At 42.9% G+C, this 72,089-nt stretch overlaps 1 protein-coding gene across 1 annotated transcript; it reads left to right on the forward strand.

The window, feature by feature from the left end:
- Positions 1-1,114: 1,114 nt before the first annotated feature.
- Positions 1,115-22,200, forward strand: utp11 (UTP11 small subunit processome component). Its single transcript, XM_078566996.1, has 8 exons — positions 1,115-1,263; positions 6,670-6,731; positions 7,142-7,244; positions 8,552-8,665; positions 15,922-16,015; positions 19,505-19,635; positions 20,125-20,235; positions 21,618-22,200. The coding sequence occupies exons 1-8, from the start codon at positions 1,201-1,203 to the stop codon at positions 21,699-21,701; spliced, it is 762 nt and encodes a 253-aa protein (XP_078423122.1). The 5' UTR covers positions 1,115-1,200; the 3' UTR covers positions 21,702-22,200.
- The last annotated feature ends 49,889 nt before the right edge of the window (positions 22,201-72,089 follow it).

The following is a 72,089-nucleotide window of genomic DNA, read 5'->3' on the forward strand; positions in this document are numbered from 1 at the left end:
GTGAAGGAACAGCGATAGAGTTCAAAATCAGGGCGGTGGGTGGCTTGGAGGGGAACTTGCAGGTGGCGGTGTTCCATGTATCTGCTGCCCTTGTCCTTCTAGATGGTAGAGATCAAGGGTTTGGAAGGTGCTGTCAAAGGAACCTTGGTGAGTTGCTGCAGTACATCTTGTAATTGGCACAGACTAGTGCTACTGTGTGTCAGTGGTGGAAGGAGTGGATGTGGAAGGTGGTCGATGGGCTGCCAATCAAACGGGCTGCTTTGATAAGGGGATAGGGCAGGAAAATAGAGTTAAGGTAGAAGACATGATCTTATTGAATGGTGATGCAGGCTTGAGGGGCCGAATGGCCTACTTATGCTCCTATTGCTTATGAATGCAATTTTTTCCTTAGCATATGCTGGAATCAAACCTCATTGTTTGCATGGCTTGGTGCTATTTCAGACAGCACCTTTACCCAGCAGTCCATCTAAATAGGGCTGGCAGTCTTTTTTTCAACATCCTCCCTTTGGCTTCGAAAGGTGCTGATTGCTTGATGGGCACTAGATACTCTTTGGTATCTGACCTTAGTTCATGTGTGCACTTTAAAAATGTTGGAGATGGAATAAAAATATTGTTTCATCAGGGCGATTGCAGGTGGCAATTCATGTGAATAAACCTACAGGAATACATCCAACCAGAGTTGGCAACTCTCATGAAAACTCTTCTTGTCCTCCACCTATCACTGGCCCCCTATCGAGCTCTACATGTCCCACCCACCCCCCCTCTACCAGCTTATATTTCATCTCATTTCTATATTTTTTAGTTCTGACGAAGGGTCATGCGGACTCAAAACGTCAACTGTATCCCTCTCCGCAGATGCTGTCAGACCTGCTGAGTTTTTCCAGGTATTTTTGTTTCTGCTCATGAAAATTTGCTTGACTTCTGCAACCATTCACAGGCCAATGGGAGTTGGAGCTGGACAGGATGCACTTTCACACCTGTCCGCTAGGGGCAATAGAGCGGCGCTATGGATTCCGCCCCTCCGGAGAAGCGCCTGGAGTTCCCGGATGCGGCCCCGCCCCCTCCCCCTAGTTCCCGGATGGAGGGGTTGCAGTAGCGCGGAGCCACCATGTGAAGGCGCAGCCTCCAGGCCGGAAATCACCCTTGACCCCGGAAGCAGCTGCAGTGTTCTCTCGGTGAGCCGCTCACGAGGGGTTGAAGATGGCGGCGGCTTTCCGCAAGGCGCAGAAATCCGTGCAGCGGAGCCACCGGGAGCGGAGTCAGGTGAGTGCGGGGTCCCTGCTGGGCAGGGGGAGGGACTGAGACTCTGGCTGGCCTCACTTTAAAGGGAATGATGACGACTGAGAATAAATTGCAATGAAGGAACTCCGACTTCAATCAGCATCTGTCACAGGTTGGCTGCTGGGTCCAGATGTGGACATTTTAGTGAATGTTCAACTTCCAACTGGGAATTGGATATTTACTTTTAAAAGGGGAAAAATCATCCACGTCAATAGGGAAAGAGAGAGGCGGTCAGGTTAATTGGATGGCTGTCGAAGAGCCAGCATGCACAAGAGGGGCTGAATGGCCACCTGTGTTGTGATTGTAGAGATGTGAAGGGCCTGATGTGACAGTGAAGCATCCCCCAGCCTTTGTCTCACACGGGACAAAACTGGTTAGGGTATAGACTAAAACTCCTCCTCTACCCCAGTAATGTACTTCAATAACCTCAATTCATCTGTTTAATTCTGTTTGTTGTATGGTTCAGCCTCCCAGTGACAACCTGTAGTGCAGTTTGCTGCCCAAATAAAAGCAACAGTAATAACATTTCAAAAATAGCCAGTGGCCACATAACTTTCACACCTCCCGAAGACCAAGATTGTATAGAGAAATTAAAGGACTTGCATTTGTATAGCGTCCTTCATGACCACTGAGCACCCCAAAGTGTTTCTCACAGCTAATTAGGTACTTTAGAAATGTGGGGGACAGGACTCAGTCAATATGTACACAGCAAGGTGCCTCAGACAGCAGTAAGGAAAATGACCAGTCTGTTCAATGGATATTAGTGGTGATAAATAAGGACCAGGAAAACTCCCTTATCTTTGAATAATCCTTGGTACCGTTTACATTGACCTGATTTGGAGAATTGGTTTCATATCTCATCCAAAGGTTGGAATCTACAATAATGCAGCATTCCATCAACACTACACTTGTGACTGTCAGGATTCTGTGCTCAGGCTCAGTTTTGGCAGGAGTGCAAACTCGCAGCAGCAGATTGACTGCGTGACGCGCCCCCAATTTTCTGTCCCGCTGACTTCAAAGGAAAGACAGACCGGGTGAGTTGTGGAACGGTCAGCCTGATCCACGACTGCCTGTTTTGTACCCCTGCTGAAGTTGAGTTTTACCCTTACCGCTACCTGAAGTAGAATAAATCACTTTTCCTTCTGTACAATGTAGTCGTAGGCTGAATGAACTTGTGAGCAAGATATATGAGGACAGCTGATGCTGTGGTAGCCTCTGACCAAAACAGGGATATGATATTCTTGACTACAATACAAAACCGATGTGTTATTTTACTTTTATACAATAATGGACGGAGTGAAACTTGACAGACTGATAGAGAAATGACCTTTCCAGAGAGCCTGTGTGATGTTGTCATTGGATCTTAATTGCAGCTCAGTAGTAGAATTGAAGTCTTCCTGCTGCCCACTATAAGGGCCCTAAGTGGCATTAATTTGACAAGTCTCAACCCAGCTCCTCAGACTTGCTTCTCCATTCAGTTAGATCATGGCTGATCTGTATTTTGAGTCCATCTGCCCAAAGTCTCCATATCCTTGCCCAACAAAAATCTGTCAATCTCCGTTTTGAACTTTCATATTGACTGAGCCTCAATGGCTTTTTGGGGGAGTGAGCTCCAGATTTCCATTACCCTTTCTGTGACAAAGTGCTTCCTGGCATCATCTCTGAACACCCTAACTCTAATTTTAAGGTTCTACCACATTTTATTGACTTCCCCCACTCGAGGAATTATGTTTCTCTTCACCTACCCTATCAATTTCTTCAATCATTTTAAACACATCAGTTAGATCACCCTTAATCTTCTATAACTGCTTAGCAACATGTAGACTAGAAGGAAGGCCAGTGTGATAAATGCAAATGTTAAAAGATGTTATTCTAAGCTTAGTATTGAAGTATATTGTTGGAGTAAAGTAGAAATAATTTTGTGAACCTGTATTATACAGTACTGTATGTGTGATTAGAAAGCTGGCTGTAACATATAAAGTGATTGCTCCTTTCTTTTGAGCGGAATGTCCTGTGGATGTGACATCAGGACGTTATGTTTCAAGTTAAACTTGCTCGTGCCCCAATTTTGTTGGATGCCTATTTACCCCTAAATTTCCTGCCAATCTCATTAGTGTGCAATGGAGCCTCAATGTTGGTTTAAAGAAACAGAGAGCAGCATGTCACTGGGTCAAAAATCTGGAACTCGCTTACTAATTAACAGCACTCTAGGTGTACCTACGCCACATATACCGCATGGTACAAGGGGGCGACTCACCATCACCCTCTCGGGCATTTCGGGGTGGCCTTGCTAGCGATGCTCACATCCCGTGAACAACTTAAAAAGCATAAACAACTGGGGCTTGAGGAAAGCATCAAGCTCTCGCCATATTTACAGAAATGTTTGAAAATTGAAGTTTCAAACCACCTCACAATCAATCGTGCACATTAGGCACAACCAGTTTAAAAATCTGCAATCATGGAAGCTTTTCAGTCTCTGTGATGACTCATACTGCTGCAATGAAAAAAGTTTAAAGAAAGAATTCAATGCAATATCAGAGAGGAGAAATTATTTTTAAAATTTTTAATCATACTAATCTACCTCCCTCTAAACTTGCAGCAGCACTAACATTGTCATCAAACCTGCCGACAAGGGTGGTGCTGTTGTCGCTTTACAAATTGGCTTTTAGCTTGCATAGTCTAAACGCCAACTCACTGATGCCTCATTGTTCCTGGACCACGATCCCACCTCTGAACATCAAGCCATGTTTTCCAAGACTGTCACTGACTTCATCTCTTTTGGAGATTCTTCCCTCCATCGCCTCCAAGCTCAATCTCTCGACCCCAGTTCTACCTTCTTCCTAAGATCCACAAACAACACTGCCCTGTGAACCCATTGCCCCGCAGAACTGGTTTCTTCCTATCTCAGCTTAATTTTCTCCCCTTTTCCAGTCTTTTACCACACACCAGCACTCTTACTATGCCTTCTGCTACTTCACTTTCAGGCCCTTATTGACTTCTTTTCACCATGGACCTCTAATCCCTATACACTTCCATCCTCTGTGATGATGGTCTGAGGGCTCGGAGTTTCTTCCTTGAACAGAGATCAAATTGGTCTCCATCTACCATCAGCCTCCTCTGCCTGGCTGAACTTATTCTCATATTAAACAACAACTCCTTTGATTCCACTCACCTCCAATAAAAGATGATGCTATCCGCCCTAGTTATGCCTGCCTTTTTAAAGGGATATGTGGAATGTTCCTTGTTCCAATCTGTCTTGGGTCACCTTGCTAACCTCTTTTTCCAGTTTATATGGCGAGAGCTTGATGCTTTCCTCAATTGGTTCCATTTCCTGCTCTTGCCCTGAACTGGAAAATTTAATCAATTTTGTTTTCAGTTTGCATCCTTCCTCCTCTCAGTTTCACGTGGTCCATCTCTGACTCTCCTCCTCCTCCTCCCCCCAAACCTTGACTTTACTGTCTGTACCTCTGGGATAGGCTATTGACCAATGTCCACTGTAAATCCAATATGGGAAGCCTTGTCTACATTTCCTCCAATTCCACTTCCTGTTAGGACTCCTTCTATTCTCCCAGTTTCTTCATTCCAATTGCATTAGATGTGACGATGCTACCTTGCATAGAAAAGCTTTAAATATTTCATTTTCTTAAACAGGATTCTCCTCCACTGTGGTTTGTAGTACCCTCAACCATGTTTTTTTATTTCCTGCACTTCTGCTCTCACCCCTTGACCCTCTCTCTCAGGACCAAGATAGGATTCACCTTATCCTCAGGCTCCACATTCAATAGATCATCCTCAGTCATTTCTGCCACCTTTAGCGTGATGCCACTATCAAACACATCATCACTATCTCTCCCCAACTTTCCATATTCTGAAGGGACCATTCCCTCAGTGACACCCTGGTCCCTGCCTCAATTACCTCCCACAGCCTGTCCCCTTCCCATGCACTTTTCTGTGCAAGCGCAGGAGATGCAACACCTCTTTTCCCTCATACCTCCCAAGGCCCCAGAACTACTTCCAGGTGAAACAGCGGTGTACTTTGTTTAGTTTACTGTATTTGATGCTCACAATGCTCCCTACATGGAGGAGACGAGATGCAGATTAGGTGATTGCTTTGTGGAGCAGCTCTGTTCATCTTGCAAGTGTGACCCTGAGCATCCAGCTGCCTTGACATTTTAATTCTCTGTCCCACTCCCACCCTCCGCTCTCTCCTTGACACCTGCAGTATTCCAATGAAGCTCAATGTAACAGTGAGGAATAGCACCTCATCTTCTAATTAGGCACTTTGCAGCCTTTCAGAATTCAATAATTTCAGATTGTAAACTTTTCCCCCTGCTGTCACCCCCCCAACCCAACCGCATTGCATTGTTATAGTTATTGGTAATTCCAATTTTCCCCTTTCCATCTCCTCCTATTTACAAGTAAAGAAACTGGGAGATGTATTATTACCATCTCCTTTTGCTTTGCAATATCATCCCTTTTTGTTATTTAATTTCTCCTGCCTTCCAGCCTTTTGCAGATCTTCGTTTTTCTTTCCTGACCTCACTTTTGCTGCCTCAGTGCTTGCTTTTCTCCAGCTCCAGCTTTTAGTAGTCCTGACTAAAGGCCGTCAACCTGAAATGTTGACCGTTTCTCTGTCCACAGGCGCTGCCTGGCCTGCTAAGTATTTCCAGCATTTTCTTCTTTCATTTCACATCTCCAACATCGACAGTATTTTGCTTGTAACTATTTTTAAATTGCTTTTTAAAATAAAATTCTATAAAGCAACGTGTCTTTTCCTGCTGTGCCTAAAATTCTGGGCATAATTCTGCATCCAATTACAACCAGCATAAATGCAGGAAATTCATATGGATGGCTCTTTAGTCCGGGGTGGAGTCATCGTAATGAGCTGACATGCATAGTGTAATAGCTTGCGTGACACACTTCTACCTGAATTTCCTTGACCTTTTATGCTGGGTAATTACTTTACACCCCAGTTGCATGTTTGTTTGGGCGCAGTTACACAGGAAATTCCCACTGCCATGTGGCAGATTCCAGATGTCAAAAGCAGTCTTTTGTTATTAAAAGAAATTTGTCACTGCCCTGAAATTCATGAGCACTTTGCAATCTGGATATTTGGCTCATTAAATTCTGACCTGAGTCTATTCTTTCTTAACTGTTAGACTTTGGATTTAAGGATACACGGCTCCATCTTAATGGCAGATTATTACCTAGTGCATTAAACGATATAACACGAAAACCCTTATGTAGAACAATGTATCATCCTAATTAATATGATCGGTGCTATGGGATATTTGCATTTAAAAATAAATTGTCTTTCAAAATTTTATTGAACAGAATTCTAACAGTGGTGCCTTTAAGTGACTTATTCTTTTTACCAATTGTGCACAGCCTGGATTTCGAAGACGTCTGGGTCTGTTGGAGAAGAAGAAAGATTACAAGCTCCGTGCACAGTAAGTTCTTCATAAACCAGAAGCCTAAGGCTTGAATAAAAGTGCCACATCCTAATTGTACTCTGTATCTAGATTTACAGGATTTCAGATTTGAACATTTAGAAGTATTTGCCTATGGTCTCTACCTGTTGCACTTTTCTAGGATCTTGAGTAGCTCAAAGAGGGTATCATTAATGTTTTTAAAATGCATCCTGTTTGAGGTTTTTGAAAGAGATGAGGTAGCATAATTTTATTTCTATTCTATACATCTCAATTTTGAACTGTTAACTTACCAATAGAATATTGACTCAGATTAATATAGCCACTGTTTAATATGTCTCCAAATTTGCCATATTTAAGCTTGGTGTCAGGCTGTAGGTTTAGTTATTTTTGTAATACCAAAAGTAAACCTGCTGACTTTCACATTTCAGGGATTACCATCGCAAAGAAAACACTATAAAGGCATTACGCCAGAAGGCGTTAGACAAAAATCCAGATGAATTCTACTTTCGAATGACCAGCACTAAACTCCAGGTAAGATTTTTTTCTAGGTTTATTTTCTGCTGGTGACCTGGCAAGGTATAGCTTTATAAATTACTGTGAACTAGATCCCCCTGAAATTAAATGTATTGCCCAAGAGAATTCCAAAGGTGTTTTCAGTTCTAGCCTGACATTCGTTTAGACTATCTGATTGGTACCAAGTCTTTGGAAAGAAACATTGGCCTATAATAAGTTTCAAAGTAATGTTTCTTAATAACATATATACTAAAAGTTTTTGAACCATCGGCCACACATGGTTCACAAAGTCATCTTGCACTACTAATGATGCATGGTAGAACTCTACCCCAGCTAAACAGTTCACTGAGATTCTTCAAAGTGAAGGCAACAAATCGTGCAAGCTATACTTGGCATTCTTCCTAAAACAAGCAGCATCTCATTCCTTCCAAACAAAATGAACATTCATGGCATCCTCTTATATCTACACACTTAACCAGACTGAATATGTTTAATGCCATCTTCGGATTATACGTTTCTAGCCAATCATTATTACCCACATTAAATGAATTGTTTATATGTGGCATGCTGATTCCATAATCTTTGTTTAGAAAGAAATGACATCCCTTGGTATAAATGAACAAAGATTAAATGGCTTCTTTCAAGCCCTTTTCTTTGTATAAGTAAGTGTTAACAGAGGGCAATTAATTTGAGGAAGATAGTGTTCATATACAAGTTAATATTTCCTCTTTTTTTGCCCTGGAATATCTGGAGCATTTTATGCTGTACATCACCAAAGCAAATTTATATTATGTGCCCAAGTGAAAACTGCTTGACATCCTAGATACTGATGCAATCGTTCACACTGCTGCCATGTCATAGTTATTGCATTGTTATGTTATTGCAGGCCAGTCCACTGCTAGAACTGTACATTATACAGTTCTCATCGTGTATTATGGAGCGAATGCTCCTTGTTTGTGCTAGGACCTACTCTCTCTTATGAGTAAGCGTTTGATTAGCACACACTAGTTGTGATCTATCAGTCTCTTTCACTCAGACATTGTAGACATCATAAAAGAATGTAGTTTGCAAATGGAGAAATAGCTTCCACCTTTAAGTGAAAACAATTTATGTTTAATCTCTGTTTCTAGCTATGTGATTTTATTTCACTAGAATGCATTATAAAATCTTTTTGCCCTTTAAGTCCTCGCTGTACCCACATTCAAATTGGTGAGTTATGTTTGCTCACACTCGTATAGATGTTTTTCTCTTGGCCTGAAGAAATAATGACTGTTCTCTATTTCTAAAACTGCACAAAGAAATATTCTCCTATGTTTTCTGTTTAGGATGGAGTTCACATCATCAAGCAGCCTAGAGAGGAAGTAACAGAGGAGCAGCAGAAGATCATGAGAACACAAGATATTAAATATGTGGAAATGATGCGGGTTGCAGAGTCAAAGGTGACTTCATTGTTATTGTTTTGACCCCTTGCTGCTAGTTTTCTAATAATGCCCCTCTTCAGTTTAATGAAATACACTGTTGGTGATGTATCATTAAAAATTGATTTCTTTGCAGCATTGTTCAACACAACTTTTATGATATTCCCAGTTATAGAATGTGCTATGCTTTCCCCTCTGATTTGAAGAAAAGAAAAAGCTACAAATTTTAAGACAATCTTTTTGTAACCTTGGCAGAAACATTTTTCTGATTAACTAACTAACTGCTTCCTCCCCAGTTCTACACCCTTTTCAGGGAATCTTTCTTTAATTGTAGTAGTGACAGTGACCACTTGGTGTCACTAACACATTTTCTATTGATATTCAAATTTCTCACTGTGCTGAGGGGCACTTTGGCATTACAGAAGAAAAATGTGTAAGTCTCGACACTCTTTAAAACTTGTATACACACCCATAGCTGCTGCTTTATAATTTGTTTATTTTCAGGTCAACATTACATTGCTTTGGTAAATTAGAGAGAAGAAAGGTTTATTAAATCTGCAGCAGGGCTGTTTGCAAGGAGAGAGAGAGATAGTGTATTACTGAAGAAGCAAGCAAACAAACTTCATATTAGAAATATTGAGGTCAACTGGTTATTGTTATAGGTTCCCGTTCTGAGGGGTTTGGCTTCTCTTGTATTTCTCTCTCTTCATACCAAGTCTTTGGACTGGATTTTCATCCACGGACCTTTAAAAATGGCAGGCTGGATGTGTATGTAGAAGCCCCACCCCTATTTCCAACAGTACCATTTTTGCTGGAAAGTAAGGAACGAGGCATTATTTACATAAGAGGGAAACCCGATCTCCGTGGGGCCATTTGAACTCTGTATTGAGTTTAGACAGACAACACCTTGTCTGTTGTAAGGGCCTTAATCCACTGTGTGGGAGTCAAGAATTAATAGGGTACACGTAAACGCTCTTGAAGGATGAATAAGTTCTGTATAACTGTTATGATCTGAAGTTTTTAAAATCTCCATCCCTTTAAGCTGTAGAAAAAAAACTGGCTGACGTTGTCAGTGAAAACTGCTGGATTGCTTTGATTGACAGGCCAGCTGGTGTAACATTTGTTTGTGCAGTCTTTGCTGGTATTTCCCTAAAGCCTATTATTATTTCATTAGTCAAGATTGGCTGGCTGAGTTTCAAAACCTGCTGTTATCTCAGCGGGAGATTCTGAGTTCATGGTTTGACAATTTAGAGTATAAACCTTTAGCTGTTTTTGTTGGGTATGCATAGATGTTTTTATAAGAGATAACCACTTGAGATTTAAAAGATTTGTAAGGGCTTCATGATGGGTTTTCTTTTTAACAAGTGTGTAGATTGAGTGCTTTCTTAGATTTTTATAAGTTTTATTTTATTTAATCTCCACATGGCTCCTGAGGCCTGCCCATGATATATATATTGGGTGCATTGGCATGGAGGGTGTGAGGGGCCTTGGGGGGTGGATGGGGGGCATGAATTGGCATTCGGAGAACAGAGATTGGCCTCCTAACAAGCTTATCTCAGCGCTCTCCCACCTCCTTGACTTCCTGGGATCTGCATCTGGGGTCAGTGGGCCAGAATCCATCCAGCATCCATATCCTCAGAACGAAAACTGTGTGATGGGGTCCTCTAAACTGAGGTGGGTCTACCGAGTCGGGAAATTTGCCTCGACAGTGAAAATCTGGACAATAATTAGAACATAAGAACTAGGAGCAGGAATAGGCAATTCAGCCCCTCGAGCCTGCCCTGCCACTCAATACGATCATGGCTGATCTCATTTCGGCCTCAACTCTAATTTCCTGCCCTCTCCCCATAACGTTTCAACCCATTACTAATTAAAACCTGTCTATCTCCTCAAATTTATTCAGCGTCCCAGATTCACAACCCTTTGAGAAAAGTAATTTCTCCTCATCTCTGATTTAAATCTACCATCCCTTATCCTAAAACTATGGCCTCTCATTCTAGAATGCCCCACAAGGGGAAACATCCGCTCCACGCCTACTTCGTCTGTCCCTTTTAGCATCTTATATACCTCCAATTAGACCTCCTCTCATCCTTCTAAATCATAACGAGCATAGGCCTAAACTGCTCAATCTCTCCTCATAAGACAAACCCCGTATCTCTGGAATCAATCTAGTCAACCTCCTCTGAAACGCCTCCAACGCAACTACATCCTTCCTCAAGTAAGGGGACCAAAACTGTGCACAGTACTCCAGGTACGGCTTCAGCAATGCCTTGTACAGTTGCAACAGCACTTCCCTATTTTTATACTCTATTCCTTCAGCAATAAATGCCAAAATTCGATTTGCCTTCCTTAATACCTGCTGTATCTGCACACTAGCTTTCAGTGATTCATGCACGAGGACACCCAGATCCCTCTGCACTGAAGCATTTTGAAGTTTTTCTCCATTTAAATAATAAGTCGCCTTTTTATTCTTCTGACCAAAATGGATAACCTCACACTTATCCATGTTAAACTCCATCTGCCAAATTTTGGCCCATTCACCTAACCTGTCCATATCCATTTGTAAACTTCTTATTTCTTCATTGCAACTTATTTTCCCACCTATCTTGGCATCATCTGCAAATTTAGCTATAGTACCTTCTATCCCTGAATCCAAGTCATTAATATAGATTGTAAATAGTTGGGACCCAAGGACCGAACCCTGTGGCACCCCACTAGTTACAAGCTTGCCATCCAGAAAAAGACCCATTTATCCTGACTCTCTGCTTTCTGTTGGTTAGCCAATCCTCTACCCAAACTAATATATAACTCTGTGTGATCTTATCTTGTGTATTAATCTTTTGTGTGGCATCTTATCAAAGGCCTTCTGTAAGTCCAGATATACTACATCTACAGGATCCCCGTTATCCACTTTGCTTGTTACATCTTCAAAGAACTCCAGCAAGTTAGTCAAACACGATTTACTCTTCAGAAAACCATGCTGACTCTGATGGATTGCATTTTGACTTTCCAAATGCCCCATTATTACTTCCTTAATAATGGATTCCAACAATTTCCCAATGACAGACGTTTAACTAACTGGTCTATAATTTCCTACTTTCTGCCCCCCCTCCCTTTTTGAATAAGGGCATTATATTAGCATTTTTCCAATCCAATGGAACCTTTCCAGAATCCATGGAATTTTGGAATATTATAGCCAATGCATCCACTATCTCTGCTGCCACTTCCTTTAAGACCCTGGGATGTAGGCCATCAGGTCCTGGGGACTTGTCACCCTTTAATCCTAATAGTTTGCTCAGTACTTTTTCTCTAGTGATGGTGATTGTTCTAAGTTCCTCCTTCTCTATACCCGCTGCACTACCTGTTACTATTGGGGTGGTACTAGTGTCCTCCACCGTGAAAACAGGCAAACTATTGATTAAGCATCTCTGCCATTTCTGCGTTCCCCACTATTAACTCCCCAGTCTCATCCTCCAAGGTTCTAACATTCACTTAAGCTACTCTCTTTAATATACTTGTAGAAGCTTTTGCTATCAACTTTTACATTTTGCGTTAGTTTTCTTTCATAATTTACCTTTGCTCTTTTAATTATTTTTTTAGTAACCCTTTGTTGATCTTTAAAAGTTTCCCAATCTTCCGGCCTGCCACTGACCTTTGCAATTTGGTATGCCTTAGTTTTTGCCTTTATGTTACCTTTAACTTCCTTGCTTAGCCATGGATGTTTTTTCCCCCTCCTACCAGCTTTCTTCCTCTTTGGAATATATTTTACTTGGGAAGAATTGAATATCTCCTTAAATATCTGCCACTGTTTATCAACTGTCCTACCTTGTAGTCTTCCTGCCCAGTCCACTAGGGCCAAACCTGCCCTCATGCCTTTGTAGTTACCTTTGTTTAACTCCAGAACACTAGTGTGGGACTCAAGTTTCTCGCTCTCAAACTGAACTTGAAATGCTAGCGTGCTATGATCACTCTTCCCTCGAGGATCCTTTACTATTAGATCAATAATTAATCCCACCTCATTACACAAAACCAAATCCAAAATAGTCTGCTCCCTGGTTGGTTCCAGAACATATTGCTCCAAAAAACAATCTCTAATACACTCTATGAACTCTCCCTCGAGGCTACCCTTGCCAATTTGATTAGTCCAGCCTATATGCATATTAAAATCACCCATGATTATTGCCGTGCCTTTCTTACATGCTCCCAGTATTTCCTGGTTTATACTGTGCCCTACTGCTGAATAATACTGTTTGGGGACATATAGATCACTCCCACCAGGGACTTCTTTCCTTGCTATTTCTTATTTCTACCCAGACATGACTCTGTGTCATAATATCTATGTTTCCAAATTTTTTATCCTTTCTGAAGTACTGTATACCAACTGTCAGCACTATCCTACCTGTTTATCTGGTTAGTTGCAGCATTACCTTGTCCTGAGATGAATTACAGACTGGTATGTAGTCCATATCTAGTATTAAGCTATTATATTTATTACTGGTTTAGTAATTCTTGAGTTGAATACCAACAAAAGACCTTGCATCTTGATTCACTCCATATATTATTTTGAATAATATCTTACTTGCCATCTCATACTAAACATCAGAGGGATGAGGGTCATTGACCATCAAGATTAATTAAGGACAGTAGAAATTGGTTTTAAATAATCTGCATTGCTGATTAAGAATGTGCAATTTACAATATTTGTAGGATATACAGATGAATAAATGACAGGCATTTTTTATAACATGAGTTACAATTAGTGCTGTGGAACCTGTTAGTATTCCCTGTAGTGTAGCACTAAACAATACAAACCAGGAGAGTGCCACATTCAATCTCCAGTCTGTGCTCAGTTGTCTCATCCTAGCTAGGGTTGTTGCAATTGGTCTCAGTACCTCTATGTCCAAGGAGAGGGTAAAACACAACCAGTGTCAGTTCTTACCACAGGCAAACATTCTGCCAAAGATTACATATGAAGTGTGGCCTCTTGTCTAAGGTACAAGATAGCCTAATGATTTATAGACCAGCATGACTGTTTATTTCTCCTCTTCCATCCCATGTCAGGGTGGTGTGGGATGGGGGAAAGTACAGAGACATAAAGACCTTTGTCTAGATAAAGCCTGCTTTGTAAAACTGTAGTTCAAATGTTTTACTAATAGCTCCCTTTGCTTCTACTGATGACTCCCAACTGTACCTTGCAACCATATCAGTTGACCCACTACCACCACTGTGCTTTTGGACTTGCCTCCAACTGAACACTGGGGTAACAGCAGCCATCATTATAAGTCCTAACATAAACTCTGCTTTATTACTGACTCCATCCCTCCATCTATGCAGTCACAGTGAGCCAGACCATGACTAACTCTGGCTTCCTGTTTAACTTCGAGCTGAGTTTCACTCCCCATGTGCTATCCTTTACAAAGGTGCCTACTTCCATCTTCATAATTTCATCCACTTTAATTGCTACTTAGCCCATTGGTTGAAACTTTTATACAAGATTTTGTTACCCCCAGACTTTTTTACCCAAAGTCTCAGTGCTCACCTCCTGTCCATGAACCTTAATATGTGCAAAACTCAGTATTCCATATCCTGACCTTTTCCTCCTTGTGGGAGAACCTAGAACTAGGGGGCAGTTTCAAAATAAGGCATCTCCTGGGACCGAGATGAGGAGGAATCTCTTCTCAAAGTGGGTCTTCAGTGTTTAGAATTCTCATCCCCAGTGCACAGTGGATGTTAGGTCATTGAATATACTCAAGGTTGAGCAAGATAGATTTTTGATTGACGAGAAAGTTGAGGGTTATGGCAGGCAGGTAAGAAAATGGAGGTAAGACCATAATCAGATTTTATTGAATGACAGAATAGTTTTGAGGGGCTGAATGGCCTACTCTTTCTTATTTTCTTTGGTCATCACACCACCCCAAATGACCTACATTTGAACCCTATTCCTCAATACATTACATTTAAAATTCTCTTTCCTTATCTTCAAATACATTCATAGTCTAATGTTACCCTAAATCTATAATAATCTCCAGCCTTGTATTCCCGCCTGCACTTGTTAGCCTCCTGTTCTGGGATTTAATACAGTGTTCCCTTTGCCCCATCAGTGGTCAGAAGTGGGGATGTCCGCTGATTGTGCAATGTTCAGCAGTATTCGCAACTCCTCGGATACTGAAGCAGTCCATGTCCAAATGCAGCAACACCTGGACAACATCCAGGCTTGGGCTGACAAGTGGCAAGTAACATTCTCGCCACACAAGTGTCAGGCAATGACCATCTCCAACAAGAGAGAATCCAACCATCACCCCTTGATGTTCAATGGCATTAACATCACTGAATCCCCCACTACCAACATCCTGAGGGGGGGGGTTCCCACTGGCCAGAAACTGAACTGGACTGTGGCTGCAAGAACAGGTCAGAGGCTAGGAATAGTGCGACGATTTTCCCTCCAAGTCACTTAGCGTCCTGACTTGGAAATATATCACTGTTCTTTCACTGTCGCTGGGTCAAAATCCTGGAACTCCCTCCCTAACAGCACTGTGGGTGTACCGACACCACATGAACTGCAGCGGTTCAAGAAAGCAGCTCACCACCACTTTCTCAAGGGCAACTAGGGATGGGCAATAAATGTTGGCCCAGCCAGTGAAGCCCACATCCTGTGAATGAATAAACAAAACATCAGCGTTAGCGATTTCACTTGTCTTAGCCTTACTCTCTGGAATTCATTACATAAACCACATCACCTTTTCACTTCACTGTTTCCCTTTAAACATCTCAAAACCCATCTTTGTGACTAATCTTTTAGTCACTTATCCTGGCTTGGTTTCTACTCCTTTTAATAAAAAAATCACCTGATTTGGGACATTTTCTATATAAATGGTGCTATATGAATGCATTTTGCTCTCTAGCACAGGTCCGCAACACTAAAGGCATCACACTTCAAAGTGTCAAAAGTATATTAAGAGAACAAAAGGCAATCATTTCACGCTGACTTTCTCTGGCCTGTAGCTCAGAAAATTTCAAACTCTGGCCAAAATGCAAATGTGCCTCACCGACAGTAATTAACCCAAAATGGACCCCAGGATTTCTGGTAATTGGATGTTACAGTTTGAGACAGTCAGGTAAAAGACATCTGCACATCAATAACTTTCATGGCATCACATGCATTTTCACATGTTTAATAATAGCATTTGTTCTGGATAAATAAATAGTGGGAATATTGAGCCTGCTGTGAAATCTCGTGTGCACCGATTTGACAATGAGAATTTCTGCTATATTTGCAGAAAATTGAGCGACTCAAGTCTGAACTCCATCTCTTAGAAGCTGACGGAAAACCTCCCAATAAGCACATCTTCTTCTGCGAATCCAAAAAGGAAGGTGCTGTATCAAGTTACATAATCTGTGAGCTGTGTATGAATTTTCAGCTTGGTTCTTACAGAATTTGGTAATGAAGATTTAACTTGTTATAGAAGGGCGGACTATTTAATTGTACAGGTGCATTGCTTTGGATCATTTCCATATTCTGAGATACATGGTCATACATTTGATTTAACTTCAACTATTTCCTTTGCAAAAAAAAAGTTCTCACCATTTACTCCCTGCCCAGAAGGGCGAGGTTCCATTTCCAGGTTTGGTTCCATGTATGCTGAATGCTGTGTGATATGTTGCACAAATGAGCATTTTTCTTTATGGGACAGGCTCATCATGATCAATCCCAGGGATAACTTCACTCCATGGCCACACATGTGTGCAATCCCAACAGGATGTGCTCAGGACTGATAGAGTACAAACCTTGGCTGCTTTCTTTTCCATTCCTTAACCCTGTGGCACTGAGGCCACCTGAGATCACTTGAGTCAGCACAGCCCAGAGACTGAACCCAGATCTCCCTGCAATGATTGGCCCAGGTACTTGCTGGATAACCTTGCTGAGTCATGTTGAGAGCATTCCTATTGGGACTACAGCAGTATTTCTTCTGCATTAAAAAAAAAGACCAAAAACATTAAATTGCAGAAAAATAGTGGATTGAGAAGTATTCTGTACAAGTATCCGAATTCTGCTTTGGAATGCTAAAAATAATAAGGCTTTATATGAAAGGAGATTTTACTTTGAAAGCTGAAAAAGGCTTTTAATCGCTCAAAGAATTGGTCCTTAAGCACAGTAGATCTGTTCAGCTGTGAGTGGCTAATTTGCAAGCCCTAGCTGACAACATCAGGATGGAGGTGACTGGTAGTTATGGAAACCAGGCACAACACAGTTAATAAGGAGTGTTGGTCTGAAGATGAAGTAGAGGATTATTTGTTGGAACAGTATGAGGAACTTTTCTCTGTTTCTGCCCCTTACTGTATCTGCCCTGGAAGAGTCACGGCGACAAAATGTAAAGTAGATAAATGCTCCATTGTCCAACCATGTTGTCACTTGTCTCTGGAAGGTCAATATTTGAAAATAAAGGTAGAAGGAACGAATATTGTATTTTAACTTATTTTTCCAGGCTTCAGAAGTTACTTTAGTTGCTATCACAGGTGATTGCAGTATCTGTTAAATACAACATAAAACACATGGCAACGTATACAATTTATTATCCAGCATTTAATTATGTGCTAATTTTGAGTTCCTCACACACTTCTATGGAAATGGCAAAGCACTCCAGTTCTGCTACTAAACCTTCAACGGACCAACATAATTTATCAAATATCAGTAACTTCAGCTAAAATCTGGCACATAAAAACAAAGTTATCACTACCTTCGTGCCCCTGAAAGAATGATCTGTGCGTTCTAGTTGCCTCTCTATATTTGTGTACCCTGTTTTCTGAAATTATAACGTTACTCAGCAGGAACACATTTCCACCCCTTCCCTAAATTCTTCTGTTTTCTGTTTCCTTTTCCTGAGGATATTGGCTCGTGCTTTTCTATTGTTTCATGTGTGGTCAAACCAGGGCTTTGTGTAGCTGTGGCAAAACTTCCTCCCCTTTATATTCTAGCCCTTTAGTTATAATGGCTGCACTAGCCATTAGCTAGTTATAATGGCTCCACTAGCCTTTTAGATTAATTATGTACCTGGCCATGCCATTTTCATGATAGTATATATGGACACCTAAATATCTTTGGGCTGCCACTATTCTCAGCTTCACACCATTTAAAAAAAAGATTTTTTTCAATTTTGGTCCAAAATGCGTGACCTCTAACTTAACCTGTGCTGAAATCCATATGCCACAGTTTTGTCCAGTCACATAATTTATCAATGTCTCTTTGTAATTTTGTGCTCCAGTATACACTATTTACAATATCCTCATCTTTGTATCATTGGCAAACTTGGATATATGGCTATCTATTATATATGGCATAGATAACAAATATAATTATAATTAATAATTAAGGCCCCAGCACAGATTCTTGTGGGACACCACTTGCCATTTCCTTCCAAATTGAGCACGTACACATTATCCATATTTTCTGTCTTATAGTCCAACCAATCTCCTAACCTGGTCAATAATTTGCCTTCAGTTCCCTGGGCTTTAATTTTAGTGAACCATCTTATCAGTTGTCTTTTGGAAAGTTAGATAATCTACACCACAGGCATTCTCCTCTACTACGCTTGTTACTTTCTCAAAAAATTCGATTAGATTCATCAGACATAGTCTACCCTTTAGAAGTTCTTGTTGGCTTTTCAGTCAACTAAAATTTCTTGAAGTCATTTATCCTTCAGTATAAATTCCAGTAACTCCTCCCACAGTAGATGCTAAACTAGCAAATCCATAATTTCCTGGTTTTAAGTAACAGAATTATGTTTACAGTTTTCTAATGTGTAGAGAGAATCCCTGAATTAAGAGAGCTTTGGAAGATTTATGGCTAAAGTGCCTGCAGTTTCCTCTCCTATATCCTTTAAAACCCCTGAGGGGCGCAGAATTTAATGTCCTCCCCCGAGGTGAGTTTGGTGGCAGAGGGGGCACTTAATCAGGTGGGAGGGGTGGTATGTGGGGGCCCTGCTGCTTCCCCACCTCCACCCCAATTAACTCTGTGGTGGGAAGACCTGTGATTGGCCAATTGAAGCCCTGAATTGGGAAATTAAAGTCTGCTTAAGGGCCTCACTCATCCTGCCCCCTAGGGAGCACAACAGCTCAAAGACACTCAGTGCCTGACCGTGGGACCCAGCATCGGAAAGGTGGTGCCTGTTGAGAGCCGCTCCCTGCTTTTGCTGAAGGCCCACTGCTATCCAGCTGTGCCTGAGTGGCACTTAATTCAATGGGCCTTTCCTAAATGAGGTGACATGGGGCTTTTGCCAGCTCTCTAGTCAGTGGATGTGACCCTGTCACCTCTATTAAATACCTCTCCTGAAGTGGAAGCCATCAAGTCCTGGAGATTTGCCAGTCTTTAGTGTCATTTTTTTTCCTCATGTTTTCTTGCTAGTGAGTTCCAGTCCTTGATTCATTATTAGTTTCCCTGGAACCTCAGCTATATTATCATCTTCCTCTACTGTGAAGACAGATGCAAAGTAATTATTCAATAAGTCTGCTATTTTTTTTAAAGGCCCACATTACCCTTGACTACCCTTTTTCTTCTAACATAATACCCCTCTCTAACCAACTTTCTCAGTGCCCCCTTTCATCCCCCCAAAACAAGGCCAACTGCAGCATCCCACACTACTGAGCTAGTTGAGGTAATGAATTCAGCACTGATTATCATTCCTGGGGCCCTCTTTGGTCTGTCTGGCACCACACTATCCCTGACTGAGCTTTATATAATTGTATGATTACAGTTGTTTGCAAGGTGTATTGATGGAGTGGCATGCTTTGTTAATGTGCTGTCCTGATTAATGTTTGATAGCTTCATTATAATATTTGAAAAAACTCTTTTAACTTTGTGCACAGTGGAGGAATTTGACTTGGTGAAGCGCCTCAATACTGCACCAGAACTAGTAGACCGAGTATATAACCGGCCAACGATCGAAACCTTACAGAAGGAAAAAATTAAAGGAGTCACACACCCCCGGGCTCTCAAGGTAATAGAAATCACATTCAGATTAAAAAGTACTTAAAATAAGAGCAATCACTCGAGCACACTAAAATGATGTTGGCATTTCAGAAAGCTGATTGGGCATTATCTTGGCATTTAGACAATCTGACAGTCATTTGAAACTTGTGACTGTTAATTTGCACAGGGTCATTGTTCTGGCTGTGAGAAACAGCATGGCCATGTTTGACAAGGCCACTGTGTGTGTTCAAAAATGCAGCATTGCAGCAATTGTTGGTGTTAATTCATTCTTGTAATCTCTGGGTAGATTAAAGCATATTCTTTAAAGACAAAGTGATTGCTATAATACCGTGTTAACTGCAACAATACTTTTTTTGTAAAAATGCAAGGAAAACCAGCAATTAATTTATCCTGATCAGTCTAGAACTTTCTTCTCTTTTCTGCCCTTTTCCAGTTATTCACCTTTACAATGATTATCCCTTTTTTCCTCGCAATAATGTGTAATTTGCCCTTTCAGAAACTTGCTCGACAGAGGAAGCACCAATACGCCCTGCTGAAGCAGCACATTGAGAGAGAGAAGAAAATGTTCATCGTGGCCCAGAAAATACAGACCCAAAAAGACCTCATGGTAAGTATATAGAGCTCATAATTTTACAGAAGTTCAGTGTGTTGTGGATTTTATAGATCTGTACACAACATTCATATGAAACAGTCATTATTCAGATAAAATGTTAAATGTCCAATTTGAGGCCACTTATACAAACGTGAGTTCCATGACAGCTCTCATAAGTTGTAATCACCCTTCAAATTTTTGGATAGATAAGGCCCTTCTTAAACTAAACCTAACACTTCCTTTCCTGGAATAGCTGCAGTAGAAAGAGAGCGAGGTGAGAGACAAAAAACAATGTGATCGAATACATTTAATGTCTGGGCACCTGAGCCCAATTATGGGTTAAGTCTACAATTTAGCATAAATTACCTTCTGCCTGAAAGACTATAAGGAAGGCTGGTCATGTGTGGTAGGGCTGGGATGCCCAAACTTTTGCCTTGGCTATATAGATGCATCATGATGTCCTTGCTTAAAGTTCAGCCCATGTTTCCATTAATTTACATACATCTCAAGTCACTGACATAAGTAGATCTTGGTGATTTAATCATCAATGAGACCAGAACACTGAAAAATAACCCTTTCCAAATTTTCAGGCCCACAAAATTCAGACAGGGCAACCCAGTGAATAATAAAAGCACAGATTTAGATGAGTTGCCTGTGCTTTCAAGACCAGATTTTCAGTGCTTGGGGATTGCAGGTTGGACACCCCCGAATGCTTTTCTGGAGTTATGTTTAAGACATCTTATTGGGAGCTTTATTTTGCATCTATCCTTATCTGAGAGTCCTTATGTTGTTTGCCAAAGTGGAAAATGTTTTGTTTGCTGACATCAGCTTAATGACTGCAAAAAGCTAAAAGGGGGTTCTGTTGTAGAATTTATTTTAGGGTTCCAAAATAATCTATTGGGAATATGTAACTCTTGCACCATCAGTGTAGGAAATCAGCCCATACTGGAATCTGGAACACATTTCTAAGCAGATTACATCTAGCTTTTTATTTAAAATAAATACTATTTGTATACATAAATAAAAGTGATTGTGAGTGAATGGCATTGTAAGTGTGATTGTACACGTGTTTAAGCAGATGAATTGCCTGTGTTTAGTAACAATGACATTTTAGAGCCTTCAGTTTTCTTTGAGGGCACTGGTTAATTCATTTGTGTAAAATTTCTGTAGTATTTTAATGCAGCCTTTAGGCAGAGAAAAATAAATCTGAGGTATTCCTTTTTAAAAGCCACAATTGCAGCTTACATGTGCTTTGTGAAATTGTATAAATAATAAAAATCAAACTTATAGAATTCCAAATTCAAATGAATTTACTTACTGAATTTACTGTGTTCCATGCTTTGTATGTGTTGATGCCAATGTCTATCATCATTTTTACCTACATGGTCTTTTCACAGGACAAGACCCGGAAGGTTAAAGTAAAGAAAGAAACTGTGAACTCTCCGGCCATTTATAAATTCCAATTTCAGAGAAAACGCTGACATGTCTTCAATGGACAGTTAGAATATTGCATAATGAGCTACCCTTTTCATGAAGATTTTCTGGGAAGATTGGGTTTCAAGCCTCTGTCTTTTTGTGACATTTAAGATTTATTGGCTTCCTGTTGTCACTGTAACATTAAATGAATGGGAAAGGAACATTTATTTTGGGTGATATGCTTTCTGTTGACTGCTGTTAATCGGTCACCAGAAAGTAAAGCCCCCAACATTCACATTGAGTTAAGATACAATTTAGAAGTATGGTATCAATCTCATACTTTTAAATAAAGAAAAATTCTGACGTTAACTGACAGAAACTTATTCTTTTTTAAAAATTATTAACGGGTTTTCTGAAGATACTGTTTAGGAAGAAGTAAAGCACATGGCTATACATTATATGGCTATACATTATACATGTCCCATCACTGGCACAATTAAAAGTTTATTACAGTGTAACTCCATAACCTAGTAAAGAACCATAATAAAAAAGGGCTGCTTTGTGCTGACTTGCCTAATTTCATCCAGATTGAAGATGGCTATAAGTGGCCTCAGTCTCCTATATTAGGGGGAGAGAGGAAGAAAGCAGCTATTTCTGATTGATATCCAGACACCCCTATTAGGGAGTGTCTAATGATGACAGAATTAGGCTTGGCTGGTGGTTCCTTCTGTCTTGTGGTTGGATTGCCTACCTACACTCACTGCAACCAGATGCACCACATCAACACTTTTTGAAGAGGGGCAAAAAATAGCAAAAGAAAACACTGCTCCTCTGGTGCCCTAAAGTTCAGTGACAAAAGTGACGTTTGAAACCTGTAATTATTAGCTGTTAATTCCAAACATCCGGGCAAAAGAAAATTGACTGCAAATTCCTGATTCATATTGGGCATTTACTGTCCCGCCACTTTGTATAGTGTAAGTTCTGGTGCCAGCATGTGAAAAGCACAGCTATCATCTCAGGTTTTCTCTCACATCAGTGTGCAATATAATGTTCTTGTTCTACTGCAAAGCGTCTGCTCTCATTTAACTGCACCAGGCTGAATCTCTGGAAGTAGCGTTGGAATTTTTTGCCGGCTTTCAGGCAAGCCTTGTCGTCCCACCCTCCATTCTGAATGGATTTGATTACCCAAGCAGTAACCCCACTGTCCCTTACCTGAGAAACACTGATTTATTATTCACCGTCATTGTGGAGCAGCTAGAGTCTTCATTAGAACCGAAGGAAGATCTGTTTTGTCTGCCTCGTCAGCATCACTGAACCTCATCCCCAGGAGGCTTGATACAAATTAATTAACCTAATTAAAAACACTGATTGCAGAGATGATTGGTGTGGTGCTGGCGGCAGTTGCATATAAGCTGTATGGGGCGGAACTGCAGCTAACTGATGTGTGACTATGCCGCGACAATGTTGCAGAATTAAGCAAACCTCATTAAACCAGATTTGATTTTGCATAACTTGTTCATCTTTTATTTATAAATACAAAATATAAGCTCGTCAACATTATTTTCTACCTAACAATGCTAAGTAATCCATGGGTCGTTCCTATTCTGACATGATCCATTGTAGAGTATGGTGCAAAAGTCATCACTTGTGATTTCTTCTCCAACTGAGCAACATAAAATGTCGTTTTAGTTCCTTAAATGCTGCTGTTTATGGTCTTCATGGAAATTTTGGATTGGAGTGTTTTAAAGTCCATAGTTGAAGACTTAAAGCCCTTTTGTCCTTACTGACCTGCAGTTGCAGTATGCTTAGAATAAACAGGTTAATGGATAGTTAGGGACTCATTATCTGTGAATACCAGACAGGAGTTTAGAGCTGTTATGTACACAAGTAGAACAGCCAATGAGGGACCACCCACACTTCAGTAATTCATCATTTAGCAGCTCTTTTGTGTAATCATTTTGATAAATGTGATGGTTTTACCAGGATGTAGTGTATGAATTGATTATCATTGTAAGCAGACTACACAGGTAAGCAGGTGGTAATGAGTTTGCTATTTCAAAAATAGATGAATTATATTGGAAGATAAAAACAGCAGTTCATTCCAGACTAATATCCTGAAAACAGAATGCGAAAATTACAGGGATTTCTTTTTACAATTTTTACCTGAAGACATGCTGAGACACAGGCACTACACTGAATGCCAACAGGCTATTCATCTCTAATCTCTGGATTCTGATCTGCCCCATTATTTTATGCCTGGTCAACCTAGGGAATGGTGGAATGTATCATTCTAATAGTTGTGTAAAACTTATTAATAGAAGAAAGATATTTGCAGAATCACAATGATATCCTTGTGCACATTTATTGTGTACTTTCATTTACTCAATACAATTTCTTCCCAAACACTGCCTTTTTAATAAGTGCCTTCACACAAAGTAATTGAGAGTTTTTACTGTATTTTCATTCAGCTGATAAAACACCAAGGGATAAATGGGGGAACATGTTGAGTAAAGGGATTTAAGGATCCAGGCGAGGTAACTTTAAGTGACTAATGTGCAATGAGAAACTGAGTTATATAAGATGGAAAAAGGCTGGAATTTGTTTAGCACCTTTTCATATTCTCAATATAGCCCAAGTTGTTTTGCAGCTAACAGTTTTGAACAAAAAAGCAAAATACTGTGAATGCTGGAAGTCTGAAATAAAAATAAAAAATGCTGGAAATGCTCAGAAGGTCTGGGAGGGTCTGTGGAGAGAGAAGCAATTAACATTTCAGTGCTATGACCTTGCAGCAGAAAAGTCAAAGAGCTGAATGTTTAGGATAAAAGCAAAATACTGCAGATGCTGGAAACCTGAAATAAAAGCAGAAAATGCTGGACAAACTCAGCAGGTCTGACAGCGTCTGTGCAGAGAGAAACAGTTGATGTGAGCCTGTATGACCCCTCTTCAGCGCTAAAGAGAAGTAGAAGTGTGATGAAATTGATATTGTTTAAGGTGGGGTGGAGCAGAAGGAGCTGGATAGAAGGCCAGTGATAGGGTGGGGGGGGCTAAAGAGAGATTGATAAAAAATGTCATGGACAGAAAGACAAAGGGAGTGTTACTGATAGTGGTAATGGCTAAAGGAGGAGCTGATAATGACATAAAGGTAAGAAAGAACATGTTAATAGTAGAACAAGGGTAAGCACTCTGAAAGAACAACATGGAACAAGTAACAAATGGCCCTTTTTGGGGTTGGGGTGGGGGAGGGGGTAGTGGTTGGGGAAAAGGGGATAAAACAAATGAATAAAAATGAGAATAAGTGGATAAAAAATACATATAAATGTAAAAAGGTGGGGGGGGGATGAAAAAGGGGGTGAAGATGGGGGAAGAGAGTTCATGGTCTGAAGTTGTAGAACTCAATGTTAAAGCCGGAAGGCTGTAAAGTGCCTAATCGGCAGATGAGGTGCTGTTTCTCCAGTTTGTGTTGAGCTTCACTGGAACATTGCAGCAGGCCAAGTATGGACATGTGGGTATGAGAGCTGGATGGTGTGTTGAAATGGCAGGCGACAGGAAGGTCTGCTTGCGGACAGACCGAAGGTGTTCCGCAAAGCAGTCACTCAGTCTGCATTTGGGCTCCCCAATGTAGAGGAGACCATGTTGAGAGCAGTGAATGCAGTAGACCAAATTGAAGGAGGTGCTTCGCCTGATAGGAGTGTTTGGGCCCTTGGACGGTGAGGAGGGAGGAGGTAAAGGGGCATTTGTTGCACCTTCTGCGATTGTGTGGGAAGGGGAGGAGGTGTTGGGAGTGATGGAGGAGTGGACCAGGGTGTCCGCTCACAGGGGGTAGAGGGGAAGATGTGTTTGGTAGTGGCATCATGCTGGAGTTGGTGGAAATGGCGCAGGATGATCATTTGAATGTGGAGGCTGGTGGGGTGAAAAGTGAGGACGAGGGGGACCCTATCATGGTTCTGAGAGGGAGGGGAAGGTGTGAGGGCAGAGGCTTGGGAGATGGGTTGGGCATGGTTGAGGGCCTTGTCAACCACAGTGGGTGGGAAACCTCAGTTAAGGGAAGAAGGACATGTTTGATTCTGAATGTTTAATTATGTTTCTCTCTGTCTCTCTGTAGGAGTTACTTTTGCAGTTTGGTTAGCCAGCAGTCTGGTTTCCAATAAGGTCTCAAAGGATCTGCTTGTGACTCACTGTTTTCACGCACAGGCAATATAAAATCGATTTAATGCCGATCTCGGAAGGTTTTCATATCCAGGGCATAGAGTTTTAGCTTCCAACTCTGAATCACTGATTGACACCAACACTCTTATCACTTCAGTCCCTGGCCTTTGCCTTGGCCCCACACAGGACATGAGGAACTGGAAAACTGCCACCTGACCCCAAGACTCAGTCGTCAGTCCACCGTGTTATCAAGGAGAGGTAAAAATGTTCCCAGTTTTAGAAGGAACATTTCACTCAACTTGCTAGTAACAGCCAAGAGGAGAAACTAAAGCTGTTAATGCCATCAGCTCAATTGGTCTCATCAGCACTCAGATCAGCTCCAGAAGCACTTTACTGACCTTAGCGACAGTCCATTAACTTCAGTATAGCTTTACCAACCTTGGCAACAGTCTACTAACTTCAGCGTGACTGAGCCAGGATGAACATTAAGTGAGTGCTTTTCAAAGATACTCCACATCTTGTCAGGTTTTTTTTATTCTTTAACAGCATGTGAGTGTTGTTAGCCAGGTCAGCATTTATTGCCCATCCCTAAATGCCCTTGAGAAGGTGGTGGTGAGCTGCCCTCTTGAACCGCTGCAGTCCATGTGCTGTAGGTTCACCCACAGTGCTCTTTGGGAGGGAGTTCCAGGATTTTAACCCAGTGACAGTGAAGGAACGGCAATATAGTTCCAAGTCAGGGTGATGTGTGACTTAGAGGGTAATTTGCAGGTGGTGGTGTTCCCATGCACCTGCTGCCCTTGTCCTTTTAGTTGGTAGAGCTCACAGGTTTGGAAGGTGCTATCGAAGGAGCCTTGGTGAGTTGCTACAGAGCACCTTGTAGATGTACACACTGCTGCCACTGCGCGTCAGTGGTGGATGGGGTGCCAATCAAGCGGGCTGCTTTGTCCTGGATGGTATCATGCTTCTTGAGTGTTGTTGAAGCTGCACTCATCCAGGCAAGTGAAGAGTATTCCAACACACTCTTGACTTGTGCCTTGTTGGTTGTGGACAGACTTTGGAGAGCAGGAGGTGAATTATTCTCCGCAGAATTCCCAGCCTCTGACCTGCTGTTGTAGGCACAGTATTTATATGGCTGGTCCAGTTCAATTTCTGGTCAGTGCTAACCCCTAGGATATTGATAGTGGCGAATATAGTGATGTTAATGCTATTGAATGTCAAGGGGCGATGGTTGGATTCTCTCTTGTTGGAGATGGTCATTGCCTGGCACTTGTGTGGCACGAATGTTACTTGCCACTTATCAGATAGCCTGAATGTTGCCCAGGCCTTGCTGCATATGGGCACAGACTACTCCAGTATCTGAGGGGTTGCAAATGGTGCTGAAAATTGTGCAATCATTAGCGAACATTCCCACTTCTGACTTGAGATAAAGGGAAGGTCATTGATGAAGCAGCTGAATATGGTTGGGCCTAGGACACTACCCTGAGGAACTCCTGCAGTGATGTCCTGGAGCTGAGGTGATTGACATCCAACAACCACAACCATCTTCCTTTGTGCTAGGCATGACCCCAACCAGTGGAGAGTTTTCCCCTGATTCCCATTGACTCCAGCTTTGCTAGGGCTCCTTGATGTCACACTTGGTCAAATGCTGCCTTGATGTCAAGGGCAGTCATGCTCATCTCACCTCGGGAGTTCAGCTCTCCTGTCCATGTTTGGACCCAGGCTGTAATGAAGTCAGGAGCTGATTGGCCCTGGTGGAACCGAAGCTGAGTTGCCTTGGTAGAACTGAAACTGAGTGTCAATGAGCAGGTTATTCAACAAGTTTCAAACTAAATAAGTAGGGCAACAATAATGTTTAATTGTATAGCTAATTTTATAGTTTTTATATTACAAGGATGGGGGGATGTCCATGGAATTTTGAGGAGCAGGAGGGGTGCCTCAGAAACAGGATAGCTTGAGAACCCTGCAATATGCAGCAACTTAGATAAGTGACTAAAACAAAAAGCTAAAAGCTACTGCGGATGCTGGAAATCCAAAACAAAAACAGAATTACCTGGAAAAACTCAGCAGGTCTGGCAGCATCGGTGGAGAAGAAATCAGTTAACGTTTCGAGCCTTCACGGCCCTTCGGCAGAACTGAAGCATAGTTAGGAGAGGGGTGAAATATAAGCTGGTTTAAGGTGCGGGGGGCGGGGGGGGAGTGGAGAGAGAAGTTGAGGGTGTGGTGATTGTGGAGATAAGCAAGCAGTGATAGGAGCAGATGCAGATGCATCTGTTCTGATGACGCTACCTTCAAAAACAGCTCCTCTGACATGTCCTCCTTCTTCCTTAACCGAGGTTTTCCATCCACGGTCGTCGACAGGGCCCTCAACCGTGTCCGGCCCATATCCCGCGCATCCTCCCTCACGCCTTCTCCTCCTTCCCAGAAACATGATAGGGTCCCCCTTGTCCTCACTTATCACCCCACCAGCCTCTGCATTCAAAGGATCATCCTCCGCCATTTCCGCCAACTCCAGCATGATGCCACCACCAAACACATCTTCCCTTCACCCCCCCCCCGACGGCATTCCGTAGGGATCATTCCCTCCGGGACACCCTGGTCCACTCCTCCATCACCCCCTACTCCTCAACCCCCACCTATGGCACCTCCCCATGCCCACGCAGAAGATGCAACACCTGCCCCTTCACTTCCTCTCTCCTCACCGTCCAAGGGCCCAAACACTCCTTTCAAGTGAAGCAGCATTTCACTTGCATTTCCCCTAACTTAGTCTACTGCATTCGTTGCTCCCAATGCGGTCTCCTCTACATTGGGGAGACCAAACGCAAACTGGGCGACCGTTTTGCAGAACACCTGCGGTCTGTCCACAAGAAAGACCCAAACCTCCCTGTCGCTTGCCATTTTAACACTCCACCCTGTTCTCTTGCCCACATGTCTGTCCTTGGCTTGCTGCATTGTTCCAGTGAAGCCCAACGCAAACTGGAGGAACAGCACCTCATCTTCCAACTAGGCACTTTACAGCCTTCCGGGCTGAATATTGAATTCAACAACTTTAGATCTTAAACTCCCCCTCCCCCCATCCCCACCCCGTTTCTCCACCCCCCCCCCCTTTTTTTCAATAATTTATATAGATTCTTCTTTCCCCACCTATTTCCATTATTTTTAAATCTAAAACTAAAACCTTGTTAGTCTTTCCACCCCACCCCCACTAGAGCTGTACTTTGAGTGTCCTGTCTTCCATTCTTAATTAGCACTTTTCTTAGACAATATCACCACCTTCAACACCTCTTTGATCCTTTTGTCTGTGACATCTTTTGATTATGTGCTCCTATCACTGCTTGCTTATCTCCACAATCACCACACCCTCAACTTCTCTCTCCCCCCGCCCCCCCCCACCTTAAACCAGCTTATATTTCACCTTTCTCCTAACTATGCTTCAGTTCTGCCGAAGGGCCGTGAAGGCTCGAAACGTTAACTGATTTCTTCTCCACCGATGCTTCCAGACCTGCTGAGTTTTTCTAGGTAATTCTGTTTTTGTTTTAGATAAGTGACTAGTTGCTCTGTTATGGTTATATGGGCTGACTTGAAGAGTAATTACTCGAAAGAAAGAAAGAAAGAAAGAAAGAGCGAGAGACTTGCATTTACTAACCAGGATAATCACCCCAAGAGGCAGTATCTCCTTCAGTCCTGCACTGACATGTCATCTTATATGATGAACCCATCTTGTAGTACGACTTGAATTCCCATCCTTTTGACTCAGCCAGGTGTGTTACTAGTGAGCAAAGCGGAAGCTCCTGAAAACAGAAGTATTGAAGTGCATAACAGAATGTTGTCTGCCCTTAAATTTCTGTTCAGTTTTTGGTAGCCTACCTTAAAAAGGATGTACTGAGTTTGGAGAAAATCCAGTGACGATTTACTGCGATGTTACCTAGAATGAAGGGGCTTACCGATGACGAGAGAAACTTGGGTCAAATTTCCTGAAGGTGAGGAGGCTAAGAGGTTTTTAAAATAATCAACGAGTTGACAAGGTCAGGAATGACTCTTCAGTCCAGTACGTGAATAAACAATTTTACAATTTTATCTTACAGTACTATTTTCCTGATTTCAGGTGTGATTCAGTGCTGTTTTATTTGCAAAGTGCACAAATATCTTTATTAAAAAACAGGTTATACTTTCTACCAATATATCTTGCCATACTAACAGAATGTATTTGAGTGGTGTGCAGGTGGAAGTGATTCTGCAATCACAATTACACATAGCAAGCTTGGAGAAACTCATAATTGAAATACTGTTACTGTGACAGATGCAGTTCAGCAATCAGCATGTGGAAAGATAATGTCGAGAAAGCTTCATCTAGCCTGTGCATAGCTGACCTAGGAGTATTCAAATCTTTTGTTGTGTATAAACTTTCATTAATATTATCGCCTTATAATGCCTTAGTCAAAACTAAGTTGAAAGCTAGCAACATGCTTAGCGATGTGCATTCCTGAATGCTGCTGTATGCATGAAATGTCCCAGGGCATGTTAATGAAATGTGGCTTAGTGTTCAGCACTTTGGAGGCAGCTGGTCAGTGCAAGGGTCTAATATGCAGTGTACATGCCAATCTGAACTTTGTAACCCTGATCTTAAAAAGAAAATGGGTCATTGGCTGGAATACAGAGAACAAGACAGTTCCCTTTGTGCACTTGTTGTACAATAAGTTAAAGAAGTAAAAAATAATTTAATGAAAGCTTCAGCCTCTGCATGTTTGGCTTTATGAACAGTAATGAATTTGAACTTGCCTGAAGAGATAATGTTTCCTTCTAGTCCGCTGCCATCCACCTACACAAGGGTCCAGTACATAGTATTTCAAAACAAGCCCCCATTCTTTCTTCTTTCTCAAGTCAAAATGCCTCTCTTGAGTTTAATTGTCACATGTATTAAGATATAATGTGGCATGTCTTATTACAACCCACACTCACTGCAATATACAGCTGAAGTCTGCACGAGCCGGGTCACAAGGCTGCATACTTTTTATAAGTCCTCTTTTGTGTGTATTTGACTATTATTCATGCAGAATACATCTTTTGTTATCTTTGAACCAGAGGAAAAGTTCTAAACTGTTTAAATATAAACCTACGCCTCCAATCCTTTTTTTACTGGCTTACCTGAACACACAACACGTGATCAATTAGCCTTTGTTCTGATGTGATGCGGTCAGACCTGTTTACACAGTATATACTACCTATTCAGGGTTTTAGCTTGGAATAGTGTTTCTGTCCTATGTTGTCTTTAACTTTAGAAGGAACACTGATGGTTTCCATGTGTATGTGCCACCACGCTAACCCTTCAATTACTAGGAAATCCAGAGAAATTCCAGTTCTTTGAGTCTGTCAATTTAAAGCTAATGAAATGTCTGGAGTAGCTCTTACTGTGACATTAACTCTATTAGCTATAAAATAATTGCACAATGTCCAAATTAACTTTTTAAATAAGTCAGTTCACTTCTACTGACCCTAACTTTCTTTTCCTCCATTCTTTCTTCCATTTTATCAGTTTAATTTTCCTTTCTATCTATTACCCTTTTTTCTAGATTATTCACACCTCCTTCTGTCTCCCACCACCTATTTTGGAGACTGGAGTAAATGAGTGTCCTTTTTTTAGGCAATTGAAATCCGTAAGAGCCAAGATTGGTTTGGCCACAGTGTAGACATGATTAGTCCAACAACAGCTTGCATTTACTAGGCACCTTTAACTTAGTAAAACATCCCTGGGTGCTTCACAGGAGCATTGTCAAAAACAAAACTTGGTTAAAGTAGAAAGGGTTGCCAGTGGACAAGTAATAAACGTGTCCATGTTGAAATAAGGCTTAAATGTGTCATGTGGTTCATATATGTGTGATTTTATTTTGCATGCAAAAATGTTTTGAAATTAATTTTGAATACAAAATTAATCTGATGGTAGTCATAACTGGGGATATGAACAATGGATTTCTTTCTGGTGTCACTGTCAGTAATTCAAAAACAGATATTATGGCAACTTATGTACTTCCAAAACCGCAAAAGTTGTCCAACTCTATTAAACAAGTTTTCTTGGTGTTCTGGCCAAAATTTATCCTTCCGCCAACGTCATTATGTCTTTATATCATCATTACATCTTTGCTGTCTGTGGGAGATTGCTGTGTGAATATTGGCTGCTGAGTTTCCCACATTATACCTGCGATTTCACTTCAACTCTATTCCGTTGTGTCACGAAATCAATTTTTTTTGACCCTGTAAACTTTGTAAGCTCACACCTGTGGAGATTGTAATACTCAGGGCACAGGATGTCCCCGTATTTGTTTCATTTGATCCTGCGTAGTAACAAGGGCGGGACCCTCTTGGAGTGTTTTGGTAGGTCACCCAGATCAATTCAAGGGTCAGTCAGTGTTAGTCAGAGAGAGTGTCAGGAGCAGGAGAAGAAGCTCCATGCAGCTGATTGTGCTGCTGCTGGCTCTGAGGAGCTGGGTTGGCAGGTCCCAGGTAGTGAAGGCTCAGGAGAAGCCATGGGCAGCTGAAAAGGCAGCAGAAGGTTGGTGACTCCATGCTGTGGGCTGTTGAGGCAAAGATAACTTTTGGAGCAGTGGTGTTCTGCTCGGCATGGTTGGAGAGCTGGAGGGTGTGTCTATGAGTCGGCACCTGGAGTGCAAACTCAGGAATCCAGGGGAACGTGGTTTCAGGAGACAAGATTGAAACCTCAGGAGGTGAGCAGTCGTTGAGGCAGTCCGAGTTGGAACAACTTTTGGAGGGAATTCCGAGGCTACATCTTTGAAAGGGAAGCGCGTGGACTAGCAATCCCTCATCAGGGAGACAATGGGTGAGATTTTCCAGCCCTGCTGGCCGCCGGGATTGTCCGGTCCCACCAAAGGCTAATGGAATTTTGGCTGGGCTGGAAAATCCCGGCCTGAGTTTTAATGAGATTGTGCGACTCACAATGGACACTGACATCTGAGTGGGTTGCTGAGAAATCTGTGGGATCTGTCTTGTTCACACCTGCCATTTATTGTGCAGTGTGGCGTGTTCAACCCCGCAGTTTGCCTGTTAATTCACATGTACCTCATATTGATTCTGAATGTTAGAGTGTAAGATAGATATTGTAAATTGTTTTACTTTTCTGACTTTGTATAGTAAAGTTTATTTTGTTTATTCAAGAACTGTGGAATCTCGTGGCTTTATTCTCTTGGTAAGAACCTGGGATTTCAAACTTTGCCTACTTTAAACAAGAAGTTACTGGTCCTTAACCAGATCGAACCAAAATTTGGGAGTTTGCCAAAATTCATAGGCTATGAAGTGCTTTGGGATATGCCGAGTCTATGAAAGATGCTACATGTACATAAAGGTAAGCTTATTCCACCACATTGAATGTATTGTCCGAGCAGGGCGTTTAATGCAAAATTCTACTCCAAGAATTAAATGATCCCAAATGTCCATTTTGTAATGTTCAACACAATAAATATATTCATTTCCTGTCGTATTTACACTGGAGACTCCTAAGATATTTTGGTTGTGCGATTATTTAGGTGTAAGGTATTTCACGTTAGGAATATTTTTGGGTGTTAAGTTTTTATTTCCCTGCCTCTGGGCTAATTGGCTCCACTGGAAATCTCTCCCAGTGCTAAGTCGATCAGTCATGAGAAAGGAATTTAACTGACTGAACCAGATAAATTAACACTTAAAAGACAAAAAGAAACATTTCCCTTCCCCCATCCATGCTTCCAACCAGTCTTTCAGCAAAACTCACTATTTGACAACATCTCGAAGTAGAGAATTGCTACCTGATAGAAACAAGAGGCCATAGTCCACCATCTTACTTGTTTGCACCATGGGCACATTTTTAACATCTGACCTTTCAAAGATACCAATCAGAAAATGGCTACAGGTATCCAGAGTGGGCATTTAAAATATTGGCCAAGATTTTCCTTTCTCAATAGCAGAGGATACTGAGGTGTTCATCCCCATTGAGGGACGCAATGATACCGCAACTTCCAGTCAGCTCACGTAGCCCTGCCATGGCTATTCATAAAGCTGCAGGAACTGTTAATCCGAAAGAATTGCCTGTTTGCACTCGATTCATCCGGGCATAAAGTTTGGGCTGGTAATCACAGGCTTAAATCAGGAATCAGCCCTCCAAATGCTTATGCCCCCATCGACAAAATAAACAGATGCCGCAAATTGTAAATAAAAATGATTTTCATATTCCCCCCACACCCCCAGTTGCTCTACCACATCCCCTGCACCACTGATTCCCCTTGTGACCCACGTCTCCTCTCCACCAACCACCCACCCAATCCGGCAACCAGTCCCAACAGTTATAGGAACATGAAACATTAACTCTGTTTCTCTCTCCACAGATGCTGCCAGACCTGCTGAGTTTTTCCAGCATTTTCTGTTTTTATAAGCCCCCCCACCCCCACCCCCTCCCTTTGGCTACCCCAACACCGCCCCTTCCCCCCACCCCATCCTCTGGCTCTCAACCCATTCCGGCTCTCACCTAACTCCATACCCGTTCCCCTGTTCCTCTGCCCTGCCATTGTCAGGAACAGCACTTGACGGAGGGTTAAAGGAACTCCCAAATATTGGATAGGAAATTTAAGAGATTGTTGCAACTCTTTAAAAGGCCGAAGCAGCAAAGTGAAAGCTTTTTGTTTATTTCTGGCAAACTGCACCCACATGTGTTCCTCTGAGGGTTAAAAAGAAATTCAAGGGCAGAATTTCCTGGGTGATGTGCGGGGAACGGGCCCCACATGTCAGCGCATAAAATGATGCGCGGTGACATCGGGCGAGCGTCCCGACATCACCGCGCGCCATCGCAATATTTCGTTGGGCGGGCGCGTGATGAAGTGTGACGCGCGCCCACCATTAATTAACAAGCTAGTTAAGGCCCTTAACTCGGCAATCGATGCTGAATTTCAGGCGCCCATGCGATCTTCGGCTCGGCGCAATGGGCAGGCGGGTAAGCGACTTTTTAATAAAACTCATCCACAGGCGGGATAAGAGGGCTCAGTGGGGTTGTCAATCTGGTCTCTGAGTATTTATTGCAGAAAGTGTTTTAAATTTACCTGTGTGACCTGTAGCAGTTCAGAACGAATTCCAGCAGCTTCCTGTGTACTTTGAACCTTCAGCTCAGCATTCTTCAGTCAGGAATCTTTATCGGGCCTGCAGCTTTCCAGAGGCCTCCCTTTAACCTGGGTATGGGCTCTGACATGTCCACTGGAGGCAGCTCCTCTGAGGAGGAAGGGAGGGATAGAATAAGGAGGAGGCCAGGAGTGGACAATCAGCCTCCAGGGGAGCCACCTTTGGGAGGACAGGCGCAGGCACAAGGGGTGCAGGGCCAAGAGGTTGTCCAAGGTGGAAGGGGCCGTAGAAGACGCCATTATCCTGCTGCCAGGGTATACAGGCGGCGAAGCAGCTACCTCAATATGACTGAGCTGCCGTGCCAAAGGAGGCTCCGACTGTCAAGGGAGACAATCAACTATATCTGTCAGATGATTGGCCCTGAGATTTCTCCTAACTGTGTGGGTGGACACCCCATGCCAGCGGCTCTGAAGGTCACAGTTGCCCTCAGCTTCTATGCCTCTGGCTCCTTCCAGGGCTCGGTGGGTGATCTTTGCGGTGTCTCCCAATCAGCTGTCCACACTTGTGTCAAGCAGGTTACAGACGCTCTGTTCAGATGGGCATTGACCTTCATCCACTTCTGCTGCGACCAGGCAAGTCAGACACAGCGAGCCAGAGGCTTCGCTGCCATTCCCCCGCGTCCAGGGTGCAATAGACTGTACACATGTGGCCATCAAGGCGCCAGCAGGTGAGCCCGGTGCCTTCGTCAACAGGACGGGCTTCCACTCCATGAACGTGCAGATATTGTGTGACCACAGGATGCTGATTCTACAAGTCTGTGCATGGTATTCAGGCAGCTCCCACGACGCCTACATCCTCAGACACTCCCAGGTGCCGGGGCTCTTCAGTGCTCCAGCCCGGCTTGATGGATGGCTGCTGAGTGACAAGGGCTATCCCCTCAGAAGGTGGCTCATGCCGCCTCTCTGCCATCCAAGAACAGAAGCTGAGCAGCGGTACAATAGGAGCCACGCCTCCACAAGGGCTGTGGTGGAGAGAGCCATTGGCCTTCTCAAGGTGCGCTTCCGATGCCTGGACCACTCAGGAGGCGCACTCCAGTACCCCCCAGATCGTGTCTCTGTGATAGTGGTTGCATGCTGTGCTCTGCATAATCTTGTGCTGGAAAGGGGGGACGCAATGGATGATGAAGATGTTGACACAGTGGATGCGGCTGCACACGATCAGTCTAGCAGTGAGTCCGAGGATGAGGAAGCACAGGGGAATGCTGAGGGGCTGAACGCTGACCCGGCACTATACCAAGGAGGCCTGGATACCCGGGAGACTTTAATCCAATGAACCTTCAACTAGTTCCATAGAAATGGATCAGCAGGACCAGCATTGCCTGGCGCTTCCATACGCGGCACTTAGGTGCTACATCTGCTACTTCATCAGCTGCAACTAAGGGTTTTGCACATAAACCTCAATGTCCGCTCAAACACTCATGACATGTATGTAAAACATACAAATGCAGAACAAAGGAGCCACCCTCAGCCATGGTAACACATGTGGATTTTATTTTGATCCATCATATGGTCCAACAAAATGAATCCCAAACGTTTTGACAACTGCAAAAAATAATAATTCCCTAATCTAGGGCCAACATAAAAGCACCAGTGAGAAACCCGTGGAGTGCCTAAGGTGCCTTATGCTTACGTTTCTAGGTGCTACGTCTTGGTGCTGCCCCATCGCTGGGAGTGGCATCTGACACAGCCTGCTGACTCTGCTGTCCTGTTGGCCTCGATGACATTGGGGGTCGTCCTCTAGCCCGTGAAGCCTGAGCTGGCCCCACCTGGGAGGGAGTGGCCAGTTCCACAGCTGGCATCTCCCCAGTCATCGCAGCCTCAACGGATGCAACAGTCACTGGCAGAGGGGCAGAGTTGCTGCTGCCCTCATCCGGAGCGCCCTGTGAGGTGCCCACAGACATGACAGGCAGCTGCTGTGCCGACATGAGGTCACTTCAGACCTCCCTGCTCACCATAGATGGATGGGCACCGAGCTGGGACACTTGGTGCCCAGACCATCTCCCACACTGGCACTGACCAGCTGTGGCCACTGGCACTGTGAGGGCTTGCAGATCCGAGCATATCCCCAGGAGAGGCTGGTTGTTCTGCTGGAAGCCCCTCTCCAGGAGAGTCGCCACTCTCTCCATGGAGGGAGCATGACGCTCTGCCATGAGGCTCATTGCATCAGCGATGCTCCGCGTGGATTCCTCCACCACGGAGACCAAGCTAAGCATACTCTCATGTAACACTTCCAGATGCTCCCACACACCCGGCTGCATTTCCTGCAGCTGCTGCGTGGCGGACAACTCCAGAGGCACATCATCAGGCATCGACTGAGCATGTGCCTGGTCCCCTGCAGTCCTCTAACTGCTGGTGCCATTGGCACTCTCTGTCTCTGCCATCTCCTCTAGCGATTGTCCCCCAGGACACTGTCCGATGTTGCAATGCCCACCGATGTGCTAGTATCTGCGCTAGTGCCTGCCTCGCTGAAATGGTGTGACACAGGAGACAGTTAAGGGTTCTCAGGTGTGAGAGGGGACATCTGGAATTCTTCGTGGTGGACAGGCTCTAATGATGCTGAAATTAACAACAAGGACAGTGGGTCAGTTAGCGTGCACACAGTGACACACTTCATCCCTTTCCCCCAGGTTCATAATGCACTCAACCTTCCAGAACCTGAGGGGACAAACATTGGTGGGGTGGCAAATTGTCAGGAAGAGGCCCAAACATTACAGGCAGATACAGACGGGCTGGTCAGATGGCCTAAGGAATGCCAAATGGAATGTTTTGTGGATAAGTGTGAGGTAATGCACTTGGGCAGGAGAAACAAGGTAGGACCGTGGAAAGTAAAGAGAATTAGCGGGACCTTGCTGGGCATGTTGACAGACCCGTTAAGGTAGCAAGGCAGGTACATAAGGCATTTAAGAAGGTAAATGCCATGCTTGCCTTTATTAGCCGAGGAATAGAATATAGGAACAGGGAGGTCATGTTGCAAGTGCAGAAAACGCTGCCTAGGCCACAGCTATAGTTCTGCGTGCAGTTGTGAAATATGCTTCATGGGAGGGATGTGACTGGAGTGGAGAGAGTGCAGAGGTCGCTGACCAGGATGCATGCTGGGCTGGAGAGTTTGACTTATGAGGAGACACAGCATAGATTGGGGTTATTTCCCCTGGAGCAGAGGAGATTGAGGGGTGACATCATTGGGGTTTATAACATTATGAGGGGCATGGATCGGGTGGGCCGAAAGCAACTTTTCCCCTTGGCGGAGGGATGAGTAACCAGGTGGCATTAAATTAAAGTAAGGGGCATGAGGTTGACAGGTGAGGTGATGAGGAACTTTTGCACAAAGCAATGTGGAATGCACTGCCTGAAAGGGTGGTGGACGTAGAAACCCTCCCAACATGTATTAAGTATTTGGATGTGCAGTTGCGATGCCATGGCATACAAGGCCATGGGGATAGTGGTCAGGAATGGGATACAGCAACTTTGGAAGGTGCTAGAAACGCGCATCTTTGAAGGGCCGAGGGATCTTTGTCTGTGACCCACATGTCTGGCTCTATCAGTCTGTGAATGATCAATGTTGCTGCATTAACGATTCCAACAATCATCAGTGCTTTGGATGGTGGGAAGACAGAGTGGATGGGACTATGGACCTCAAATGCCTGGCCGCTCCACCCCAGCCTCACCAACACCTGTGGACCTGGGCACATGGCTCCTTTCAAGCTCCAGGGCCTCCTGCTCAAAACGGCTCAATATCACCAGCTGGGCCTGGCCGCCTCCAGTGCGCAAATGCTCATAAGCATTATCCACATTTTTCTCCTGCAAAACAGAGAAGACCATTCATTGGGGCTAATTACTCATGTACTCTGCACGCGCACGCCGCACCCCAACCACAGTGGCCCATCTGAGGCCTCCAGTGTCTCCTCTCCAAGCTACTGGTGATTGGTCACAAAAATAGAGCACGGCTGCTCCCAATGCCCCCCTCCCACAATGGCCACCTTGGACACATTCTGCGTCCATCACTTTCAGAAGCACACGGTCTTAGCTCCCATAGCAAGGAGGCACAACTATGTGCAGCATCGAGGGCAGCAGATGGCTATTGGCCACGAGACCTTGAGGATCCCCTTCCATATTCTCGTCACCGTGAATAAGACATGTGTTGGAGTTCTGAGTATGTGCCTAGCTGCATCACCTGCAGGTTGCCCCCAGACTAGTCATGTGTGACTAAGAGCAACACATGGTGCGGGGGAGAACTCATCTGAGGCTGATCTAAGCATGGGCACTATCTGCTTGCCCCCCCAGCATATGAGAAATGCCCAACATGAGTCAATGCAGTCACGACAGCGAGACTTGGGGGGGTGGGGGGGTGCCCTCAAAGGCTAAGGCTACCTGCTGGGTTAAATGCCCAATGCCAACATGGTCCTCACCCTTCCAGAGCGCAACAAATCGTCGAAGCGCTTGTGACACTGGATCCAGGTGCCCCGCACCACATTGCAGGAGCTCACCACCTCCGCCACCTCCTCCCAGGAACGTTTAGTCATGTGGGGGGGCCTCCTTCTCCCATCTTGGGGAAACAGTACCCCCTGCCGTGCTGTCACCTCCTCGAGGAGGGCAGCAAGGCAGTCATCAGAAAAGCGAGGGGCACATTGGCCCCCCACCCCGCTGGCCTATCCTGCAGCCTGCCCTGCTCCTCTGGCCTTCCCTCTACATTGGCCTGCTGTGCAGACCCCCTGCAATGCCACCTGCAGCTGGCCATAGTGAACAGCCTAAAGGAGGCTGCCAGGCCTTGTTTTATACAGGTTGCCGGGTCACCATTGGACCCAGCGGCCTGTACAAACCTGCCGCAAACTTCAGACTCCCGTTCTCCACGAGAGTCGGAAATGCGCTGGGCGGGCCTTAATTGGCCCGCCCAGCACAAAATGGCGGCACGGCGCCAGCGACTGGGTCCACGGCCACCAGTGTCAGCACCTGCTCCGCCCACCCACCTAATGGAAAATTTTGGCCCAAGGTAATTTGTTCTCTATTAAATTGAGAATGCATATGAACTGCAGACACATGGATTGAAAATTCAAGGCATTTTTCACCATTCATGGGTTTTTGGAAGTGTGTGGGTAGATCAGAGAAATTAAGCTAGCAACTTCCCACCATCATAAGTTCAGAAGTGGTGATGTTTGCTGATGACTGCACCATGTTCAGCACCATTTGCAACTCCCCAGGTACTAAAGCAGTCCACGCCCTCATGCGGTGAGACCTGGACAATATTCAGGTTGGGCTGAAAAATGGCAAAAAACATTCGTGCCACACAAGTGCCAGGCAGTGATAATTTCCAACAAGAGAGAATCTAACCATCTCCTCTTGACATTCAATGGCATTACCATTGACAAATCCTTAACCATCAACGTGCTGGGGGTTACCATTGACCAGAAACTGAACTGGACCAGCCATATAAATACTGTGGCTACAAGAACAAGTCAGAGGCTGGGAATTCTGTGACGAGTAACTCATCTCACGATTCCCCAAATCCTGGCAACCATCTACAAAGCACAAGCCAGGAGTGTAATGGAATGCTCTCCACTTTCCTGGATGGGTGTAGCTCCAAAAACACTCAAAAAGCACGACATCAAGGGCAAAGCAGCCCATGCAATTGGCATCTCATCCACCACCTCAAACATTCACTCCATACCCCACCAGCACACAGTTGCAGCAGTGTGTACCATATACAAGATGCACTGCAGCAAAATGTCAATGCTGCTTTGACAGCACCTTCCAAACCCATGACCTATACCATCTAGAAGAACAAGGGCAGCAATTACATGGGAACACCAACACCTGCAAGTTCCCTTCTAAGTCACACACCATCCTGACTTGTAACTATATTGCTGTTCCTTCACTCTCTCTTGGTCTAAATCCTAGAACTTCTTACCTAACAGCACTTTGGGTGTACCTATACCACATGGACTGTAGTTGTGCCACCACCTTCTCAAGGGCAATTAGGGATGGGCAATAAATGCTGCCCTTGTGATGCTCACCTCCCTTGAATATATAAAAAAGCATTGACCTCAAGTATAGAGAGCCTGTTGCATTTTTGCTGCTTAGCCCTCCAAATGTTCAGTATAGCCTTTTAATTGCTAAGCACAGCATATATAGGGAGTGTAACTCACATCTGAAACTATTATCAGGATAAAATTTTAAAGAGATTCACACAGTAAATCCTTTTGGCACACCTTAGCTGCATGATGCATGTTTAATTCCTGACATACAGGTTAGGACATAAGTTGGATATTTGTCATTGTATGTTGCCTTTAAAGCTCTATCTCAAAACTACTTTTCTGCTTGAAGAACAAGATGAGGCATAATAAAAGGGAAGCAGGTCTGACAGCATCTGCGGAGAGGAACACAGTTGACGTTTCGAGTCCGTATGACTCTTCATCAGAATTCTGCTGAGTTTTTCCAGCTATTTTTGTTTTTGTTTCAGATTTCCAGCATCCGCAGTATTTTGCTTTTATAAAAGGGAAGCAGCCTGAACTGGAGCATTGCCCAAGAATTACAAGCCCTGACCCCTTAGAGGAGGTCGCCATGGACATTCTTGCCGAAGAAAGGCGGGATAAGACAACTCACACAACCTCAGGGCTAATATCATCTTGGTCTTGTTATGTCATGTGTCCCTTGCTGACACGTAAGTACAAAAGGCCTTTTGGAACCACTGTTTTAATATATATTCTTCTTGTGTTATTGTATGTCTGGATGTGGTATCTGAAGGTTAGCGCTTGCCAACAGAGCAGGACAAGATGAGCATTTGCTGAAAGCATTCCTCAAACCTTGCAATAGATAAGTGGGTAAAAAAGAGTGCTTCTTTAACAGACCCCTTCCTGATGAGTGAAAACTTTGCTGACTTTTGAATGGGAATTTTGAATGGTGTAGTTGGTGCTGGATAGGAACTAGGCAGGAGACCAAGAAAATGTTGTATTATAATACATTATGTTTCACTAGCTAATGAAACTCCAACAGTTATTTTGTGTGAGAGTAACACTGGCAGAGCCCCAAATCTGACAAGTTATGGGAGCCATAGACTCCAAGCGTTCAGAATACCAAATGTGGTTTTGCCGACAGATCTGGTTAAAGTGGGGCAATGAAACATTTTGCTGTCCCTGTTTTACCCAAACTATTGGCAAAAACCACATTCGCTATTGTAAATGTTTACCTATTGTCCAGAGTTCTAACACTGTCTCCTAACAAACATTTCTATTTATTAAGCCTTAATAATCAGCATAATTTGCCAAGCTCAATGTGCTTCTATCACCACCCTCATAAGCATCTAATTATGTGATGATCACTCCTTTCTACATACAGTACGTTTAGACCAGTGCACAACAATCCCTACATCTATGCGTTGTGGAAATATTGAAGTTTGAAGCTGTAGGAAATCAAACAAGAAAATGTGAATGGATTTCCACTAAACTTGTACCCTGATACAAAGCAGTGCTTTTAAAAAAAAACTGCATTTCAAGCTTAACAAACTGGTATGGCAGTGGAGGGGAAACCAAATTTAAAAGAATTAAAACTACTTGCACGAATATATCAGTTTAACTTCGAAGACTTCCCAAAGGGGGGAGAAAAATGAATTGAATACTGAAGGAATAGACAGCAAACTATGGAGGGGAGAGCTAGGAGAGATATCTGAAAACCGGCTTGGATGGAAGTTTGCAACTTTCTAAGATTTCCTAATGTCAAATTCAGATTTGAATCCTTAGACTGTAGCATGTATCTTAACAAAGAACATTCAGGGCAATTCAAATAAATCCATATTGGGACAAGGTTCCCAAAGCCTATTCCCTGCCCAAAGTACAGATCAGTAATGGGACTTTCAATGCACACTTAGTGAAAGGCTGCATTAGAACAATGTCTTTGACACTTCATTCATTTAAAACAAATAATTCCCTAAACTCTTCTGTCTCTGGTTAAAATGAATGGCTGCTTGTCTTCAGCTGTGTAATTGGATGGGAGTATTGTAACATCTCTGAACGCATCACAGCATTTGAATCTACGGTACAATGAGCCTCTACAAACATAAGAAGTGATACCACTGACCTGCATGGACTGAGTATGCATTCCTGGTCCAGGTTAGAATTGGCACAATATCAATATTTTACAATGCAGTGAAAACACCAAATACATGTTGTAACCAGCTAAATTACAAGAAACACTGAAAAATGCATCATTTCTTTCGTCCAGCATTATTTCCTTCAGCTCTGATGAAAGGCAACTGAACAGAGTTTCTCTCTCCCTAGATGCTACTTGACCGGCTGAATCTCTCAAGCATTTTTTTCTTGCTTTTATTTCACTCCTCCTCATTTTCACTGGGTTAAATTACACAGTAACAATCCATTACCTCACACAAATAACCATTCTTCAGGTGTGCACCTTGACAGTGACCTTTTGGCAGGTCACATGATTGTAGAATGGGCTATGAGATGGCAAAATTACATCCAAACATTATTCTGTTTCCACCTGTCTTCCCAATTAAGGTGGTGCGTTGGTAGGGGAATGAGTCGGGAAATGCAGAGCCATACTGGGTTCCAGGAGTCCAGGTTGATTTTTCACCCCCGTAGCCTAATGGTCAATTGTACCAGCTCACAGCTGACACAGGTGGGATCTTTTTGCCTCGTATGGCTCCAAACCACACTACAAAGCTCCATTTACTTACTAAGCCATGTGAAAACAATATGATTTCTTTTAAATCATACAGTACAGAAGGAGACCATTCAGCCCATCCTGCCCGAGTTGGTTGAGAGTTATCCAAATAGTCTCATTCTCTTGCACCTTCCCCATAGTCCTGCACTTTTTTTTTCCTTTTCAAGTACATGTCCAATTCCCTTTTGAAAGTTAATATAGAATCTGTTCCTGCCTTTTTCAGGTACTGCATAACAGCCTGCTACATAAAAAGATTCTCCTCATTTCCCCTCTGGTTCTTCTGCAACCTATCTTAATAGAATTCTTTTGAAAGCACGATATTATTTTACATTTGTAATTTAAATTTTTTTTCTGTAAAATTATTGAGCCATTCTCAGAAATTAATTTGGGAATGTCTTTTTAAATTGCAAAATACGTTCCAATTATGTTTAATTAATTTGAGATATATTTCTCGTAACTGTTCCAGTCATTTTCGAACTTGAATAATTGAGTAATTTTAATTTTAACATAAGTTGAAATGATTCTTCATCTACAAATATACTATGCTGCTAATGCCTTAATGTGCTATTACCTTTTATGCTGTGCTCAATTAATCCTTAGTACCCATTTAACCTGAAAGTAGTACTTTAATTGAACAACAAGTGTCCATTGTACCCTTCAGGATATACAAAAGAGCCACTTTTCCATTTGAATCATGACAATTGTGATTATTAGAATATCATAAAAGAGGAACTAAAAATAAGTTACGAGGAGTATCCAAATCCTACAAATTGTGGCTCCTTCAAGTGCATAATTTGGGAGGGTGAATGGTTTAAATAGGACAACACTACCTAAATAGTCTGTCTAAATAGTTTAGTCTAAATAGTCTGTCTTCCCCAAAGGAAGCTCAGAATCACTGCCAACTGATCATTCTTCATGTATAAGGTCAGGCAGTGAATGTTTGTCTTTTTTGATCCTGGGGGGATGTGGAGGGGAGGAGCATTTCAGTCAAGTTTGACGTTGTTCTTCCCCCATTGCCCATATGATAGGTGACTGGACAGTAATTAGGGCAGGCTACCTTTCTGAGATTTCCTCTCCCTAGATCTGGGAGATGAAGGCCAACCAGTGTATCCACCCACCCCCCAACCTCCCCTCACCCCCACCACTCCCCACCACCACCAAACCACCCCCCACCCCCACCCCGATCTCCCCACCCCACCACCACCCTTTGTCATACTGAATGAGGTCCGTTAACTGAGCACAGACTTGGATCAAACTGAGCATGGCTTAGTACCTACAAAATCAATGCTACAGCCCAAAAAAAACTCCTTTCAGATTAATTAGCAGTTCCAGACCTGGTGGGAAACCAGAACTGTACTGCTTAAAGGACTAGTTAGTGGACTTCATTTAATGAATACACACACGCAAGCGGAATTGAAAAGCTTGAAGCTGCCCTTGAATTACTCCTTGGGGCTGGAGCAGGAGAAAAAAATGACTGACATGGTTAATGAAGATCGTGGGTGCAGAGGAATTTGGCGAACATCCAGACTGATGCAGGAAGCTGCTGTGATATACAAAGGACACTTCACATTCTGCTGCAGGTTTTAAGTACCATTTTCCCGTCAACACACTGCCCTGATACATTCTGATTTTATTCTTCAAACCAAAAGAATTTAAGCTCTGTTTGCAGCTTTATATTCAAAGAAATGTGTTGGCAAGCATATGGTTGCTTGAAGCATGCATGCTGTATTTTTTGATAAAGTGCACACTGAAGCCTTCAAGGGTTTCTAACTGGTGTAGATGTTTCACTTTGTACTTTTTGAAAAACTTTGTGGGAATAGAAAATATGATGAAAGCAATGAATGGAAAACACTCTACCTTAATGTTCAAACCCAGACAGCCCGTTCTCTGCTGAAGATAAGTATTAATTGCCTAAATAACTTTTATTTAGTTATTTTATTTTATTTATTTAAATAACTAAGCCAGTATTAAGATGCACTATTTTATTTTTTTCCCTCCTGAAATATCTTTCTTTCTCTTCTGCTGTTGCTAAGCTCTGGCTGGGGTATAATTCTAAAAATAAACACTACCTCACCCAAATATCCATTCACAGGGCTACTTTAACCAGTGATTAACTAATGAAGACTTTCCACTTGAGGTGGTTTTAATGCAGTGGGTAAGGAAAAAGAAGTCAAGATGGAGGCCACGCCCACCAGATCTTTATCTATAATAAAAAACACATGCATGGTTGGTGGCATTTCTTGGTTGGAAAACAGATGCAGGCTTCATTTCCTTGTGAGAGTTCTGCTGTACCCCTGGTGTAGCTAGCAGGAGTCTGGCAGCATGACTGGACAAAAACAGGGACCTGCAGTTGCATTGGGATCCACTGACTTCTGGAGCTCAGATGTCTAAGGGTAACATCTGCCTGGGGCATACAAGGTCACTGACATTGAGGGGGTAGATCTGCTGCTGAGTCTCCCTACATCATCCCTACACTTCCCCCGCACAGAGGGACATAGGCCAGGATTTTCTGGCCCCAACCGCCGTTGGAATCTTCCGGTTCCGCCAAAAGTCAATGGATTTTTGATGATGACCTAAGACGATGGTCAGGTGCCAGGTTTTCCAGTTGCACAGGGCAGACAAGCATCAATGATGCACCCGCAGTGGCACAGGCACCAACTGTCCCACGCAAGTATGGTCGCTGCTCATCAGCCCAGTAAAATTGGGTCAGGTCAGTGTTGGAAGGCAACAGACTTAGGCTTAGAAGCTACCCACATCTAGTGACCTATGAGGCAGACTAAGCACATGCTTAAGCCTGTCTCCATGGCTAGTTTTTCCCTCGACAGGGTGCTAGCCTGTTGACAGAGGCTATAGCTTGAGAGATGCCATTCTGCCTCAAGCATGGCTGACCAGGACACCCTCCTGCTCTTATCACCTGCCATAGGATTTACAAGTTGATCATCAGCCTGTTTGGCCACGTTATTGTAGTATAATGGAGCATGTTAGATTAAGCCCCATAAAGGGTTAACAGGAACAGTCTGGACAAGTGACATACTGAGACTCGAAGAGAGTAGTGTAGTGTAGGGTGTTCACATAGCTGTAAATATTTTACAATAAAGTGAGAATGTTTTGCAGCCAGCAGTCTTTGAGAATTTATCCAATCCAACAACTCAATGATATAATTATGAGCACACCTTCCATGGTCATCACATCCTGGCATGAGGCCTGAACCTGGAGCGCCTGGCTCAGAGGCAGGGATACGGTTCACTGTGCCACAAGACCTCTGGAGGGCACTAGGAGATGCAATTTTAATGTATTTGTCAGGTCTATAGATTTTTGTAGTCCCTGGGTTAATTAATGATAATGAGGACTGATGGGCAGAATCTTCCTGGTCCCCCAGAGAACTTTCGATGAAAGGCCATTAGACCTAAAATGTTAGTTCAGTCTCTCTCCCTCCACTGATGCTGCCAGACCTGCTGCGTGTTTCCAGCATTTTCTGTTTTTATTGTCTTTTATTATCTTGGACACCAAGAGCTTTACTGACATGTTTGGGATTGCATTCCATGATTCTGTCCATTTAGAGATAGGAACACTGGTTTACAGTATCTGAATGAGCCAAACTCCATTTGTATGATGTGGGGTCCTACTCTATAATGATTCCATCCACTGTGAAGATCACAATTCGGTAGCCTTGCTCGTTTTTCATTCCTTTGTTCAAGGTAAATCAGAGCCAGCTGGCTAGTTATCATGTGGGGAATCACTGCTGATCCCAATATCCCCACCTGACATCTACACATGCACACTTCTAAACAAGAATCACTGGACAGCAGTCAGGAACAGGAAATCTGGCTGAAATTCCTCTACCTTACCAGGAGATGCCAACGTCTATTGCACAGTCCAGTTGCTGCCAGCTAACAGGAGCAGAAAGGTATGCTTCCCACAGTGCACATTGTTAAGCCATCTTTGATCCAACACACCAACAGGGAAGCCTCTTGCTGCACAATTTAAAGAACAAGAAAAAAATGGTGAAAAGCAAGCTTTCGAGTCATCATTTCAACGTGATTGATTACTGATGTATTCTCCTATGTCTTAAGTGTTTATTTGCGGAACTGAATTCAATCCTTCACTGATATATCACACTCAAACTTCTCATAGAGATTGATCTGCCGATAAAATGGGAAAGCACTACAAGATTTTAATTATTTCAGTTTTATCAGCAGTGGATTTAAAATTATTTTTGCCAACTATTGGAAAGCAGCCTTGATCTGTGCTGGAGCCAAATCCAGGAGGCCCCAGTCCTCGCTGTTTTATATTCCTGATATTAATGTCATTGTTAGAATTTTTAGACAAAAAGCATGACAGTAATTTTTACAGTGCCTGTTGTGTCTGCTCATTCACCATAAGTTATTTTATAATAATCTTGTAAAAAGGATAAATGAGTAGGCAACAGTTCCGGACAGGTGACCAAATTATCCAGAAAGGACCATCTAATGAAACTAAAATATCCCTTATTCTAACACAAATGGAGCAGAACCAAAAATCTGTTTATTCATTCTCAGCATGTCTTGCAAATCAATTTCACGATGGAAGAAAGTAAATTCCTGATCTCACAAAAATCTTTCAAAATCCTGACAGTTAATGGGCTCTTTATTAAACCTGATGGCCAAAAGCTACAAACCCTGCACTGCACAAGCTGCGGAGGCCGTACTGTTCCTACCTTTTCCGGGCTGAGTTCACACTGCTGAGACAGAGTGAGCTTCAATGCGGGACATCACTTGGGAGAAGCCTTTCAGGAAAAGGAGCAGCGATATATTTACCTGTAATACTGAGGATCTTGAGCCAATTGGAGTCATCTAGCCAAGTTGTTCCCTCTCAGAGAATGCTAGTTTATTCATGGTGTGGTGAGAAAGGAGACATTACAGTGAAGCACAGACAACAAAACCCATCAGATTATATAGGACATACGATACAGAAACACACTATTCGGCCCAACTTGTCCATTTTGGCACTTGTCCACTCGAGCCTGCACCCATCTTTCCTTATCTAAAGCTATCATCATCGCCCTCTATTCTCTCCCTCACGTGCTTGTTTAATTTCCCCTTAATGCAACATAAAGGCTCCACTCTGCCTGCAACATTAATAGGCCTGAATTTTTCAGTCGGCGAGTGGGGGCGGACCCGACACGCTGATGTGTAAAATGACGTGGGGCGGGCGTCCCGATGTTATTGTGCTGTCTCGCGCTGTTTCATTTGGCGGGCACACGCCAGAGTCGACTGCACAACCGCCGGTATTGAAACGGCATATTAAGGCCGTTAAGGAAGTAATTAATGTTAATGCTACCCGTCCAACCTTAAGGTCGGCGGGCGGGCAAAAAGGCCAAGCGGCTTTCACGTTTTTTAGGAAACCTCATCCCCAAGCGGGATGAGGCTCCCTAAAGATTTTAGTAATTAAATTTTTTAAATTTCTGAAATATAAAAACATGTCCCATCTCACGTGAGGGGACATGTTTAAATAAATTTTTAATCCATTAATCCTGCATCAGGGAGATTGCACTGGCCATGACACTCTCTCCTTCCCCCGCCCGCATAGGTAGTGCTGAGTGCTACGGCTCGTGTCTTATGCTGGTTAGGCCTTAATTGGCATAAAATGGCGGTGCGGAGCTGATTGCGGGCGGCGATCAGCTCCGTGACCGATCCGGCCGCTCCCGCTGAGCCCACCCGCTGACTGAAAAATCCAAGCCATAGAATCTCTGACCCTGAACAATCAGTCCTCAACAAAGGCCTTGGCATCATCCCCTTAATTAGCCCTCCACCTCAACGAATTTTGAACTCAGCACATCGCTAATCTCTTCTTCCTTTGCCTTTGCCTCTGCGTCCATTTCTTTGGCCAAGACTCTTCCTCCCGCACAGTGGACTCTTTCTCCTATCCTCAAAATTTTCATTGTAAGTGGACCCCTCTCTGACCTCTCACCCTCTCTAGATCTTTTCATTAAGAACTGCAAGCATCACATCTTCCATCTCAATTTCCCTGTTCTTCTCCCCCACTCTAACTTATCTCCCTTTGAACTTCATTCTCTCAGGTCCATCCCTAATGTTGTCATTGAACCTGTTGACAAGGGTGGTGCTGGTCATCATCTCCCACTGCACCAGCCTCCACATTCACCAGACCACCTTCTGCTATTTCTGCCACCTCCAGCATGATGACCACCAACCCCGCCCCCTACTTCAGCATTCTGAAGGGAATGTTCCCTCTCCGGCATCCTGGTCCATTTCTCTACTCCCTCCAACATGCTTTCCCTTTCCCATGGCACTATTGCATGTAAGTGCAGGAGATGTAATACCTGCCCTTTTATCTCCTCTCTCCTCACTGTCCGAGGACACAAAAGCTCCTTCCATTTACTTGTCTTCACCGTGTCTTTATTTGTCTTTTGTTTGTTTCTGGCCAGCAGCTGTTAGTGATGATTTTGCTATTCACATTTAATCCTCCTCTAGACAATTCTTTTGTTTCTTTCCACTACCAATTCACTTTCCCTTGCACCATCATCCCCTTTATCATTTGGTCTCTCCTGTTCCACCCTATCACAGACTTTCCCTTTTGTTCTATTTCTTTCCCTCCCATTTCCCTTTCCCTGTTGTTGCTTAAAACCTGTTTTCATCTCTAACCTTTTTCCAGTTCTGAGAAAAGGTAATCATCGAAAATGTTAATTCTGCTTCTCTCTCCATAAATGTTGTCAGGCTTGCTGAGTACTTTGCTTCTCCGTTGGAACCTTCTTGTGGTGTTCCACAATTATATTCACGATGTGGGTTGGGTGAGCTTTTCTTAAAGGAGAGGAGAGAGACATAAACGGAAGAAGAATCAGGCAAGAGAAAGTAAAAGCAAAAGAACCAAGTCCCCAAAGAGGATGAGGTTGAATGCCAGGCTGCATGTTCCAAATAGACTAGTGTCAATCAAATCCCATCAGCATCACTGAATAGACAGCTCATATTGAGCGTTTGTCCCTCAATTGGCAACGTTGCAAGATATGTGTGCTGCCACCACACTATTTAATAGTTTTGCTTTGATTCAAAAGCATTTTCATCTTATTGATCTAATGTACTGTACCATCTCGAGCTCCTATTTTACTAGTAATAGAGTAGCTTCCTACTATTCAAATACCTCTGCTTTCCTCAGACCCTAACTGAAACAGGATGGTCACCATTTATAAAACATTTTTTTATATCTTTAATCTTAAATGTCTATGTTAGAATTTCAATAAGTCATTCCCTGCAATTTCCCTGGAGTGCCTCCAACTCTTGTCAGCCCAAACATGACAAAAGTACCGTTTACACGTGAGGCAGAATTTTACCCATGTCGGATGGGCGGGTGGGGGCGGTCAGGAAGCCGACTGCCGCCCACGATCGGGGCCAGGAGGCGATTTCACACGGCGGGCCAATTAATGCCTGCCCAGCGTGAATCGCGAGTGACAGTGCTCAGCGCTGCCTGTGCGGGTGGGGGAGGAGGGCGAGTGGGGCGAGTGCGAACTTCTTGCATGTGTGTGAGTGCGCACTTCATAATCTCCCTGAGGCACAGAGCTGCCTCAGGGAGATGAGCAGTTATAAAAAAAATAATAAAGAACATAAAAATGTAATGAAGCTTGTTCCCCCATGTGACTCTGTCACATGAGCAGAGACCTTTTATCAATTAAATTTTAAAACTTTTGTTTTATTTTTCTTTGCTTTTGGAAACCTCATCCTGCGCGTGGATGAAGTTTCCAAAAAAACGCCAAGGCTGCTTGGCCTTTTCGCTTGCCCAGCAACCATAAGGTTGGACAGGCAGTGAAAATTTTAAGTTAATTGATTGGTTAATGGCCCTAACAGGCCTTTTAACTGTTGGCGAGGGTGCTGCCAACTCCAGAGCGCACCAGCCGACCGAGCTATTGCGCAACTGTGTGTTGACATCGGCACGCTCGGCCAATGTCAACGCATGTCACTTCATGCTCGAGCGGGTTGGATGTGCGCTGCCCGCTGAGCTAAACATTTTGCCCATGAAGTCCAATGTTTCTGCATTTAATGGCCCAGATTTTGCACTGAGAATAACAGTGTGGAATCAGTGCTCACTATGATTATGGAATAAGTCAGACAGCAACTTCCGCCATCTGCACATGTGCAATTAAATGTGGAAATCCAAAAATTGCTGTCAGGGAAACCCTGCTCATCCATAGGATGTGTATAACAGTATCTCACCAATCGACTGGCACTGAAATGTATGTAAGGACATGAAGTTGTAGTATTCAGCCACTAGTTCGCCACTAAACACAAGAGAAACAGTTAGGACTGGTACATTCAGTGATTTTTTTAATGGCATGACCGTCATAATTACTGTTGAACAACCTATCTGGCTCTGAAAATTTTGTCTTAAAAACGTGGAGTCTCATTCCTTCAGAGTTTAATTTGTGTTGCGGATTTTTAATAAAAATTTACCGTCTGCCTTTTTTATCTCTCTGTTAATCCCATAATTTTTTCCCAATCTTTATCTTGCTTTTTGTACAAATTTTAAATTTAATTTATAATTCTTGTTTATACCTCATGATTTAGACTCTGCGTGCCTCAGTGCGGATTCCACCAACTGATTGGTTGAAGAGCCTCGGTCTTTTTTTGCCGAGCTCACATACTCCACAGATCCCCTGTTGAGGGTGCTTTTCTGGATCAGATGCCCAATGACAGTAAGTCACTGCTGAAAAGCCTGGAAAACCTTTTTGGCCAGCTGTGTGAGTGGGCATAATTCCTTCACTCCTGACAGCAAAACCCAGGCCAATATGTCTGGCATTAATCATTAAATTGGGCATTTATTTTAAGACAGTGATCATGACAGGAGAAAGTGTTCTTGGGGAAAGTTTTCTGATGGACTCATAAGCGAGCAAGAAATTACTAATTTATTTTTCCAGGCCAAAATTTTAAATTAAAATAATGTTCAAATATTTAAATCTGTTGCCAACAGTATTTGGATGTTTTTATTTATGATCTTATTTCTTATGACCTTATGGAGCAGGCAGGAAAGTAGACTTAAGGCTACAATCAGATCAGCCATGACCTTATTGAATGACAGAATAGGCCCAAGGGGCCGAATGGCCTACTCCTTCTCCTATTTCTTGCGATCTTATGATCTTTTTATGAACCTGAGCCTAGAGGTTACTTTGATGATATTAATAGGTGAATGTTTAAAGTTTTCACATGATGTTTTTCAGTCTGCTCTTTTAGCGGAGCGGTTAACAATCTAAAATGAACAGGTTAATGCCTACATTAAAATAGCAAAGAAATGTCATGCAGTAAGCTTTTATCTACTAGTACAACCCATTGTGATTCCTAAGCTATTGTGATCCATGACCTGGTGGCGTGGAAGTAGTCATCATGAGATTCATAGACGTTTACAGCACAGAAGGAGGCCATTTGGCCCATCGTGACTGTGGCCGGTCAGCAAAAATCTGACAACAGTAGTTCCATTTTCCAGCGCTTAGCCCATAGCCCTGATACTATATATACTATATATACATATACAATATATTTATATCCCCAAAGGGACAGAGGAAGTGTTCAATAGACACTTAATTGACAAACACTTACTTTGCCACCTGAGACAAACGCCAACCTAAAGCGTTTGGTGCTGCACCTTTGCTGGCAGTCAGGTGGATATCCCACTTCCATGTAAGAGGGGTTTCCGCCACAGTTATGACAGTGGAGAAACTCCAAACACCTACCAGTAGATTTAGTTCCAATTTCCCGAGCCTCTTTTCTACAGTTGGCTCTAAAAATTGGTCTATATCCTCATTTTAAGAGAAGGTAAAGTTGAAGGATGTAAGAAGTAAAGTTTTTGAGCTCTTGGGAAAGAATTAGACTATGGCAGATTAAAGATGGATAGGATAGCACTTACTGATTTCTGGATGGTAATCAGGATTGGGAAGTCGAGTTGAGTTTTGCCCTCACGAACTGAAGGGAATTGAGGGGCGTTGGCTGCATTATAAACCCAGGGAAGGATACTTCCTAAAGCATGGCTTTAGTACCACTGGCTCTGCCCAGTTTTGGTCATTTTGTTTCTAAAAGTAATAGAAAAAATTGAAGGTTGAGATAAAAGGATGCTGTCAGGTTTTAAATACGAGAGATAACATAAGAGGTCATGGGAACACTTGGGGAAAAAATAGATCAGAAGAGAGCACAATTCATGAGGGGATTTAGATGAAAAGGATGTAAAGAAGCTAAACCAAAAGAGGAGAGAAAGGGAGGTACGATAATACACAAACGAAGCCTGGGACTAAATAGGTCTTAAGGAGTGATCATTTCACACTTTGTCCTGTTGATTAATAGTTAACCTATCTTGGATGACATATTCAAAAATTAAGTGAATGATTTCTTGATTCATTGAGGGGGTACAAGTTTACAGCCTTGTGTCAGGACAGGAAGGAAGCAGTATGAATGAGTAGTGTCAATGGATTGAAGTAACTGAATGAACTAAAAGAGCTGAGTAGCTTTTTTTAATTGTGAAATTATTTAATCTTTAAAAAAGAAATAGCATAAAATTAGCAAGGCAAATGTTTGGCCTCTTCAAGGCAACAGACTAAAAACAGTAACCAGTAAGAATACAACGGTGCTCTCAAAGGGTATTTAATTGAGTAAATACAGAAATTTGCTTAAATTCTTGCAACTGTTAGGTGATTAAGTAATAGTTGCTTATGAAATATTGTATTACTAAGGGTGCACTTATACTCGGTTGATGGAGTTCAGAATACATTGTGCTTAAATTGCTCCTTGTTTGGGGGCCCAATTCAAACGAATATCTTCAAAACCGGCCCAGGACAGGTGGGGATTTGTTTGCTGTCGATGTGTGACATCAGGTTGTTGCAACACTGGCACATAAATAGTTTATTTAAATGTTTTACTATTAAAATTATGTTGAGACCCGATCTGGAAAAACCACATTTACACAACAGGCTGTAACCTGCAGTTTGGGTCCAATTAGACAGTTAGGCCTGGACATTGATTACATCTGCCATTGGCCTCGCTTGCATAATATTATTAACATCATTGCAAAGTGAGAAATGGCAGCTTAGATGGTGTGGGAATGCACTTTTAGTTTGATAAGCTGAAATAGAGCAGCTGAAGCACATGATCTCATAGTTTAAACTGACTAGGTCAACTGTTCATTATTAAGTCGCCAGATGTTTTCCTTGTTTCATATTATAAAGGGGAATTGCAATTAGTGAAGATAGCTACAAAGATAGTTTGCTTATTATTACTAGTTTAAGAATTGTACCACTGTGTTGTATGATTCTTATATTAAATTGATTTAAATCTACAGTGTCTGTAACGAACACAACAGCGTTAGATAATCACTTAGCCACTAGGAGGGCACTAGTAGATCAGTTTTAATAGAATATAAACACTGCTGTGCCCCTTATTTGGGTTAGAGCTAATTTAATTTCTCGTGGCACACTCATGCAAAGTAACTATTATTGTCGTTGGCAAATATAACACGGTATGAATGAATTATTTAAACAACAGTAATGACTCGGATTATTGAAATATATTGATGTGATAATCTGTACATATTTAGCTATGCATAATTTAGATAGCCTGACTTAATATATCTTAAAGAATAATTATTCTAATAAATTATCGTAAATCTTAGGACAATAAGTAATGTATTGTAACATGCACTTGTGCAAGCGGCAAAGGACATTCTCCATTATGGATTTTTGCCATCACAGATATGGCTGACTATTTAATTATTGAACAGGACACCAGAGAAAAATTTATAAGATACAATTCAACCATTACTTTGGACAAGGGTTGGGGAGAGGTAAGTATTGGACAAGGAAGAGGAATTCAGATTAAATTCTATTTTTACTGATTTACTTATGCTCTCTCAATGGCTTAATGAGTAAATACGGTGAATGGTGTAGTACTGATCAAGGCATTATAAACTAACAAGGTACCAGATACTATCTCTTGTCTTGCTGTATTGGCTGATCTCAATGTTTGTAGAGGCACTACAATTATTCTCTAAGATAAAAGCAAAAAACCGTGGATGCTGGAAATCCAAACCAAAAATAAAAATACCTGGAAAAACTCAGCAGGTCTGGCAGCATCTGTGGAGAGGAACACAGTTAACGTTTTGAGTCCGTATGACTCATGTTCTGTTGAAGAGTTATACGGACTTGAAATGTTAACTGTGTTCCTCTCCACAGATGCTGCCAGACCTGCTGAGTTTTTCCATAGTATTTTTATTTACAATTATTCTCTGTTGGGAGTGTTGCAAATCTTTGGACTTAGAAGGCTTCCAGTGCCTGGAGATGCATGAGGCAGTCAAAGCACATGCTTACATCTGTCTTCAGTAGCTTGTTTTTCCTGGAACAGGTCACTAGCCTGAAACTATAGCTTGAAGGGGCACCACCCTGCATCAAGTATGGCTGGCTAGGGGTCTCTCCTGATTTTATCGCCTGTTGTGGTTATGTCGGAATGATTTACAGGTTCATAACCTGTTTGGCCGTCTAATGAACACACCTTCCATGGCCATCAAGTCCTGGGCTAGGATTTTGCCCTCATTGGGCAGATTCGGCGGGGGTGGGCGGGAGCGGTCGGGAAGCTGACCACTGCCCGCGATCGGGGCCCGGCCACGATTTCATGCTGGTGGGCCAATTAATGCCCACCCAGTGTGAAATGCTCGCTGCAGTGCTCAGATCTGCCTGTGTTGGGGGTGGGTAGGGGGCGGGTGAGGGTGAGCAGGGAGCTTCACGCATGCGTGCAAGCGCACTCTGTCACATGAGCAGGGACATGTTAGAAATTAGCATGACAATTTAAAATTATTTTTCAAATGATGGATCGAAACCTCATCCCGCCCGTGGACGAGGTTTTGCAAAAAATGCCTTTTCGCCTGCCCGCCAACTGTGAAAAATTTAATTCAGTTAGTTTGTTAATGGCCTTAATAGGCCTATTAATTGTCGGCGGGTGCACTGCCAACTCCCACACACGCCCGGCACACCTGAAATATCGCGCGAGTGCGCAATGGCACCGGGACGCTCGCCCGATTTAATGCTCGTTCAGATCGGGTGCACGCCTGCCCGACAAGCTAAACATTCTGGCTCTGGAGTGGGACTCAAACACAGAGCTTCTGGCTCGTAGGCTGGGACATGAGTGTGCATGAGTGTGCATGAGTGTGCATGAGTGTGCCATTGCGCCCTCCCAATCATGGAAGAAGGTGCTACAATTAATTTGGGAGCATAAGAACCAGGATAGACCACTCAACTTTTTGCCTCCGACATTCAATTAGATCATGATTAATCTGTACCTCAAACCCATTTACCCGCCTTAGATCCACTCTCAGGCAAGGGCAGACACTACAATTATTCTCAAATGTGCAGGTGGAAGGTCGTTAACTACAAGTATTCTCAGTCAGTGGTACCGCAATTATTTCCAATCAGCGGAGGAAATATTATACTATTCCCTGTTAGGGGGCAGTTGCTACAAGTATTCTCAGTTTGAGGTGCTGCATTGTCAATCTTCCAGTGCTATCCAGCTCCCCTGTTGGGAAAATATTTGTATATGTGTTGGGCGAAGACAAGATTGGGCTCAGCTCTGATGGCCTTCAATCAAGTATCTTACTTATGTCTGCTGTGAAAGCCAATGCATAAATATGGTAATTATGGTAACATACCAACTAGTGTTAGTAGAGTCATATTTCAGAATGTGGTGTTGCCTGCAAGACAGCTGAGATTTCAAACATTATTACCTTACCGTTCTACATGTTCCACAATGTTATTTGTTTCAGATACAAATTTTTAATAAGCAATTGAGGGTATGTCCAATTAACCAGCAGCACATTCATCATCTCAAACATCCACTCCCTCCGCTATCATCATACCTTGGCTGCAGTTGGCACGTACCACTTATGAGATGCAGTGCATCAACTTGCCAAGGCTCCTTCAACACCACCTCCTAAACACATGGCCTATGTAGAGTAAAGGGTTAACATCAGAAGCACCTGATACCGGTGTAACTGTTGATGTAATTATATTGCAATGTACATGAATAGGTGACTGAGATAAAAGCAAAATACTGCGGATGCTGGAAATCTGAAACAAAAACAGAAAATTCTGGAAAAACTCAGCAGGTCCAACAGCACCTGTGGAGAGAAAAACAGAGTTAACGTTTTGAATCCATATGACTCTTCTTCAGAGCTAAAGAGAAGTAAAAATGTGATGAAATTTATACTGTTTAAGGGGGGTGGAGCAGGTGAAGCTGGATAGAAGGCCAGCGATAGGTTGGGGTAAAGGAGCGATTGACAAAGATGTCATGAACAAAAGGACAAAGGGGGTGTTAATGGTAGTGATAAGGGCTAAAGGAGGTGCTGATAGTGGCATTAAGGTAAGAAAGCAGAATGTGATAGTAACAGGACAAGGGTAAGTACTCTGAAAAGAACAACATGAACAAGTGACAGATGGCCCTTGTGGGGATGGGGTTGTCAGAGGGGGTGGTGATGGGAAAAAAGATCGAAGATAGGATAAAAGGTGGGGATAAAACACTGAATAAATGAATAAAATGAAAATAAATAAAAATAAGTGGATGAAAAATAATAAATAATAAATAATAAAAATATAAACATGAACATTGCAAAAAAGGATAAAAAAGGGGTGAGAGTAGAGGAGGGATTTCATGGTCTGAAGTTGTTGAACTCAATGTTAAGTTCGGAAGGATGTAAAGTGCCTAATCGGAAGATGAGGTACTGTTCCTTCAGTTTGCGATGGGCTTCGCTGGAACATTGCAGCAGGCCAAGGATGGACAAGTGGGCAAGAGAGCAGGGTGTTGTGTTGAAATGGCAAGCGACAGGGAGGTCTGGGTCATGCTTGTGGACAGACCAAAGGTGTTCCGCAAAGCGGTCACCCAGTCTGCGTTTGGTCTCTCCAATGTAGAGGAGACCACATTGGGAGCAGCGAATGCAGTAGACAAAATTGTAGGAGGTGCAAGTGAAGTGTTGCTTCACCTGAAAGGGGTGTTTGGGCCCTTGGACGGTGAGGAGGGAGGAGGTAAAGGGGCAGGTGCTGCACCTTCTGAGATTGCCTGGGAAGGTGCCGTGAGAGGGGGATGAGGTGTTCGGGGTGATGGAGGAGTGGACCAGGGTGTCCTTGAGGGAACGATCCCTATGGAATACCAAGAGTGGGGGGTGAGGGGAAGATGTGTTTGGTGGTGGCATCCTGTGGTGGCATCCTGCTGCAGTTGGCGGAGGATGATCCTTTGAATGCGGAGGCTGGTGGGGTGAAAAATGAGGACAAGGGGGGCCTTAACATGGTTCTGGGAGGGAGGGGAAGGCGTGAGGGCAGAGACGTGGGAGATGGGTTGGGCACGGTTGAGGGCCCTGTCAACCACTGTGGGTGGGAAACCTCGGTTAAGGAAGAAGGAAGACATGTTAGAAGTGCCATTTTAGAAAGTGGCATCTTCAGAACAGATGCAATAGAGACAAAGGAACTGAGAGAATGGGATGGAGATCTGGTAACTGAGACCTACTGGGGGGAAAAAGTACAACCTTGTGTAGAGTACTGAGATGTACATAGATCTGTAAATAAATGAGAATGGTTTTCATGAGTAAAAGTCTATGGTGGCATTCTTAGGGTAACAGGTAAATCCTCAAGAAACCCCACCTAGACTTGAACGCAAGGCAGGACAACCTCCATCACCTAGGAGGGTAAGGGCAGACAGCACCATTGCATTTAGGTTCCCCTTCAAGTCACAGAGCGTATAGACTTGGACATATATCCTCCATCATCGCTGGACATGGTGGGTGGGCGCATCTTCACCACATGAACTGCAACAGTTCAAGAAGACTCACCATTACCTTTTCAAGGGCAGCTGGGGATGGCCAGTAAATACCCAAGAACAAAGTGAGAAAAATAATTTTTAATCAAGGCATTGGGGTGTCTCAACCAATCCTTGATATTTGATAAAAAAATTCAAATATTAGTACACTATGGACAAAAATATTAAAATGATTTTCAATACCTCATCTAGTTGCAATGTTGTGCTGCAACTTCTGTTTTGATTTCTGGACTTTTTGTTCCTGATTAAGGGCGTCGTCCATTGAACCAAGCAGTTACCTGTCATTTACCTGCATTGCTGCTGCACCTGCCTTCTTATTTATGAGGAACGCTTCCAGATGCTGATAATTTCTAGTTCCCTGTCCAGATCATCCCGAGGTACAGCTCTACTCCCAACTATAACATTTCCTGCTGAGGACATTGAACAATTGTTTTCTCTCTGCCTTTGCTCCTCTCCCAGGAGATTACATGGTTATGGGTGGGTAAAGGGAGCGTGGGTTGGTGAGGGAGGTGACCAGGAAATATTTTGTCACGATACTCGAGCTGGTCTTTTCCTGGCTGCCAATCTATTATGTTTGCAGACTTCTTCATGGACATGTTTCATTGTTTTGGCATTGTGCTCCCTGCTTCATTTTGGAGATTTTGCATTTGGGCTTGTTTTCTTTGTAATGTTCTCAAGGCTCACAATCAAACTCATTCTTTTAGTATTTTAATTAAAACAACAGAGTGAAAATAATATAAATCTGTCTTGTAATTATTATCCCTATCCACTTGTCATATAAGGAATATTACATTAGCTATTATAGTTCTTCTTTCACTTATAAGCTAATTATTTTAATCATGTCCATGACATCAATTTACATGTTTTAAGTATTTTATAGTTAAAAGAACACTGCTTATGCGCTGCCACTAGTGCGATTCTTCCTGCTAAATTGCAGTAATAAAATTTGAGCTGATGTTCCTGCTTTCTCTTTTACTCTTTTTTTTCTCTGTTACTAGCCGCTGGCTTCAGGTTATAAGGTCAGCACTGTACAATATGTGCAACAATGAACTATACCTTGACCTAACTGTCAATACAGCTCAATAGTTGAAATGGCAGGAGCTGTGTTGTTGTTTGAGATGGACAGGTGATCTGTTTTCCCTTGAACGGAGCTGGCTTCTGCAAGGGCACCTCTGAGAACTGGCAGGTGTCACTCCACATCAGGAAACTGCATTGCGGTGCTGTCCAGCAAAGGAAAGTCAGCACATACTGCTGGGACAATGTCAGCTTAAGAATTTCAGATAAGATGTACAGAGATACCGCAGGGCAGACATCCTAACTCTCCACTCATGCTGTGAGAAGACAGCTTCAGAAAACTGCAAGCCCACTACTTGTGATTTTCCAATGCGTAATTATAATTTGCCTATTTCGTTGCTGTGCATAAAGATACAGAAAATCTGCCCTTATATTGTTTCACTCATGAAACTATATGAGCATTGAGAAATATGTCTCACTCACTGAAATGCAAAAATTACATGGCCTGACATCTAGGGTCATCCAAGTGTGTTCATTTCCCTATATTGAGGACAGAAATAGTTTTTCCCTTGAATTTCCACCCCTCCTCTAGTAAATGTTGAGCCTTCCTGAAATATGGTGTGACTGCACAGTCAGCCCTTGTCCACGCATCCATTCGCCATGTGCGAGTGTCAGTATAATTTTCAGCCTCTGGCCATAAACCTAAGCTTGGTCCTGTCCTCCTTCTAACATTCGCATATGCACTTTCCAACAGAAATTACAGCACAGTAATCCAGAAAACTCTGCATTTTATTTGCATATTTCCCAATGCTATGGTGCTGAGGCTAATTGTAGTACCTTGCAACTAAGGTCGGGAAATTGTTTCCTTTAATCAAGGTGTCTCTTTCTAAAGCATTGTTTCAAATCTAATTGAGCAGGAGTGTCCTAATAGAAACCACCTTGCGAAGATTTGAGTTAATTAAAGATTTGAAAGAAAAATAAGTGCATTTATAATTGCGTTTATAGAAAAAAGACAAATATTTATAAAGTGCCTTTCATTACCTCAGGACATCCCAAAGCATTTCACAGCCAATCAAGTAGTTTTCAGTAACTGAAGTGTCATTTTCACCTCCTTGTTGTTCACTTTTAATGGCAACGAATTATGTTAAGCTTCCTTTAAAAGGTCACATGAAGTCCTGTGTATACTTTAATTAGAGACAGTAAAGGTCTAAGTGATGATATTATTAATAAAAAAAAAAGCTATCAGCCAGTTTAACTGCAGCTCCTAAATGAGTTGGTGGTTTTGATGTGATAGAAACTGATTTCTTTTTGTTGGTCACCCCTCTTTGTCCTACAAAATGTCAGCTTAACTATAAAAGAAAATAAAGACTTGTGTTTATTGTGCACTTTCCATGATTCCAGGACATCCCAAAGCACTTAACAGCCGAATAAATTACATAACTATTGTAATGAAGGAAATGTGGCAGCCAATTTATGCACAGCAAGTTCGCACAAACAGCAATTTAATAATGACCAGATAGCCTGTGTTCCTGATGTTGGTTGAGGAACAAATATTTCCCAGGATACTGGAGAGAACCCCTTCCCTCTTCTTTGAATAGTTCCGTGGGATCTTTTACATTCAGTTGAAAGGGCAGACAAGGCCTTGTCTCATCTGAAATATGGCATCTCAGTTCTGCACTGGAGCATCTGCCTAGATTTTGTGTTCAAGTCTCTTGAAGCATAACCTTTTTACTCACTTGCAAAAGAGCTACTACGGAACCACAGCTAACACCTATAGCCTTATCATGTCCTGAGAAAGTTCCATAGTGCTTCACAGTCAAGGGTTACTTTTGAAGTGCAGTCACTGTTCGGCAGCTAAAGTGAAGAAAAGTGACAGCTTCTAAAAGATATTCTGGACGTGATAGCTAGTTGGGTAATGGAGGTCTCCATAACTTTAGCAGTTAGTGATGGTGGGTGCTCATGGGGGACGGTGGGGGGATCTTTTGACAAAATGGTGCTAACCTGAAATTACCAAGTGAACATATAAAGACTGACTTTGGTGCATTTCAGTAAATGTCAGCTGAAATGGTGCCAAGCATTTGACAGGGAGAGCATTGTTTTCTAATCACACTGTCTCCTGATCGTTTGAATGTCACTGATTCATACAGCCCAACACGTAGGGCCTTCAGCTGAAATGTGTTTCAAGAAAAGCCCAGTATAGAGCAACAATTCACAGAATGGCTAAAGGACATCTCTATAAAGCAATCAACCACAGAGGGCCTTCAGCAGACTGAGTGCTCTTTGTGCAAAGTGAGATGCCAGAGCCACTGGAGAAAAGAATGGCAGGACAAATCATTTTATCTATGCAAATACAAGCACTGGCTGGCTGGCTGAATATGTTAGTGTCCTCATTATGGAGATGGGGACTTGAGTCTTGACTTGTAGGCGGTGACAAGCCCATATGCTGTCTTTGTGTTTTCACTGATATTGTACGTGAAATAAGCTGGCACATCACAGGAGATTTGCTCAGGTTCACAACAGCACAAACAGCAAATTGACTTATTTGTTTGCTGTACATAGCCATCGAAGTATTGTTTGACTGCATCAATAATAAAGCATCAAAATAGTTTATAGTTCAATTAGATCATTTCAAAGTATCTAAAAAGTAATTTAAATAATTTAAGTACATTGACTTTAGTTTACAGGTCCAATGGGCTGAATGGCCTCCTTCTGTGCTGTATTATTCTATAACTCCATGTGCTATAAGTCTTATTTTATTAATTGCCCACTCCCCTTCCCATCTCTCCCCAGCCTCCAATGCGCCTTCTACCTTCTTGCCACCTCACTGCCTTTCTTCAGCTGGGAGAGAGGAACTCTGATAGTAGTGGACCTCTTCCGGGTCTCTATATACACTATTCCGCATTGAGCCTTGAGGGTTGAAATAACTGTGTCCGATGAGTTGCAGAATGGGAGAAAATATCAAATGGGAGTGGGGGTGGGTGGGGTGGCGGTGGGGGAGTTGGGGGGCGGTGGGGGTGGGGGTGGGGGGCGGTGTTGAGATGCAGGAAGTAAAGCATTCTTTTCTGGTCTGTGAGCAGATTATACAGCCAAGTAATACTCATCTTGTCTAAGCTCTGCCAAAGCATACTTGTACAGACTGGCACTGGATTAATGTCATTTTTAAGGTTTTGTTTCCTTCTCAATGATTTTGTGCTTGTCACATCTTAGTGTCAGGACATGGGCATCTAGCGTCACCAACCATCATGCACCCCCAGGTCAGATGCAGAGTAAAAGGGTAACTTTGCGAATTGCAGAGTCTCACTGAATGGTAGCCTTTTCTCTGATGGCCCTCTGGTCAACCTCTGCTTTCATGTGTGGACCTCGCAAAGTTACTGCATGAATCTATCTTCACTCAGCATGAAGAATATCACGCAATCTAAGTTTGAGGAAAGCACCCTTTACTGCACAATTGTGGTATTTCTATTCTCGCCCAGGCAGTCTTGTGCCACCTCCACCACCCAATCTTGAAAAAAACTGCACATTAAGGTGCAACTGGGGGCAGCTCTGTGTTGCATTTTGCCCAGGAATTGGGTTAGAGACTGTTCAATCTCGTTTCATGAAGGAACCTTCTAGCGGCAGACAGAAGAAACTTTTATTCCATCAGACTGGGCAGGTTTCAAAGCCAGATTGCAGGAATGAAAAGGCAGTGTGTCACACACTGTGGCACCCTGTTTCAGTTGTCCTGGAAAACAAGGCGGCATTGAACAAGGTTTTACTTTTCAGCTCTTGATCACGTTCCTGATTAGTTACTGAAGGTGGCAAAAACTTCCTGACGAGCTCACCTCCAGCAAATGACTTAAGAAGCACGAGTTTCATTTACGCATAGCCAAAGCAAGAGCAAATCCGGTGACGCATTGGATTTGTCTGTGGGTTTCTCAAATTGTGTCAATCTTTAAACATATTAAGCAAATAAAAAGTAATTCTGGCACTATTTCCTCAGTGCCAGAGTAATAATTTACAACGGCATCCGATATGTGTATAAACATTTACTACTTGGATAATCTGCTCTTGTTGGCTGACTTGCTATCAATATAAATTGTAACCTGGAAAGATTTTTACTGGGAAGCAAAAAGAACTTTGATTTTAAAGTGAAGTTCCTGCAGACACGGACCTCATGAATGAGGACGTTGTCTCTGATCCCTTGGTGTGTGACATGCCACAGGGTGCATGTCAGCTATGAGTTAAGGTTTTGCTCTTCTGTGTGACCTTTGCAGACAGTGGTGGCAGGGGAACTCTGGACAGCAGTCTAATCAGCTATTGGTCCACTGGGAAATGTAATGTTACCCGCAATGATTTATGTGATTCTCCTGCGATTGATGTGCTCTGTGCCTTGGGACAGATTAGATTGTTTAAATGGTGGTTTTGCCATTAGTTTAGGCACAGGTTAAAGGTGATCAATAACAAGGGCTGCGAGCTCAATTGATCACTGTTCAGCCTCTACTTCCTCCCATGGTGCCTTAGAATTTCCTGACACATAGCAATTAAAGTTCTAATGATTATTTTGATAATTAGCCAATAATTAATTGCCAAAGATATTGATCTGAAAACAAGATTAATTGGTCTGCAATTTAGAATTCCTTAAAAATATTTACTTTCCAATGAAAACAAGAACAGAACTAAGCAATTATTTTTGCAGGTTTCAGATTGTGGTGCATACATTTTCTATCCTGTCACAATGACATAGAGGGGAAGCAGCTAGGAAATCCCCAGTGTTCACAAATAAAAACGTTATTCCAAATTAACGTAACAACACAACAACATTCAACAGCAACAACCTCTTTCTTTAATGTGGACAGATGTCCCAAAGGGGTTTAAGGTATATGCTTCAAAAGTACCTTCCAAACCCGTTATTCCACTAACCAGAAGAACAAGGGCATAAGGCATATGGGAACACCTTCAATTTTCCCTCCAAGTCTCACACCATCTTGACTTGGAACAGTCATCACTCCTTCACTGTCATTGAGTCAAAATGCTGGAACTGCCTCCCTAACAGCACTGTGGGTTTACCTACACTACATGGACTGCAGTGGTTTAAGAAGCTGGCTCACCACCACCTTCTCAAGGGCAATTAGAGATGGACAACAACTGCTGGCCCAGCCAGCAATGCTCACATCCCGTGAATGAATGAAAAAAAACAACAAAAATGGACACAGGGCCAAAGAAGGAGGTGTTAGGATGGATGACCAAATATTTGGTCAAATATGGGTTTTATGGAACACCTTAAAGGAAGTAAGGGGCTTAGAGAGGAATTCCGGTGTATGGGCCCTAGGCAGCTGAAAGCATGGTCCCGATAGTGGGGTAAACGAGAGAAGGATATACATAAGAGGTCAGAGTCAAAGGAATGCAGAGTCTAGTGGGATTGATTGTAGAGCTAGTGAACATTATGGAGGTAGAGTGGGATGATGCCATGAAGGAATTTAGACTTGGATGAGAATTTTAACTTTTAGGTGTTGGGGAATTGGGAAGTAATGAAGTTCAGCGAGGCCATATTGAAGGCTGATTGGGACTTGGTCAGGGATAAGTTTAAGACAGCAGAAGCCTCGATGAGCTAAGATCTATGGAGGATGGGAGGCTGGCTAAGAAAACACTAGAGATAAAGCAAGGTCAAGGAAATTCAATCCTGCTAGTACAGTATTGTCCAATACATTATCCATGCATGGCTAATTGGGAATCCAGATGTGGTTAATTGTATTTCTTATTAGCAAAATGAGTAATATACATCATTTTTGGGTGTGATTTTAATAGACATATTCAATCAGCATATGCATGTGTACTTTAAGCCTTTTTTGGTTTCCACCTGCATAACATTAACCAACTGTCCCTGGCTCAGTTGATCTGCTGAAGCTCTCATTAATGCCTTTGTTACTTCTAGAGTGACTATTCCAATGCACTCCTGTCCAGTTTCCCTATATGTGAGCTCATTGAAAACTCTGCTCACCTTGCACCAAGTCCTGTTCACCCGTCACCCCTGTGCTCACTGTCCTACATTGGTTCCTGGTTGACCAACCTTGTATATTAAAATTCTCATCCCTGTTTTCAAATCCCTCCATGGCCATGTCCCTCCCTATCCATGTAACTTCCTCCAGCCTGATAACCCTCCAAGATATCTGCAGTCCTTCAATTCTGGGCTCTTGCACATCCCCGACTTTAATTGCTCCACCTTTGGCAGCTGTGCCTTCACCTGCCTCGACCTCGAGTTCTGGACTTCCCTCCCTAAATCTCGCCATCTCTCTTTATGTCTTTCCAATTTTAAGACACTCCTAAAACATACCTCTTTAACCAAGCTTTAATCATCTACCCTAATATCTCCTAATGTGGCTCAGTGTCAAAATTTGTTCAGTAACCCTCGTGAAGGGCCTGAGGCTGAGTTATTCCATTAAAGGTGCTATGTAATTGCAAGCTTTATTGTTACTTGATGAAATGTTAAGTTGAAAGCAGAGTTTGCAAGTGTTTTTGTGGTTGTTGTGAATGCTTTGGTTTGGTTACTGAATGGTGATAGATGTTTATTAAGTAAATATACATGTGAAGTACATTTGCTTGTATCATGTGAGTACATGTAAGGCTTTCTCCACTAAAATTGGTACATGTGGCTGAAAGCTTGTTGCTGTAGCTACGCTTGTGCCTAGTCAACAATTTATGTGAGACAACACTACTCTAGTACCCAAACTCTCTTATTATAGTGGCCAGTCATATTTGAGATGTATTTAGTGTTTTTGACTCTAATATTCACACCAGTAAGTTATACCAAATGTTTATTGTGAAGATCTTCACCACAGGTGTTTTAACTGAATCTTTCATTGTTCTCCGTTCTATATCTTATGCTTGAGGATTTACATCTCTCATGTAACAACCTCTGCAGGACATCCCAAAATACTTCACAGACAATTAAGTTCTTTTGAAGTGTAGTCACTTTTGTAATGTAGGGAAGTGAAGCAGCCAATTCATATACAGCAAGGATCCAAAAATAGGAATCAGATAAATGAACAAATCATCTGTTTACTGGGGTGTTAGTTGAGGGATAAAATGCCATTGGCTGTTTTGTATCCACCTGAGACGGCAGATGTGGCCTAGGTTCAATGCTTCATCCAAAAGACGGGACCTCCAACAGTGCAACACTCCTCACTAAGTGTCAGCCAGGATTATGTGTTCAAGTCTCTGGGGTAGGGCTTGAACCCACAACCTTTTGGCTCAGAGACAAGAGTGCTACCAATTGAGCAAAGTCTGACAAGATACACCCTGTAATTAGCTTAACTGATTTTGAAACCTAGTATTATTGATATTATTTGCTTTAATACCCTTTATTATGCTATGTGAAATTTCCCTCACTTCTTTCCAGAGGCAGCTGGCAAGTTGACAAGTTTTAAGTTTGTGGAGCTACTTAATTCCCAGATGGTCAGTCATAGAAAATGCATTATCAAACATACAAAGACAAATGATAGTATTTTTAGGTTAGTGGCAGGAGGTAGATTCACGTTCCAATCTAGCCCTGAGCCGTACTGAACCATAGACTAAGGTCCTAGGTTCAATCCTCAACCTTAATCTGTGCTAGGGTTGCCAACTTCAGTTGGATGTATTCCTGGAGGTTGCATCACATGAATTCCCATCTTGCATTCCCACCCCCATCACTGGTCACCCAACATGTCCATCCTGACAGTGCACCACCTACCCATACCAATTGGAAAGTGAACACTCTCATTATCCAACTTGATGATTCCTGCTCTCAGTCAAACAGCCTCTTTTTTCCCCCAATCACTGGTTTAGAACTGATAAACAAAAATGTTTAAAGAAAGTGAAAAAAAAATGCTTTATAATAATCCAATGATTTTTCATCTGGGTTGCTCGCAGCAGTATCCTGGAGATTGATCTTCAATTCCTGGAGACTCAGGGCAATCTCAGTCTGTGCTGAGTTAGGGTAGCCAGTGGGACACCAGGGTTGAACGCCGCACCTCTAGGTTAGGTGATAGGGAAGATCTGGAGGGTTTCCACTCCTCAATGCTGTCCCCAACTAGAAAGTGTGCCTGTAAGGAGTATGCCCACTTCATCAAAGAACTGGGGCTGTGGGTGGGGGAGGGGAAGGCAGGGGTGCCTGTTAAACTGTTAAATGTCTTCAGGAGAGGAGGGGAGAAATCTGAAAAATAATATTTGGAAAATACAAATATGACCCCTGATGATTCCTGGCATATTTTAGAATGAGGTACCAACTGACTGTTAAACATGTTAAACACAAAGTTCCGTGGTAAATGCCAAAAGTAGCAGGTTATAGACAGAGCCAAGTGAACTCACAACCAACAGATCAGAGCACAGTTCTGTAGACACACCAAATTTAGTCAGGACTGATCATGGGTAGGATGACTAACAGATAGAGGAGGTTTCAGGAACATCCCAATCCTCCACAATGAGTGCTTATGAGTGCAAAAGACAAGGGTGAAGTGTTATTAAGCATTGTCATTCAGAACTGGTGAGCAGACAATCCCACTTGGTTTTCTCTTGTCGTTCACACCTTCAAAGATGCCAATAGCTAACCAATTTGGTTAATTCCATGTGACATTAAGAAGCTGCTAAATATGTAGCACACAGCTAAGGCTATAAGCTCTGCCAATACCCTGGCCGAAGATCTATGTACCAGAAATAGTCATCCTCTCACAGCCAAGCTATTCCAGTATTGCAATGTTACTGGCATCAATCCAATAACAGGGAAAATACTCCATGTATGTCCTATCCACACAAATCATCACAAATGTAACCCAGCTAATTACTGGCCAATAAGCAGCAAAGTGATGGACGAGGTCATTAATAATGCCAATAAGCATTACTGAATAATAATATGCTCAAGAGTTCTGATTCCACTAAGATTCTTTAACTCCAGACCTTGTCACTGTCTTGATCTAGGCATAAAAGCTGAATGCCATGGGAGAGGTGACAGTAATTGACTTCAACATTAAGTCATAATTCCATTGAGTATGTCACCAAGAACTCTTAGTAAATCACAGGACAATGGGGCCTGTGACTGGGGCTGACACAAAGAAAGCTGGTTGTTGCTGGAGCCCAATTGTCACCCCAAATTGTCATATTTGGAGTTACACAGGGTGGTATCCTCAGCCAATCATCTTCAGTTCCTTCAGTGGTTTCCCCTCCATAATAAGGTCAGTAGGGAGAGCATTACACTGACAACTCAACAGTATTCAGCATCATTCATAGCTCATTTGATAATTAAATACCCGTATTAAACTACATCAGGACTTGGAGTGCCAAGTGGCAGGGAACAATTGTGACAATAAGGGCAGGTACCTTTGTCCTTATCAAAGTCACAAATGACACTCTATGTGACTGTAACCATGGTAAACTATGCCTCCTCATTCTTCTCAACATAGCTGCCTTCAACACTGTTGGTGACGCAATCCTCCTCCAATGCAACTCCTCTCCCATCCATCTGAGTGGAACTGTCCTTACCTGTTTCTATTCTAATGAATCATGGCCAAAGAATCAGCTGAAACAGAATTGCTTTCCACTCCCACACCATATTCTGTTGTGCCCCCCAGGATCTATCTCTGATTTTCTACTATTCTCAGTTACATAATGCCCCTCGACGATATCAACCAAAAACCACAACATCAGGCTCCACATGCACACTGAAGACACTCAGCTTTATCTCTCCACTATATCTCTGAACTCCTCCACTGTCTCTAATTTGTCACATTGTTTGTCCAGCATCCAATATTTGATAAGCAAAGATTTTCCCCCAGCTAAATATTGGGAAGACTTAAGACCTTGGGGCCAGAAATTTACCTCCCACGGGCGGGCACGTGCTCGAGCCGAATAGACGTGAAATAGTGCAAGATGCCGTCAGGCAAGTGTCCCGATGTCATTGTGCACTCGCGCGATATTTCGCTCGGCGGGCACGCTCCTGACTGCTGTGTGCACCCGCCGACAATTAAGTGGACCATTAACGATGCAATCAGTAATGATGTCATGTGGCCCATCCACATTTATGGTTGGTGGACAGGCCATTCTCCCAGACAGCATCCACATTTTTTTGTTCAAACCTCGATCCAGGGCGGGATGAAATCTCCATGGGGAAATAAAATAAAAAGGGACATCTGGGGATTGTTTTTTTTAATGAGGTGTGCTTTCAGGTGCTTGATTATGCTGCATGGACATATTTTGCAGCATTTTTGATGTGTCCTTTAGTCTGTGGAGGTCGGCAGCTCCCTGGAGCAGCTGTCCGTCTTCATGGAGCTCACCAGAAGTGCCCACCTGCACCCCCGGTTACATCAGCACCCTCCCTCTTCCCGCCCCCACCCAGGCAGCGCTGAGCATTTCAGCGCGTGTTTCATGCTTGCTGGCCATTAATTGGCCAGCCAGCGTGAAATCGTGGTCAGGGGCCGATCGCGGCCGATGGCCCATATCCCATCCGCTCCCGGGCCCACTGATCACGCATGCCTGACAACCGAAACATTCAAGCCCTTGTTTTTCCTTTGGTGTTCACCACAAACTCCTTTTCCTGACCACCATTTCTGTCCCTTGCAACTGTCTGAAGCTGAACCAGACCATTCACAACCTTTGTGTTTTGTCTGAGGCCATAACTTTCAAACTCATAGATCTGCTCTATCACCAAGACTGTCTATTCCACCATTGTAACTAAGCTCAACTACCTCAGCTCATTCTCTGCCAAAACCCTCATCCATGTTTTTGTTACCACTAGACTTGACTATTCCAATACTATCCTGGCCAGCCTCCCATCTTCCATCCGACATAAACAAGTGCTTGTCCAAAATTATGCCTTAAGTTGCACTAAGGTTTGTTCATTCATCACCTCTGTGCTTGCTGACATATATTGGCTCCTGGTCCAGCAATGCCTCAATTTTCCTCATTGTTGTTTTCACTCCCTCTATGACCTTGCCCTTCCTTATCTCTACAGCCTTCTTTAGCCCTACAAGCTTTCTAGATCTCTGCACTCCCCCAATCCTGGCCTCTTGCACATCCCCGATTTTAATCACTCCGTCAATGATGGCCGTGCTTTCAGCTGCCTAGGCCCTAAGTCCTGGAATTTCCTCTCTAAACCTCTCTGCCTCTCTCTCTCTCTCTTCTTTTAAGATGCTCCTTAAAACCTCTTTGTCACTTGTCCTGATATTTCCTCCTGTGCCTCAGTCTCAAGAGGCTTTTTATTATTAAATCTCCTGTTAAGTACCTTGGGCCAGTTTTGTAATATTAAAGGTATTATATACATGCAAATTTCTGTTGCCATTGTAATATTTGTGGCAATTAAGAGGTATAATGAAATGAAGGCTCAACAATCACCCTCTGAGCATTAGTAATACCACTGTCACTGAATCACCTACCGCTAATATCCAGGTAACTTCTCTGGTGGTGGTGTTCCCATGCAATTGCTGCCCTTGTCCTTCCAGGCGGGTGAATTCATGGGTTTAGGAGGTGCGGTTAAGAAATATTAGTGAGTTGTGATTGTGCATCTTGTAGATGCTGGTGGTGGAGAGACTAAAGGTTTAAGGAAAACAAAAACAGAATTACCTGGAAAAACTCAGCAGGTCTGGCAGCATCGGCGGAGAAGAAAAGAGTTGACGTTTCGAGTCCTCATGACCCTTCAACAGAACTGAGCAGTTCT

This window comes from Cetorhinus maximus, chromosome 21 (assembly GCF_964194155.1).
Source record: "Cetorhinus maximus chromosome 21, sCetMax3.hap1.1, whole genome shotgun sequence".
Classification (NCBI taxonomy): domain Eukaryota; kingdom Metazoa; phylum Chordata; class Chondrichthyes; order Lamniformes; family Cetorhinidae; genus Cetorhinus; species Cetorhinus maximus.

Excerpts from the sequence above, each read along its gene's own strand:
- utp11 (XM_078566996.1), top strand. The coding sequence starts at position 1,201 with ATGGCGGCGGCTTTCCGCAAGGCGCAGAAATCCGTGCAGCGGAGCCAC. Across the intron at positions 7,245-8,551 it reads TGACCAGCACTAAACTCCAG|GATGGAGTTCACATCATCAA; the intron begins GTAAGATTTTTT and ends TTTTCTGTTTAG. Across the intron at positions 8,666-15,921 it reads TGCGGGTTGCAGAGTCAAAG|AAAATTGAGCGACTCAAGTC; the intron begins GTGACTTCATTG and ends CTATATTTGCAG.